The 72,089-nt window shown below is 41.5% G+C and overlaps 2 protein-coding genes, 1 long non-coding RNA gene and 1 pseudogene across 3 annotated transcripts; all 4 read right to left on the bottom strand.

Annotated features, from left to right (window-relative positions):
* Positions 1-7,219: 7,219 nt before the first annotated feature.
* On the bottom strand, positions 7,220-7,630 carry LOC122544564 (histone H3-like; annotated as a pseudogene).
* An 897-nt stretch (positions 7,631-8,527) lies between these two features.
* On the bottom strand, positions 8,528-8,862 carry LOC122544512 (histone H4). The gene has a single exon (XM_043683749.2). The coding sequence runs from the start codon at positions 8,852-8,854 to the stop codon at positions 8,543-8,545; it is 312 nt and encodes a 103-aa protein (XP_043539684.2). The 5' UTR covers positions 8,855-8,862; the 3' UTR covers positions 8,528-8,542.
* A 17,392-nt stretch (positions 8,863-26,254) lies between these two features.
* On the bottom strand, positions 26,255-38,492 carry LOC148135371 (uncharacterized). Its single transcript, XR_015755249.1, has 4 exons — positions 38,109-38,492; positions 36,592-36,641; positions 32,007-32,053; positions 26,255-26,488 (listed from the first exon to the last, which is right to left on the bottom strand). It is a non-coding gene; the product is annotated as an uncharacterized LOC148135371 (long non-coding RNA).
* Positions 38,493-41,804: 3,312 nt separating this feature from the next.
* On the bottom strand, positions 41,805-58,361 carry LOC122544686 (Fc receptor-like protein 5). Its single transcript, XM_087984594.1, has 10 exons — positions 58,237-58,361; positions 55,369-55,418; positions 54,404-54,439; positions 51,938-52,231; positions 48,491-48,787; positions 47,006-47,296; positions 46,594-46,890; positions 45,762-46,067; positions 43,861-44,157; positions 41,805-41,938 (listed from the first exon to the last, which is right to left on the bottom strand). Exons 2-10 carry the CDS (start codon positions 55,397-55,399, stop codon positions 41,805-41,807), a joined length of 1,983 nt encoding a protein of 660 aa, XP_087840720.1. The 5' UTR covers positions 55,400-55,418; positions 58,237-58,361.
* Positions 58,362-72,089: the final 13,728 nt, after the last annotated feature.

Here is a 72,089-nt window from a genome sequence, read left to right as displayed (position 1 = left end):
GTGAATGAAATTACTGGCAGGGTGTTGTTCAGGAGCAAATCATTCTATAGTATGTCATTAACAGAGAAAAGGGCTAGTTAGTGTAATGCATGTAACTATAGCAAGAGAACAGTAAAGGAATAATTTAGCAGACGAGTATAAAAGAAGAAAAAGTAAAAGCTGGGTTAGAGAAAGGAGTTCTATATAATTGTGAGCTAATTATTCTCTGTTAGACTTAAAAGTAAAGGTGTTAGTTTTTACTTAAAATATTGAGTCTAAGGACAGTTCTCTGCCTCTCGAATTTTAGCAGATTGCAGGTTTAAATTAGCAGGGACTGGTGGGCCGGTGGGCGGGGGTGGGGTATTTAATTCGTGTCGTAACAATTTGAGGGCTTTCATCCGAGATTGGAACTGGTTTAGAAAGATTTACATAGATTAGCGGGTACGAAAAATCACAGCAAATTTAAACTTTTGCAGGTTAGTGTCTTAGATCTTTAAATAAAACGTAGGTGAGACAATTTGTTTAATTTCGGTGACTTGTGGTTGATTCAATTAAAAGTGAGAGAAATGGCTCGTAAAATTGCTAAAGAGGTTCTGGAGTTTGAAGATGATTTCAACTTTGCCAAGAAAGTTTAGAAGGAAAGAAAACAGGCCATACATTTAGAATTAGCAAAGAATGTGGGTTTGGGTTTAGCGAAGGACAAAAGTAAAGCGGAATTTTTAAGGCAGTGATCAAACATACAAGTGTGTCAGAGAAACAGGCAAGTGCAGTAGAGATAGAAAAATTTCGAAAACAATTGAAGAAGATGGAGTTACTAGATAAACAGAGAGGAAAGAGAGAGAGAGAAGGTTCCTAGCTGAGCGAAGAAAGAGAAAAGAGAGGAGAGAGAAGCGAAGAGAAGGGGAGGGAGGAGAGGAGAGAGAGGAGAGAGGAAAGGGAGAGAGGAGAGGAGAGAAATAGAAAGAGAGAGAAGGTTCTAAGCTCAGTAAAAAGAGTGAATTTGATCTTGAGAAGTTGCGACTTAGTCAGTAAAGTCAAGTTAACAAGATGGAGATTAAGAGAAATGTGTGTGTGTGAACGTGTGTGTGTGTGTGTTTGTGTCTGTGTGTGTGTAAACTCTGCCACATTTCGATGAGAAACATTTTGAGGCCTTCTGTATTGCATTTGAATAATTGGCTATGCAGATGGAGTGGTCCGAGGATTTGTGTGTAATGCTAGTTCAGACAAAACTGGTAGCCAGAACTAATGAGGTATTTGTCGCACTTTCAGATGAGGTGTCAACAGATTGCGAAAAAAAGAGACTATTTTAAGTGCTTAAGAATTGGCACTAGAAGCATAGAGACAACGTTTCAGAGACACAAATAAGGAACCAGATGTAACATATGTTGAGTTCGAAAGAATTAAACAGTCAATCAGTCATTTTGATAGATGGGTGCATGCTTTAAAAATGGATGCCTGAGGCTCTATAAGAGATTATTCTGCTGGAGGAGTTTGAAAACTCACTTCCAAGGATGGTAGGCACTGACTTGGAGGAACAGCAAGTTCAGGAAGTGAGAAGGGCAGCAGAATTAACAGATGAATACATGTCTTTCAGTCAGAATGTTCCCCTGTAAGGGACAAATGTTGGGAGAAAGGGAGGTCCAACAACATGAAACAGTGGGACACAGAAAAATAGATTGCTGGTGGTTTCAGAAGGGCACTGGGAAAATGTGTCTTTACTGCCATAAGTTGGGACACGTAAAGTCATAGTGCAGATCATTTAAAAAAGGCAATGTGGGAAAGATGCGGTCAAAGATGCTAAGCCAGTGGCCTTAACGAAGGTAGGTAACGTAGACTGCAAGAAGAGCCGAGGCAATGCAGGACAGTGCACAGCCTAAGCAGGAGCTGGGCATGGATTTAGTACCTGGTCTTTACAAAGAATCTGCCTCTGTGGGTAAAGTTTTCTCAGAAAGAACGGGGGAGAAGAACAAGGCGTTATAATTTTGAGAGATACAAAACCTAACAAGTCGCTGATAGTAAGGAATGAGCGAATATGCACTATTTCTGATGTGTTACCCAAGAATATGGTAATTTTGGGGTTAGATGGACAAAGATTTTACATTCCCCTATGTAAGATCAGGTTGGAATCCCACCTCAAGACTGGGGAATATACAGTGTGTGTGATTGACAGAGTGTCAGTTTGTTCTTGAGAATGATTTGGTAGGATCCAAGGTAGGTGTGATACTTCTTGTTGTGGAGAAGCCCAAAGAAGACCAAGAAACTGAGGAGCTAAATAAATAAATATCTTGGTATTTTCCCAGACTATGTAGTAACCAGATCCCACTATCATTAGTCAGAGTACCAAGCTAAAACTTCAAGAAAAGTTGAAGGAGTTGAGGTTCAGTTCACGGACTCACTGTTTGATGTAATGGTGCAGGAAAAATCTAAACAGGCAGTGCTTCAGGCAGAAGTGTTTTGTCCTGAAAGGCTAGGAGACTTGCAACAGCAAGACAAGATAATAAATTGTATATTGCCCCGGAATGCACAAAGATGTGGTTAACCTTTGCTGTACATGTCATACATGCCAAATGGTAGTTAAGCCATAGGTGGTAGTAAAACAAGCAGCTTTGTTGCCAATTTCTGCATTTGATGAACCTTTCATGCGGGTTATAATTGATTGTGTAGGATTCTTCCCGAGAACTAAAAATGGGAAAAGTACTTGTTAACCATAATGGATATGTCTACCAGATTTCTGGAGGCAATTCCATTACAGAGTCTCAAGGCAATAAAGGGTAGTAGAGGAGTTAGTAACTTTCTACACAAAGTATGGCATACCCAGAGAGATTCAGTCGGATTAAAAGTCAAATTTTACTGCGAAGCTGTTTTGGGAGGTTATGGATAGTGTAGGTATACAGCATTTTAAATCCACTGGGTACCATCCTGAAGGTTGGCACCAGACCTTGAAGACCATATTGAGAGTATATTATCAGGATTATCCAAACGTTTGGGATAACGGTATCCCAAATGTACTGTTTGCCATGAGATATGCTCCAAACGAATCTATTCAGTTCACTCTCTTTGAGTTAATATTCGGGCATGAAGTGGGAGGCCCTTTGAAATTAAATAATTAAAAATTGTCAGGGCCAAAATTGGAGATCTCACACTTAGATTATGTATCAGAGGTGAGGGAGCGATTAAATTGAGTAGGTGAGTTAACTAAATAGCATCTAAAGAGAGCACAGTATAGAATGAAGCAGGTGGCAGGAAACATCTCAGAGACTTGGACGTTTTCCGTAGGGGATGATGTGTTAGTACTGTTATCAGTGTCAGGAGAGCCCTTAAAAAACAGAGTTAATGGTCCCTATCAAATTGTGAAAACATTGAGTCAGGTAAAATATCTAGTAAAGATGCCAGATACAATAAAATCAGTATCAGTTATGTCATACGTGCATCTTGAAACCGTACTAGTTGAGAGAGAAAGGACTAGAGAAACAGGTGTTAGTTACTGCCCCACGAAGTGAGGAATCAAATCCAGGTGATGTGGATTTTGATGTTCCTCAAAATAGATTTAAAAATGAAAATGTCCTGGTGGAGAGGGATAGGTTCGTCAGCTACCAGTCTCAAGAGCATTGAACTGCAGTATAAGGAAATATTTAAGAATCTGATAGGGTGGAATAATGCTATTGTACGTGAAGTAGACGTAGGGAATACTGCTCCGATAAAACAACACCACTATTGTCTTAATCCTTTCAAAGTCAGACAGGTCGAGAAGGACGTGGAGGCCATGCTCGACAAGCATATCATTGAACCAAGCCAGAGAGAGTGGAGTTCACCGATCGTCTTAGATCCCAATCCGGATCAATGGGACAACACTGTTACAAAATCAGACTCAGACCAAATTTCTAGATTGGCAGACTATATCGAGAAAGTCAGTCAACCCAGTTGCCTCACCAAGTTGGAATTAATGCGTGGTTACTGTTTGGTACCTATATCAAAGACGGCAAGGAATATTTCTGCGTTTGAAACCCCAAATGGGTTATATCAAGTTAAAGTGATGCCCTTTAGAATGAAGAACGCACCCGCCATATTGGAAAGTCTCATTCAGTGTTGTGGCTGGGTTAACAAAAAGTGCAGTTCATTTGAACGATGTAGTGATTGATAGTAAGCCCTGAAAAGATCACATGGTACAGTTAGCAGAGTTATTTGAATGACTACGAGAAGCAAATTGAATTTGCAAAAGTAGTGGGAGCATTCTTGGTACATGACATCGGTCATGGAAGGTTGACTTCACGGAATGCAAAGACAAAGGCCATCAAGGAATTTCCATAACCAACGTCAAAGAAAGAGGTGTTTCGATTCCTGGAACTCCTGTTCCAAACTTCAGTTGTGTTATGACACCGATAACGGGTTTGCTGAAGAAAAACTCGAAGTTTCAGTGGAAAGAACAATGCCAGCAGACATTCAACCATTCAAATAAATACCAGTCGCCAAACCATAACATGCAGTTTAGTTACACCAAACTTTCCAAAAACTTTAAAGTCGTCATCGATGCTAGTGACATAGGAGTTGGAGCTGTACTGAACAGGTTCTAGATTAGAGTGGTGCTGGAAAAGCACAGCAGTTCAGGCAGCATCCGAGGAGCAGGAAATTCGACGTTTCGGGCAAAAGCCCTTAATCAGGAATAGAGGCAGAATGCTTGCAGGGTGGAGAGATATTTAGCTCTCCACCCTGCAGGTACTCTGCCTCTATTCCCGATGAAGGGCTTTTGCCAGAAACGTCGATTTTCATGCTCCTCGGATGCTGCCTGAACTGCTGTGCTTTTCCAGCACCACTCTAATCTAAAATCTGGTTTCCAGCATCTGCAGTCATTGTTTTTACCTAGCTGCATTGCTCAGGAAGTTGAGGATGGAGTTGAGCTGCCAGTTGTTTACTTTTCAAGGAAGCTCAACATCCACTAGAGGAAATGCTCCACGATTGAAAAGGAAATATTGAGTGTGCTACTGGCCTAACAACATTTTATTGTGTATTCACGATCAAGGTGTCGGAGATGGTTGTGTGCAGGGAACACATTTCTTGCATCCTAAAGACGTTTTCTGACATGAATATGAGACTATTGAATTGCAGTGTGATATTACAGACTTTTAATTTTAAAATTGCTCATGTACCTGGTCTTAAAAATGCAATCGCAGATGTGTTATTGTGGATTTAACTGAAAGTGTTTTGATGAGATTTGTATTTATCCAAAGTTTTTTTTTATATAGGTGAGATAAAGAAATTGTAAATAGTTTTTAGTTCAATATTCTCTGTTAGACTTTAAAAAAAAACTTATTAGTTTTTACTTCAACTCGTGAGTTTTGGGGCAATTTTTGCCTCTCGAATTTTAACAGATTACAACAAGCGTTAAATCATTTCTGTGTTTCAGGTTTAAATTAGCGGGGTGGGTGAGGTCGTTTACCCAGTGTCGTAACAATATATCCATTTTAATATGCTTGTTAACTTTGTTACAATTCACATTGGTTATTACCTGCAGGTTATAAATTTAATGTGCTAGTAATCGTTGTTTTTATTATATTCAATTCTTTCATACAGTGCAATGCTTTTCACATAGTCCACTTGAACGTCAGCCAGGCATTTCTCAAGGTCTTGCACGCAAGAGGGATGGCGCAGGAAAAAGTTCATCCAAGGAGATTTGGATGATTGACTGAAATGCAAAGCCTGATGATTGAAGAATGCTTTTGTGACTGAAATACTGTGTCCAGTGGAGTTCTGCAGTGGTCTGTTTTTGGATTCTTGTCATTTGTGGTATATAGAAATGCATAATAAAGATGGGACCGTGGGAGGTCGAGGATCAGGGGAACCATGGTGTGCATGCCCAACAGTCCATTAAGGTATTCCGATAGAGGAATAAAATGTTTGAAAAGGCATATGGGATGCTGTTTTATTAGCCGAGGCACAGAATTTATAAGATTATAGTTGGAGTATTTTGTGCAATTCTGGAATCAGGAACTTAGATAAGATAGAAATGAAGGAATGTTTGCCCTTGTTGAATGGATAAGTAACCGAGATTGGGTGAGGCACAGATTGATAGTCAGATTCAGGTGGTTTCGAGGAGATGAAAGAATACCTTTTCTTCACCCAAAGTAGATGGAACTCGCAGCGTTTAAGGCTGGTAGAGGCAGAAACCACCATGAAGAAGTATTTCGATGTGCACTCGCGATGCCAAGGCATTCAAGACTATGGCAAAAGCGAGGACTGCAGATGCTGGAAACCAGAGTTTAGAATAGAGTGGTGTTGGAAAAGCACAGCAGGTCTGGCAGCATCCGAGGAGCAGGAAAATTGACGTTTCGGGCAAAAAGCCTGCTCTGCAATGCTCACATCCGATGAAACAATAGATATTCATGTACAATTTCGGATGTAATCAGGCTTTATTTGTGTAGGATTCCTAAATCACAGAGGTGTCAAACTCGAGAGGTAGAACCCAGGACAACACAAAGGGTAAACAGTGAAAGCATACGCAATAGACAGGACTAAGCAATTTAACAACAAATTGATCTGATCTGAGCTCTGCAGCCCACTACATCTGGCCATGAAGAGTAGTGGACAATTAAATGACGTTTTGCAGGAGCCTCCACATGTATCATCCTCCTCAATGATGAGGGAACCTGCATACCAGTGCTACAGGCGAGGTTGAAGTGTTTGGATATTTCCTGCGCTTTCATTACTTTAATTAAATTATTTCAGTTCCATTCTTCGCTGGAAAACTGCCACCTCCTTTCCAAATATTGGTGGGAATTTCAAATTTGAAAGAAAGCAATTGATGATTTAGCGCCAATTTCCTTGCCCACCCTCCTTATCCACGTTCATAACTGCAGCTGAGGGACAACAAGTGGAGATAAATGTTACCGAGAATTTCTAATCTCCTCCATGCATGAAGGCCATACTTCAATTATTTTCTGTGATCACAGTTAAAAATCTCAATTTGTAATTTCACTGCTGCTTGCCGAAGATTGACTATAATTAATGTCACACAAATGCATCAGTTAGTCGCTCGGCACTTTTTCTCGGGCAGATTCAGTTTCATCAAATTACAGCTGTATTAAGCCAGTGTAGCAACAGCAAGACGTGGGCTTGTAACAACGAAATGATGATCGCATAGCGCTTCCCGCTCTCTCTGGAGGGTTTAGTGGCTCTGAGAAAAGCTGGTCTCTCTCTCTCTCTCTCTCTCTCTCGAGGTGAATGTGCAGGACCGACCATGCTCCGTTTAGGCGCGCTCCCCGCGGATCCGGCCGGCCAGCTGGATGTCTTTGGGCATGATGGTGACCCGCTTGGCGTGGATGGCGCACAGGTTGGTGTCCTCAAACAGCCCGACAAGGTAAGCCTCGCTGGCCTCCTGCAAAGCCATCATCGCCGAACTCTGGAAGCGCAGGTCGGTCTTGAAGTCCTGAGCGATCTCTCGCACCAGGCGCTGGAAGGGCAGTTTGCGGATCAGCAGCTCCGTGGATTTCTGGTAGCAGCGGATCTCCTGCAGAGCCACCTGTACCGGGCCTGTACCGATGAGGCTTCTTCACTCCGCCCGTGGCCGGAGCACTTTTGTGGGCCACTTTGCTCACCAGCTGCTTGCGGGGAGCTTCCCTCCGGTGGGTTTGCGCGCTGTCTGCTTGGTTCTGGCCATTCTCTTCAACTATCTATAACACACACACGCGCGCGCGCACACACACGCACACAGGCTGCTACTGTCAATGCTGAGGCTGCTGCGGTGCTGCCTGTTTCAGGGGAATGGAGAGCGAACTGGAGCTGGGATTGGATACAGCCCTGTCCCTCAACCCACAGAGAAACAGCTCCGAAAGGTACAGAGAAGGCAGAAAAAGAATTGTTTGAGTCTGATTGGTTCACTGGAAATGGCAGTTGGTTGATTTCATGATATCCGCCGAATGCACTGTCACAAACCCTGAGATTAAATTAAACATTGAAACACAAATCACCATCTGTCTTCAACTAAGATAAAAGTTTAGACTTTATAGTCATTACTTAAAACCTAGTTCACAGTCAGTGTGGACCGGAGGCGGGACCATTGACTGATCGGTCTGTAACAGGCAGGAGGAAAGCACGGGGTTAAAACAGCCCAGACAAACTGAATAACCGAACGTGTGCCCTCCGTGAATCAACCTAAACAAATCCGCCGAGTTAAACCTATTGAAAGTGAACCGCGATGAAATTACAGAGCCTTACTGTATCGATATATTTTATTTCACTCAGATTAGAATCACCTGGAACATACCTTAATTGCTGCCTCAAAGGTCTGTAACAGGTACATGGAAAGAGCAGGCTGTGAAAAATTCCACAGGGTCACAGCATCAAAACTCATGAAAGTATCATTTCTGTAAGAGTAAATGAAATACAAAGACTGAATATGTAACATCAGCGTCTGGGTAGAATGACAAATGACACGTTAAACAACCGGTTACGGTACACAATCCCCTCCCGGTATGTTCCCTTCCCTTCTTCAGGTCTGCGCTCTCTATTGGAGGGTTTGGGTGGCTCTGAAAAGAGCCTTTGGGTTCGCTGGAAAAGGGTCGCTTTATGCTCAGCCGCCGAATCCATAGAGAGTGCGGCCCTGGCGTTTCAGAGCGTACACCACATCCATGGCGGTGACAGTCTTGCGCTTGGCGTGCTCAGTGTAGGTGACCGCATCCCTGATCACATTCTCCAGGAAAACCTTCAGCACCCCGCGGGTCTCCTCGTAGATCAAGCCCGAGATGCGCTTGACCCCGCCACGGCGAGCCAGGCGCCGGATGGCTGGTTTGGTGATGCCCTGGATGTTATCACGGAGCACTTTGCGGTGCCGCTTCGCTCCGCCTTTTCCCAGACCTTTACCTCCTTTGCCTCTTCCAGACATCACGCTTCTTCACTCCAATCGCTGCCGAATGAGAGCCGAGCTGCCTCCCCTTCCTTTTTTATACAGGCCGACCGGACCTGACTGAGAAAGAGCTGACAGAGAGTGGGGGGCGGGTCCGGAGAGGAAACTGAGTGACAGAAAGAGCAGGGAAATGGCTTTGTTCATCCAGCTCCGCCTCCAGCTCACTCCCGCCCCAACTGTATCTGGGACTGAACCTTTTCTCCCCAATGCTCACTGTTCCTGACGAGAGGAGCGCATGCGTGAGGCCCTCCCCCAGCGCTGCCATTGAGGAGCATTTACACAGTGAGTGCAAGGTGTTCGCTTGAAACATGCTGCAATAGAGATATCAGCGCCCAGCGATGGGAGGTAATAACAAGCTCCTTCCAGCAGCACATCGGGATGTGAGCCTGGGGCACAGAGGGTACTCCAAGACCGGAAGTGAGTCGGGGTGAGTTCAGGGAGAACCAGGGTCTCTTTGTAAGAGCTGGAAATGTGTTGCTGGAAAAGCGCAGCAAGTCAGGCAGCATCCAGGGAACAGGAGAATCGACGTTTCAGGCATAAGCCCTTCTTCAGGAATGCCCGAAACGTCGATTCTCCTGTTCCCTGGATGCTGCCTGACCTGCTGCGCTTTTCCAGCAACACATTTCCAGCTCTGATCTCCAGCATCTGCAGACCTCACTTTCTCCTCTTTGTAAGAGGCCGAGCAGAGCAGGACCTGGTCCCAGAGCTTGGAGTGCTGGGCTGGGGGAAAGGCAGAGGCCTTTCTCGGGCTGTGTGTGGGCCTGCTGAGGGAGACAGAGTGCGAACAAGCTGCTATGGATCATTATTGTGGTTTTTAATCGCCGAAACCCCGATGGAAATTCCTTGTTTATTGTGTGTTCCACGCTGTTTTTTTGGCAAGGTGCAATGCATTTGGAAAACGTGGTAGTCCCTTAAAGGATGCACATTTGCATCACGAGATTAGAAATTTCCAGTAAAGCATTTGTAATAGCGTTTGTTATTCTCTTTAACAGTTAGCTTATTCGGAGCTGGATATTAAACTGTGTGTGTACTTCCGATGCTTTGATTCACCCCATTGATGGAGCAGTTGTATTGTTGCTCAGTTCAAGGATTTTACTCAATCGATACAGAATTATATTTAAAAAATCACCAAAGAGCAACGCATGGCAAAAATGGAATCTGATCCGTGGTTATTTTCGAATTTCTGGCTTGAAGGAAAAAAAGTCATCATGCTGACAACTGAATGTTACATTCTCCTCCATATTGGGGATACCGGACTCTTATTTGTGGATCAGTTCAGTAAACATAACTGGGACACACGCACGAACCAACCCGACCACCCCATGGCTGAAAACTTTAACTCCCCCTCCCACTCCACCAAAGGTATGCAGATCCTGGTCCTCCTCTGCTGCCAAGTCTTACCACCCGAAGCCTGGAGGAACATCTCCTCAACTTCCTCCTTCGGATTCTCCAACCACATGGGATCAATGTGGATTTCACCAGTTTCCTCATTTTCCCTCTCCCCACCTTATCCGAGATCCAAACTTCCAACTCAGCACCGATCATTTCACCTGTCTTACCTGTCCATCTTTCTTCCCACCTATCTTCTCCACTATCCTCTCCAAAGTATCACCCTCACATTCAATTTCATCACATTCTCAGCTAGCCTACCCCCAGCTCACCACCTCCATTTATCTCTCTGTCCCCTTGAGCCACCCCCTCATTCCTGATTTATGATCGAAACATCAATTCTCCTGCTCCTTGGATGCTTCCTGACCGGCTGTGTTTTTATATCACCACAATCTTCGACTCTAATCTCCCACATCTGCTTCGCTCAAATTCTCCCTGTGACATTGATCAGTTCAATTCTGTCAAATTCACTAATGTTGATTTAAAAAAGACATATTTCTTCTGTCTTCCTCCAGGCAAATACTTGGAGGACCTAGACAATATAATATTCCCTCGGTAGAGAGCCAAGTGTGACCGGCTTCTTCGAACAAAGAGCAGGTATGTTACCGTTGTCAGAGCAGAAAACATCCTTTCCATAGTCACGGAGTGGATTGAGTCAGAGACACATTGACCCCAACTCCCAGAAAGATTTATTCAAACCAAATCAACCACTACCAAGCAATTTCAAGATTGTGTTTTTTTTCTCCATTCACAATGCATACTATCCCGGATCAAGTAAATTTCATAATTTATAGTGTGCACCATTTCTCAGAAGGGACAGACCGAATCCTCATCTGAAATCGACGCTTGATTACGTTAAGTGTCATTTAATAAGGGCATTTATAATATTGCCATCAAGGTCAACAGATACATCATGCTGTTATATCTTTTCAACAAACTTATGTTGGGTAAATGTAAAATATGGAGAAAGAAGAAAAGTGCTGGCAGACGGGACAAGAATCATCAATGTAAAGGGTGAGTATTTTTCAGTAACTGAGAGGCACAGAATCAATCCTACAACTAATCATTGTTATGCACATAGAAACAACGTGTAAATAACGTGAATTCTAAAAAGAAAAACTGTGCCAAAGCCTAAAAAACCGAGACAAATCACAAGCATGCCCACAAACACAAACACACAGGTACTGACTGATTTAAACTGCGTTGCATATACACACGCTCTCTGAAGGCACAAATTTTAATGTTTACTAGCCATATCGCATGAACAGACAGGTATATTTTGGTGATTATGCTTATATATTGACAGAGCTGGAACTGACAGGCATATATTGTTAACTACACTCTGTTATATGTCAGAATGAATCCCCTTCAAATATATCAATGAGATAGTCTGCAAACTATCTTTTATTTTGTGAAAGGCAAGTCTAAGGTGCTGTTTTCCAGATGTAAATCAAATGGTCACACCACTAGACATTAAGTAAGACACACATTATTACTTATACGACAGTTAAAATACAAGCAGAAGAAAGGAGAATTGGCTTAACTTTAACTCAGTTGGGAAACTTAACAGAATGATAGATTATTTAACTGTTCAACAACAAATGTTCCAATATAGTGACTTCCCATAAACACAATCTTGGCAAAGGGAAATTCAGTAAAGTAGCTTGTCTCACATATAATATTTCTCCAGTCCAGGTTAAAACAGCACCAAGAGAAAATTCTGACAGAAAGAGGATTTCAGCTTTTTGTTCTTCCTGGAAGAAATGAAACTGCTTCCACAGCCATTTGCAAAGCCCTAACAAATTAAAACAAACCTTACTCTGGTTCTGTGTGAGCCTGACTCCGTTCATTCATGCTGCTTTTGTTAGAACTTTTAAATGTAAAAACCAAGGTCTCACAAGCTGCTTAATTTATTAGGTTGGAAGAGATCGCTTTGCACTTCTGTCTTAAAGCCTCTCTTCAAATAATAAAGGCAAGATTTACCTAATAAAGCCATAATATCGTTACAACTCATAGACAGACATGGCCAAACTTGAAAGGTAGTTGACAATACCCACGTTAACATAGTCAAATAGAGAAAAACAACAGGAAGAAATTAACAACTGTATTTACATATTCACACGGCAGAGACGAACAGGGAGTGTTCATTAGCAAAACGCACCTATTGAAATAACAGAAACTGCCAGGTAGAGACTGATGAGGATAATTACATATTGATTGAAAACTAAATTTAAATCCACATCACAGAAACAGACATGGACTGAAGCTGTTTGAGTATATGAATGCATTTAGCAATCAGTCCCTGTCAGTTTCTACTTTGTGGAGATGTGACTGTACCTGTCAGTTTCTGCTCTGTGAATATGTAAATACATATACAAGAGACTTGGAGGAACAGCTTGTAACTACACTCACACATTCACATAACCGAAACTGACAGGCAAAGATATATGAAAAACCTCTCAAAACTGCAGTGAGTAAAGAAAGCTAACAGGAACCGCTCGACAGTTGCACTCAAATATTCACAAAACAGAATCTCACACAGAATCTCAGAGGTACAGTTTGATAAATGCACTTACACATTTAGCTAGCAGAAACCGACAGATTTACATTGATATCTAAACTCATACATTGAAAGAGCAGAAAGTGACAGGCATAGGTGAATATCTGTATTCATATTAATGATGATACGCGGGCATTCACATGACAGAAACTGACAAGAATTTATCAATAATAAAATGTACATATTCACATAGCAGAAGCTGTCAGGTACAGATTTCGAACTACACTCACATATTCACATAGTCTAAACTGACTGGGATATCTTGGAACTATATCCGGATATTCACCCTCACCCATTCACATAGTATAAGCTGACAGGTACATATTGATATTTGGATATTCACATAGTCAAAACAGAAATGTAGAGAATGATCATTCACATTGCAGAAACTAACACAGATTGACAACTGCGTTTACATATTCACATGGTAGAGACTGATTGGGACAGATTGATAACTACACTCACATTCACCTAGCAAGGAACTGACAGTTAGTAACTGCACTCACATTGATATACCAGAAACTGACAGGTGCAGATCGGTAATACTACTTTCAGTTTCACATAGTATAAAATGATAGCTGCAGAATAAGAACTAGACTTTCAGATTCGCAGAGCAGAAACTGACAGGGTCGGATTGGTAACTACACTCACACATTTTCATTGCCGAAACTGAACATTTCAGTTTGAAGCTATACTCAAAATATTCACAGAGCAGGGAAAATTTGATAACTCCAGTCATACATTCATCATCAGATGCTGACAGGTCACAGAGTCATAGAGTCATAGAGATGTACGGCATGGAGACAGACCCTCCGGTCCAATTTGATAATTGAATTCACATACTGGCATAGACAAAACTGACACCAATAATTGATAACTACACTCACATACTCTCATTGTAGAAACGAACAAGTGCAGATTGACAGGTACACACTCATGCCTGAAACTGACAAGGATAGATGGATGACTGTATTTCCATATTTGCATAGCACAAGGCAGAAATTGAAAGGGGAAGTTTGATAAATGCACTCACACATTCACATTGCAGTGACTCACAAGGACAGATTGATAACAACTCACACAGTCACATAATAGAAAGTGACAGGTACAGATTTAACACTAAACTCAAATACTCAAATAACAGAAATTGACACGAAGCAACATATAACTACACATATTTATTGCCATCACTGAAACTGACCGAAATTTATTAATAAGTAAAGTCACATATTACATAGCAGAACTGAAGTTACATATCAATACTTAAACTCTTATATTCACACAGAATAATGGACAGTTACGTTTTAATACCTAAACAGACACAATCACGGCAGAAACTGACAGATACAGATTGATTCTTGAATTGACATATTAACATAGCAGATACTGGCAAGGACAGCTTGATTACTATATTTGAATATTCACCTGGAAGAGACTGACGTTAATAGATGGATAAATGAACGCACACATTCACGTCTCAGAAACTGAGGCATACAGACTGAGTTCTGCATATTCACATAGTGCAAACTAAACTCACACATCACAGAAACTGACAGGTATGGATTGATTGCCATTTTTATATATTCGTACATCAGAGACTGACGGACAGATTTATAAGGACATGCACATTCATACAACACAAACTGGTACAATTTGCTAATGACATACAAATAATCACATATCAGATCTGACTGGTAGAGAGTGAGAACTACATGCTAACATTGACATTGCAGAAATGGACATTATTAAATTGATGAATAAACTCATTAATCACATAGGAGGAACCAACAGTTACATAGGGGTACCAAAAGTGCCACAATCACACTTCAGAAACTGACAAAACTGATTGTGAACTAAACTCGCATATTCACACAACAGAATTGACAGATACATAGAACAGTGCAACACGCTACAGATTTTTCGTCCCTCAATATTGTGCCAGCCTTTTATCCTATTCTAAGATCAGACGTACCTACATAGCCTTCCAGGTACGAACTTCCGACAGTCGCTTAAATGTCCTTAATGTATCTGAATCTCCTACCACCAGTCCATTCGACGCACCCACAATTCTCTGATTAAAGAATCTACCTCTGACAGTCCCCAAACCTTCTTCCGATTACCTTAAAATGATGCCCCCTCCTGATAGATATTTCTGCTATAGCAAAAAAAAATCTCTGATTATCCACTCTATCTGTGTCTGTCAACAAGTTGTGCAGCTCCATCAAGTCACCACTCGTCCTTCTTTTCTCCAATGAGAGAGCCCTAGCATCCTCAACCTTTCGTCATAAAACACACCCTCCAATCCAGGAAGAATTCTTGTAAATCTCCTATGACCCTCTTGACAATTCCTCATCCTTCCCATAATGAGGCAAACAGAAGAGAACAGGATATTCCAAGTGTCGTCTCAGCAGAACTCAATAGAGCTGCAGCATAACCTTGCAGCTCTTAAACTCATTTCTCCTTCCAATGAAACCCAGCACACCCAACGCCTTCTTACCAACCCTATCAACCTAGCTGGCAACTTTGAGGGATCTATGGACATGGACCCCAAGATCCCTCTGTTTGTGCATCAAATAGCCTTCCCCCAAAGGTATTACAATTACACACAAATCCAAAGCCCCACCTACATGAGCCTTGCATCCAGTCTGTATTCCTAGCCTGACTAGCCCATGACAGTGGTGGCAGTCTTGAGACTACTACTCTACTCATCCTGCCTTCTAACGATCAAACTAACTCCTATATTCTACTTTCAGGTCCTCCTCCCTTTGCCTATTGATGTCATTGGTACCAATGTGTACCACGACGTCTGACTGCTCTACCTACCACTTAAGAATCCTTTACACTCGATCTAAGACATCACTGATCCTGGCACCTTGGAGGCAACATAGTATCCGGGAGTCTTGCTCACAACGACAAAATATCCAGTCTTACCTCTCATGATTGAATCTCCTTTCACGATTGCTCTCCTATTCCTCCCCCTTCCCTTATGAGCCACAGAGCCAGGGTGAGTGCCAGAATCCTGGCCAGAAACTAATGCCATAACATATTGATACCTAATTTTACATAATCACATTGCAGAAACAGACATGTAAATATTCAGAACGACACTCATATACTCGCATAATAGAAACATTCAAACACAAATTGAGAACAATATTTACATAGTCATGAAGTCATAGAGACGTATAGCACAGAAACAGAGCTTTCAATTCTATTGATCCATGCTGACCAGATAACTTCAATTAATCTAGTCCCATTTGCCAGAATTTGGCCGAGATCCCTCTAAATCCTTCCTATTCATATACCTGTTCAGATGTCCTTTAAATGTTGTAATTGTACCATCCTCCAACACATCGCCTGGCAGCTCATTCCATACACATATCAGCCTCTGTGTGAAAAAAAAGTTGACCTACAGGTGTCTTGTTAGTATATCTCATTTCAGCTTAAACCTATACTGTCTAGTTTTGTACTCAGCTACCCTGTCTTTTCACTCTATCCATGCCCCTCATGTTTTTATAAACTTATTTAAGGCTGCCACTCAGCCTCTGTTGCCCCAGGGATAACACCCATTGTTTATTCAGACTCACACCCTTTAACCCCAACAACAGCCTTGTTCATCTTTTTCAATTTCAAGTTTCACAGCTTCCTTCATATTAGGATTTTTGAGAAGATTTGTAGCTCAAGTCGATAAGTATGTGAGTTAGCTCAATAAGTTGAAAGGTTAGTCCCCAAATGTTCGTCACAATAATAAGCAACATCATCAGTTTCTGGTGAAGCGCTGGAGGCATGTCCCAGCACTCTATTTATAGGTCTTGGTTGCTAAAGGTAGGTGATGACATTTCCGATTCATTTATTTCAAGGGAAGGTAGATGGGATCTAATTAGATGTATTTATTGATGGCGTTCTGATTAGAATGCCATGTCTCTAAGATTTCTCGTGCATGTCTTTGTTTTGCCTGTCATAGGATGTGTTTGTTGACCCAGTCAAAGTAGTGTCCTTCTTTGTCTCTATGTATGGAATCTGGTGGCTATAGTTTTTGGTTGTGCTGTGTCTGCTTTCTTAGATTTATTTCTGAGGAATCAGCGGATGTGCACATTGTGTACCCATTTTTCTTGATAACGTTGCATAGATTTTTTTCTGCTATTTACAGTTCTTGGGTGCTGCAGTGTGATGAAGCTCGTTGAAATAATTACTTGATGCAACGTTTGTGGGTGTTGCGATTAATGCTTCTGAAGTTAAGTATTTAGCCTGCTTTTGTTGCTTTTTTTTCTGTAGATGCTGGTTTGAAGCTGTTGGTTAACAGTAATAATTCCCTCAGACAAGGGGCGCATAACCATTATTTTAAACAAATCAGACTATCTTTAAACGACAAATGCTCTCCTTGCACATACTGACAGTTGCCAGCAGGTGGCGATGGACCTGACTCCACAACTACAAAACAGAATTTCATCCTTTCTAACAGGACTTTAAAAATCAAGAGAATTAAACATGACAGACTTCCAGACTATGAAACCAGATCGATCTAACACACCATGCTTCTATGTGTAGGGCACTTCTGAGACCCACAGTCTCCCTACTTAGTACACCAACGTACAGATTAACCAAGGAACTCCCTCAAAAACTGAAATACCTTATTGAAGATTCACGCCCCTCCATTCACTCCACCCAAGAATTCCTGAACACACACCACGATAGAAGAGGATGGAATAATGGTCTCCTTTGATGTTACAGCCCTTTTCAAATCAATTAACATCGACCTGGCCAAAGAAAAACTGACATCACCTACAGGAAAACGAGGACCACAAGCATCAGACACCATCAACTTCATCAGCAAAGCCAACATTCTCAAGCTAGTGGACGTGTGCCTCACGACCTACTTTCCATTCAAGAACAAAACCTGCAATCAAGTCAACGGAACACCCATAGGATCACCAATATAAGGGCTCATAGTAGAAGCAGTAATACAGAGACTTGAACAAGCTGCCCTCCCATCTATCCAACCCAAACTTTGGGCCCATAATGTGGACGACACCTTTGTCATCACAACACAGAACAAATTAGAGGAAACATTCAACACCATCAACAATATCCTGACAGGCATAAAATTCACGAAAGAAGAGGAGAACGACAACAGGCTCCCATTCCTCGGCGTGACAGATGAACGTACAGTTAATAGAGAGCTTCAAACCAGCGTCTACAGAAAAACAACACAGACTGACCGAAAACTTAACTTCAGAAGCAATCATCCCAACATCTACAAACGAAGCTGCATCAAGACATTATTTCAACGAGCTACATCACACTGCAGCACCCAAGAACTACAAACAGCAGAAGAAAAAAAAATCTATGTACCGTTTTCAAGAAAAACTGGTACCCAATAAACACAATCACTACACAACCAAAACCTACAGCCACATTAGCTTACATCAAAGATATATCAGAAATGACTTCGAGACGATTGAGGCCAGTTGGCATCAAATCTACAGACCACTAACCTACCAAAATGCTTAAGCAGCGACTAAAACATAAAGGATCCATTTGATACTCCCAGCAAAACTAACGTCATTTACAGGATATCACGAAAGAACTGTAAAAAAAGATGACATCGGAAATACAAGCAGGAAACCTAGCACCAGGATGCATGAACATCAATTAGCCACCAAAAGACATGACCCACGATCACCAGTTTCCATACGTACAGTTAAAGAAGGACACCACTTTGACTGTAGCAACAGGCGAAACAGAGACACGTATGAGAATTCTAAGAGATATAGCATTCTAACCAAAACTCCATGAATAAACAGATCGATTTAGATCCCATCTATCTTCCCTTGAAAAAAGAACCACAAATTACATCAGCCAACTTCAGAAAAAGACATAGAAATAGATAAGCGGGACATACCACCAGCACAAACACTCTCACTTATGATGTTACCTAGTCATGGTGACGAAACGTCTGAAAACATACGTTCCAGCTCAGCGAACTAACTTGGATACTTACATCTCTCCGATATCACAGAGACCAGAATTTAATGCAAGACTTTAATCGTAGCCTCACACATCTCCTGTGTAGCCACGACATGGCATCCTGTACTCAATGCACTGACTAATGATGGCAAGTGTGCCAAACGACTTCTTCATTACCCTGTCTACATGCGACTCTACTTGCCTGCACTATGAATCTGTAACCCGAGTTCGATTTCTTTGGCAATACTCCCCATTCAGTGTTTCAATTCTGCCCTGATTTGTCTTCGCAAAATGCAGCACCTCACATTTCTCTAAATTATACGTCATTGGCCCATCTGACCAAGATATAATTGTACTTTGAAGCAACCTTTCTCACTGTCAGTTGCAACACCAATTTTGGTGTCACCTTCAAATTCACTAACCTTACTTCCTTTATTCACATCCCAATGATTTATATAAATGGCACACCACTGCTCAGTCTGAAAGAAACACTCCAGCAGCACCTTCTCTCTCTGACTGACAAATTAATTTTGAATCCAAATGGGTATTTCTCTCTCCCTATTTTCTGCGTGATCTAATTTTGCTAATCGGACTACCAAACCCACATAGTCACAAATTCAAAATTGACAGGCAGGGAATGGTAAACACATTCACTCATTCATTTTGCACAACTGATAGTTGCAGAGTGACAACTTCACTCAAGAATGGAGAGACACAATCTGACATGAACAGCTCGAAAACTGAACTTTGATTTTCATATTACAGTTAGAGATTGATAACTAAAGTCACGCAATCACAAATGTGAAATATTCGTGAGGTACGTATTCATATCCGCAGTCATACTTTTGCAATGCAGTAATTGACAGGGACAGATTGACAATGCTCACGTGATCGCATGACAGTAACTGACAGAATCAGACAGATAACTGTCTTGACTGATTTACATTGCACAAACTGACACGAACAGGTTGATAACGGGTCTCCAATATTCACATAGCAGAAATGAACATGAGCAGATTGATAACTCGACTCACATTGACACAACAGAGGCTGATGGGCAAAGTCCCATAACTGCAGTCAAGTATTCACATAGTAGAAACTAACATAGACCCATTTGTAAATGCATTTACACATTCACACAGCAGAGAATGACAGGTACAGATTGATAGCTGCACTCGCACATTCACATTACTGATAGAGAGAGATATCGATCACCCGGCGGAATCAGACACGGAGACAGGGAGAATGTGCGAGCTTCACACAGGCTGTCGCCCAAGGGTGGAGTCCACGCCCGATCCCTGGCACTATGAGGCAGCAGTGCTAACCACTGAACCACCGTGGACACCCAATTTAAGAACAGGGGTAAGGAAAAGACAGGGAAATATCGACCAGTGAGCCTGACGCCACTGGTGGGTATGTTTTTGGGGAAAATTCTGTGGGTCTGGATTTACAGGAATTTGAAACTCGCTTCCAAGTCACTCCAGTCCTCGATTCCGGACCATGCCAAGCACTCATTTCCAGGCCATACTGGGCACTCACCTGCAGTTTGCTCCAGTCCCCACCTGGGTTCATCTCCCTCAGCTTTCACATGGACAATACTTCTGACTAATGCGCAGACCATAAACCAGTTCAAGCTCTGATCTCTCCCATTCCCCGACTGGCCTTCGCCTCTGTTGACATTTAGCATCTACCATCTGACAGAACCTAAGGCCTCTCTGGAGTTGAAGCTCCTACAAAGCACTTTCAACAAACATCACCCTGCAATTAACGTCCAGGCCTGGCCTCTGAAACAAATAATAATTTTTAAAACAAAAAAAACTACTGCAGCTCACAGTCCAAATGTTGCTTTTAGCTCTCAGCTCAGTTTTAGATCTGAAATGTATCAATAGTTGCTCAGTAAAGCTGTTAATGGAGATGACTAAAAGGCAGGTATGCAGACTTTGGTCACAAGTCAGCCATGATCTCATTCAACGGTGGATTAGGCTCGAGGTGCTGAATGTCCTCCTGTTTCTTTGTTCCTCTAAGTTTCAAGCCAAAAGTGATACAAGGAATTAAAAATCAGCAAAGGTTCTAACATGATAGATTTTGTTGCATCTGAATCCTTGAATATTTTTCGGTTCTGGTGGTTTCATTCTATTCTGTATAAAATAGAACTAGTGAAAAGCTTTTAATTTGGAATTGTAGTCTTTTTTAACAAAAAAATGATGTGGGCCATTATACAATTGCATCATCTTCACAGTTCTAATCTGGATCAATTTGCAAATAGTTATTTTGATCATTGATAAATTTGCAGTTCAGCTGCTCAGCAAAAATACTTAAACGGTTCGGAAATGATGTGGTTTTTTTGCAGCTGTGAACTTGAATGGCTATCATGTAACATCTTATGATTGTCCAGCTTCACAGATTCACTTTGGATTCTCAGAGGCAGCGTGTTCAAGGCCATACTGACACTGCATGCTATTGGACTCATTCAACTATTGACTTTTGTAGTGCATAATGATATAGATACACATTTGTTCCACGTTTGTTTTTGTTGTGACAGAGAAGGTATAAGGTAGAGATATGCACATACTCTGGAGCGAGTGTGGTTTCAATATTTAAACTTCATCTGACAAGTCAACTACAGCCACAATATCACAGACTACCTAGACATTGCATTGCACAGCTAGAAATAAAAGTCAGAGCCCTGTTAAAAATAGTCCAAATGTGGTGCTGGAAAAGCACAACAGGTCAGGCAACATCCGAGGAGCAGTAGAGTCGACGTTGCAGGTATAAGCTCTTCATCAGGAATGTTGGGGTGGATGAAGGTGAGAGATTAATAGGAGGGTAGGACGGAAGGTAGCTGAGAAGGCAATAGGTAGATGGGGGTGATAATGATAGTTTAGAGAGGAGGATGGGTGGATAAGTAGGAAGGAAGATGGGCAGGTAGGGCAACTCAAGAGTGCAGTGCCAAGTTGAAGGATTGAATCTGGATAGAGGTGGGAGAATAGGAAAACGATGATGTCTGTATTGAAGAGCCCCAAAGGCAGAAGGTGAGGCGTTCTTCCTCCAATCATCAGTATTCTCTATGCCAACATGTCCACATCACTCCCCCACATTCCTGAAGAAGGGCTTATGCCTGAAATAGTAATTCTCCTGCTTCTCGGATGCTGCCGAAACGCTGTGCTTTTCCAGCGCCAGACGTTTCAACTCTGATCTCCAGCATCTCCAGTCCTCACTTTCTCTCTTTTAAAGGTAACATATTCTGTGCAATTTCTGGATCAGTGGTGCTGGAAGAGCACAGCAATTCAGGCAGCGTCCAACGAGCAGCGAAATCGACGTTTCAGGCAAAAGCCCTTCATCAGGAATGTACGGCTGCTTAAAATTTCATTATTTCACACGTTTCAAAAGAAAGTATTAAGGTTAAATTACGTGCTCCTTTGGCTGATCATTATGTTATTATCTTGTGAACTTAATTTGCCATGGGGGAATAGCATAAGAACACAGGAAATAGCCTTCGCTCACACAACAGTGTGTCCATTCCACGAATCAGCTAAGTAAACCTTCTCTGAACTGCCTCTACTGAAACAACATATATCCTTAAATACTAAGAGCAAAACTGCTTGCAGTACTCCCTTGCACTGCCCACCTCAAGTCCCTTTGTTCTTTAGCTTTTTGCAGTTCACAACCTATGCTGTTCAGTCATTCATAGAATCAGATTACTGATCATTTTCAAGCATTCTGATTTGGGACACAACAGAATTGACAACATCAACTGCGAGAGAAAGAGAACACATTGAGTTTGGAGACACAAAAGACGAGAGAACGAAAGCCAACCAACTCTCGACCACATTCGTAGGTTCATTAGATGTAGTAGCAGAATTAGGCTATTTGACCCATCATGTCAGCTTCGCCATTCGCTCATTCGGATGTGCTCCTCGGTCCCATTTTCCTGTCTTCTCTCCATATACTTTCAACCAATTACCAATTAAAAATCTGTCGAACTCCTCCATAAATTTGCTTTCTGTCCCAGCATCCACCACACTTTGAGGCAGCAAATTCCATAGATTCACAACCCTTTGAGAGAAGTAGTGTCCCCTAAATTCTGTTTAAACGTGTTACCCCGTATCCTAAAGCTTTGACCTCTCATCCTATAATGTTCCAGAAGAAGAAGCACCTGCTCCACATCTGTTCAGGGTTGAAACAGTGCCTTAGTGGTAAGCATTGCTGCCTCATAGTGCCAGGAATGCAGGTTCGATTCCAGCCTCAGGTGGCCGTCTCTGTGGAGTTTACACATTCTCCCTGTGTCTGCGTGAGTTTTCTCTGGGTGCTCTGGTTTCCTCTAACAATCCAAAGATGTACAGGTTAGGACAAATGGCCACGATAATTTGTCCATATTGTTCAGGCATACATAGCTTATGTGCATTAGTCAGGTGTAAATATACTGGAGTGGGTTACTCTTCAGAAATATGATGTGAACCTGTTGGATCAACTTGCCTGTTTCCGCACTGTAGGGATTCTGTGATATTACCCACAACACTTATCATCTTGAGTAGTTCAATTTGATCTCCACTCATTCTTCTAAATTCCAGAGAGTATGAGGCTAAACTGTTCAATCTCTCTTCATATAACAAACGACTCACCTCTGGGATGAATCGAATGAACTTTCTCTGAACTGCATTCAATGCCATTGCATATTTCCTCGAATATGGGGACCAAAACTGTGCACAATACTCCAGGTGTGCTCTCACCAGTGCCTTGCATAATTGCAACAATACTTTCTTACTTTTATATTCTATTCCCTTAGCTATAAAAAGCCAACTAACCATTCGCCTTCTTTTATTATCTACTGCAACTGTATGCCAGTTTTTTGCTTCTCATGAACAAGGACAACTAGATCCCTGTGCATTGGAGCACCCTGAAGTCTCTCCCCTTTTAAACAATTGGTCACCTTCCCATTTTTCTGACAAAAATGCTTGACTTCACACTTGTCTACGCTCAACTCCATCTGCCACATTCTAGACCACTCCCAACTTGTCTGTATCCAATTGTAAGGTGCTTATCCCCTCATCGCAATTTACCATCCTACCTATTTTTGCATCATCTGTAATTATGGTGATGGACTTATATCACAGTATCCACGTTGATAATCGAGATTGCAAATAACTGAGGTCTAAGAAACGAACCCTGTGGCACCCCACTAGTTATTTCTTGCCAACCAGAAAATAAATCGTTTATCCTGACTCTTTGTCTACTGACCATTAGACAGTCATTTATCCAACTAATAAAGTACCCCAATCTCATATAATCAAACCTTGCGAATTACCCTTTTGTGCAGCACCTCAGCAAATGCCTTCCAGGAGTCCAGATATAGTACATGTACAGGATCCACATTATTCACTTTGCTTGTTAAATCTTCGAACATGTAGCCTCTGAAAAGCTACGATGTGAAACTGAGTAAGTTCTCTCTTCCTAGCTATACATTGCGGCCATACATTATAATGCAGACTCTCGATACAATAAAGGGGTGCAGTCTTATAATATTGGGAGGTCCAAGAATATCTTCTCACAGAAGACAGCCAATATCTGGAATTTGAATACCTAGAGGGTTGGAGAAGATGGCTCACTCAAAACATTTAGCTAACTGAGAGTTGAGGCCTGTAGAGTTGGCAACACGGAGGACTGTGTCAGATTAGCCATGGTTTTCTCGAATGGCTCATCGCCCCAACTTGGGAAATATATCCGTCGTTCATTCAGTGTCACTGGGTCAAAATTCTGGAATTATCACCCCAGAGATATTATGGGTCAACATATAGCACATGCACTGCAGCGATTCGAGAAGGCAAATCACCACCACCTTCTCAATGGGGCAACTAGGGAAGGGCAATAAATGCTGGCCCCAGGAAGGACACCCATATCCCATGAGTGAACAATGGAAAGATGGAAGTGGATGGCCCACTCCTACTCCGATCTCTTTAGTACAAACATCCTGTGCTGTATAATACCTACACTACGTGCTCTTAAGACTGGTTTCATGCCACCTCTAAATCTTTAGGGACCACAGTATTATATATACGTGATGGTCTACTGGTGATATTGATAGACTACTAACGCAAAACGTCAGCTATCATTTTGAGGAACTGGATTCAAATCCTGCCATGGCAGATGGTGGAATTTGAGCACAATTTGCGGAAAATAAACATCCTGCTGCAATTACTAATCGACTGATGGTCATGAAACCATCGTCGATTCTTAGAAAAACCCATCCGGCTTCCTAATGTTCTTCAGGGAAGGAAATCTGTCATCGTCACCTGGTCTGGCCTAAATGCCACTCCAGGAATGCAGCAATGTGTTTGACTGTCACCTACCCTCTGAAAGGTCTGGCAACCCCCTCAGTTCAAGGGAAGCTTGAAGTGGGCACTAAATGTTGGTCACTTAAGTCACACAGGTAAATTAGAAAAAAGAATGGTTGCTGCAGATTTGTTGAATTCCGTCCAGTTTATTACAAAATCTTGTCCTAAAGAGTCAGTATAACAAAACTGTCCAGACTGTAAAGCAGTTTTTGAAGGTCATGCAAGGACTAAATATATGTATAGAGAAATAACTATTTGAAATATGAACCTGAACTGCTGTGACTCAAAGATTCAACAAATCATAGTGGCATCACAGCTGTGATAATCGTTTCTGAAGTTGCAGTTGATACTCCAGTGAGACAAATGGGCACCAAGAAACAGAAAATGCCCAGCTGCAGGGCGTGGAGCAGTTTGCTATAGAACTGAGAGCAGGAGAAGCAGATACATTATTGTACCATTCAAAGCCTGCAAGAAAGCCAGACATCACTCTCCCATCCCCTCCATGTAGACAAAGAATGACAGTCAACTCCCCTGCAAAGTGCTTCTCAAGTGTTGCATTGATCCAGACAAGTGGGAAGCATTCCATCACACTCCTGACTTGTGCCTTATCGATAATGCGGAGGCATTGGCGGGTCAGGAAGTGAGCTATGTGCTGCAGAATTCCCATCCTCTGACGTGATCTTGTTGCCACAGTATTTATATTGATTCAGTTTAACTGAGTATGGACAGAGTGGGATTCAGTGATGGTGATGATATTGAATGTCAAGGAACAATGGCTAGATTCTCATTCAATGTTGATTGTGTGTGGGGGGGTGCGGGGGGGTGGTATATTGAGTGATGGTCATAGTATTGAATGTCAAGGAGTGATAGTTAGATTACCTTTCAGTGGTAACCTCCAGAATATTGATAATGGTGGTGGGAGGTAGGGGTTCGGGGTGTGGGGAGTAAGGATTCACAGATGGTGATAGCATCAAATGTCAACGAGTGATGGTTAGAATCTCTTGCCAATATAGAATTGAATCAGGGAAAGTTCCCAAGTAAGCAATTAAAAATAATTTCAATACAGAAGAGCAACACTAAAATCACCAACGTAGCTGAAGGTCAAAGAGGCTCGACTGGATGTATGGAGAAGTGTTTATTGTTAACGATGTGATTGGCGTCCAAATGTTCAGAACAAAGCGCAGAAATAAAGCGATGAATTAAGCTCTGTTTGACCATTTCTACCATCATGACCAAACTGGTGAACTACAATGAGTTTGATGGCTGCTATTTCACTGTTGCATAAAGGGAAGGTTCTCTCCTCCAATGTTGTCCGGAGATTGTGCATAAATCTGTAGCATCTACCGTATCATATACATACTCCAACTGGAAGAGAAATAAACGTTTGATACTGGTGAATAACATTGCACAATTGAAGTGGTCTGTCACTTCATTTGTCTCTCCTCTCCCCGCTCCCATCACCCATCCTTATCTTTATGTTATTCATACTGGGTCTTTCCCATAGATGGCATGCATATTGACCGACATAAAAGTCCATTGGAACTTAGACAGTAGGAGTAGGAGAAGGCCATTCAGCCCTTTGAGCCTGCTCACTCATTCATTACTGTCACTATTGATCAATCTATGTGCTTGACTTTGGCTCTTTGGTCATTAAGAGATTCGCAAGAAATGAGCAGCACAGACAACCCATGAATAAATATTTGGAATGTTCCACATTTCACCACTCCCACCTCCTAATACCATTTGATTCCCTTTACCTTTAACTCTATCTAACACCTTCTTGAAGTCATACAATGTATTGACCTTAACCGCATTCTGTGCCAAATAGTTCAACAGGCTCCCAACTCTCTAGTTGAAGACATTTCTCCTCATCTCAGTCTTAGCCCATCCCCTTTAGACAGCGGCCCACTTGGTCTGGACTGTCTCCCAATCACTAGGAACTTCTTTCCTATGTTTAAACTGTGTACACCTGTTAGGATATTATAAGGTTTCAGTGAGATTCCCATTTTCTTTCTAAACTCCAGTGAATATAATTCCAATTCATCTATTCTGTCTTCATACGTCAGTCCTACCATCCCATGAATGAGCCTTTTAAACCTTTGCTGCACTCCTTGCTAAGATAGAACTTTCTTCCTTTGGTAAGGCGGACATAACTGCACACAAAGTATTCCAGGGTATAGTCTCACCATGTACATTTGGAGCAAGATATTCCTGCTGCTAGACTCAAATCCTCTCACTATGGAGACCAACATACCAACTGCCTTCCTAGCCATCAGCTGCTGCTGCACAGCTGACTTTCAGTGACTGGTGTCTATGGGGCACCCAGGTCTCACTGACCATCCTCCATCTCAATAAACAACCATTACAGTAATAATGTGTCTTTCCGCTTTAGCTATCCAACCTCGTGTGGGTGAAGCATAAAACCTAGTGTCATTATTGCTAGACCAGTAATCTCAATTCTCACTATAGTACATAATGGAACTTGATTCCAGTTTCTAAAAAAAAACGCAATATGGATTTACGTGTATTAATGATGGCTATGAAACTGGTTCACTAATATCCTTTAGGGAAGGGAACTGTTATCCTTTTCTGGTCTGATCTACGTGTGACTCTAGACCCACAGAAATGTGGGCTGATTCCCAGCTGCTGTCAGGGCAATCATTGGTGAGGGAAAACAAATACTGCGCCTAACCAGTGATGCCCACGTCCCATGAATGAAGAAACAAAACGTAATAAACACATCAAAATAAGTTTAGTACCATAAAAATATAGAATGCTAAAACCGTTTTGCAGTGAAATAATTTTCCCCTTTGGGACTATCTTGTTTGCACAGGCTGAAGGGAGAGCAATTTTGCCCCATTCCACTTTGCAGTTTGCCTTCAGCAGACTTAAAAAATATGGCATATCAAGTGCCTCTCAGATAATCTTTTTAAACTGCTTTGGTTTTTGGAAGGAAATCATTGCTCGCCCAGAGTTATGAAGCACGAAATTAGACCCTTCAGTCTAACTCGTCCAGGCTGACCAGGTTTTGCAAACTGAACTAGAACCAGTTGTTTGCGATAGGCCCATATCCCTCTCAATCCTATCTGCACAAGTACTTTTCCAGATGTCTTAAGTGTTGTAATTATACTCATCACCTCCTCTGGTACCCTCTGTGTGAAAAGCTGCCTCTCTGGTCCCTTTTAATTCTTGCTTCTCTCACCTTAAAGCTATGCCCTCTGGTTTTAGACTCCCATTCTCTGGGGGAATAAGAACTTGTCTACTCAGCTTATCTCCCTCACTGCTGATCTGATAAACCCCTCTATGGTCACCACTCCAAAGCTGCTTGCTACTCAAATCTTCCAGTTTTAGTAACTCGCTTAGAAGTCTTTTCTTCACATGTCCCAGTTTAAAGAGATCATTTCTGTAGCAGGGAACCAGAATTATACGCAGTACTCTTACTGTGACCTTAACAATGTCTTACAGTATGTACCATACTTTTACAAACTGTGATTCTCTCTCTCTCTCTCTCTCTCTCTCTCTCTCTCTCTCTCTCTCTCTCTCTCTCAATCACTCACTCTCTCTCTCGGTTTCTCTCTCTCTCTCTCTTTGTTATGCTACAATCAGATCAGCTGCTAGCTAATTAGATTGTGGAATATGACGGAAGGGCCGAGTGATTTCCCTATTGCCCTTTGTTTCTTGCTTGCGTGTTTGTATGATTATGATGTTTAATTTTCAACAATACTTCATGAAAATGTAACTTGTCTTATAGAGCACCGTAAACAAAGCCCAGTCCATCAAGCAAACCAGCCTTCCAACTATTGACTCCTTCGATGCGTCCAACTGCCTCAAGGTAAAGCAGCCATTATAAGCAAAGACCATTCCCACCCGGGTTATACTTTCCTTCACACTCATCCGTCGGGCTGAAGATATAAAGTTTGCAAACACATACCAATAAGTTCAAGAACAGCTTCTTCTCCCATATTATTAGGTTTTCAAAAGAACGTTTCAAATATTGAAGTTGATCTCTCTCTCTGTACCTTCTCTGTAGGTGTAATACTATATTCAGCACTTTTGTTCCGTTACCCTGATCTGTTTATGTAAGATATGAGCTACCTGTATGCCGCACAAACAATGCTTTTCACTGTATCACAGTACACGGTACCATGATAAAGCAAATCAAATCAAATTAAACAATTTTCCAACTTGCGTCACATTTTACCAGAATTCATTTGTTTTGAAAATTAGAGGATAGCAATGATTATTTTTGGTGATCATCATTGGAGCATCATTTATTGAATTAAATTGCATCTTTTGTTTCACTTTAATCTCAACACCTAATATTTCTTCGGAGTTAAATGAAAGAACACCACAAATGAATGTCCACAATCATTTGTTCACTATTGACACAAAGAGAAGATGTATCTGTGAAAGATGCAGAACAATCACAGGTCATAGAGTCATGGAGATGCACAGCATGGAAACACACCCTTTGGTCCAACCCGTCCATGCTGACCAGTTATCCGAATCCAATCTAGTCCCACATGCCAGCAGCCGGCCCATATCGCTCCAAACACTTCCTATTCATATAACCATCCAAATGCCTCTTAAATGTTGCAATTATACCATCCTCCACCACTGCCTCTGGCAGTTCCTTCCATACACGTATCACCCTCCACGTGAAAAGGTTGACCCTTAGGCCTCTTTTATATCTTTCACCTCTCACAGTAAATCTGGACCGCCCTCTAGTTCTGGACTGCCCCAGCCTGTTCAGCCTCTCCCGATAGCTCAAATCCTCCAACCCTGGCAAAGCCTTGTAATTTTTTTCTGAACCCTTTCAAGTTTCACAACATCTTTCCGATAGGAAGAAGACCAGAATTGCACACAATATTCCAACAGTGGCCTAACCAATGTCCTGTCCAGCCGTAACATGACCTCCCAACTCCAGTACTCAATAATCTGACCAATAAAATAAAGCATACCAAATGCCTTCTTCACTATCCTATCTACCTGCGACTCCACTTTCAAGGAGCTATGAACCTGCACTCCAAGGTATCTTTGTTCAGCAACACTCCCTAGGATCTTACCATTAAGTGTAGAAGTCCTGCTAAGATTTGCTTTCCCACAATGCAGCACCTCGCATTTTTCTGAATTAAACTCCATCTGCCACTTTTCAGCCCATTGGCCCATCTCGTCAAGATCCTGTTGTAATCTGAGGTAACCCTCTTCGCTGTCCACCACACTTCCAATTTTGGTGTCATGTGCAAACTTACTAACTGTACCTCTTATGATCGCATCCAAATCATTTATTTAAATTACAAAAAGTAGAGGACCTAGCACTGATCCTTGTGGCACTCCACTGGTCACAGGCCTCCAGTCACAACCCTCCGCCACCACCCTCTGTCTTCTATATTTGAGTCAGTGCTGTATCCGAATGGCTAGTTCTCCCTGTATTCCATGAGATCTCACCTTGCTAATCAGTCTCCGATGAGGAACCTTGTCTAACGCCTTACTGAAGTCCATATAAATCACATCTACTGCTCTGCCCTCATCAATCCTCTTTGTTACTTCTTCAAAAAACGCAATCAAGTTTGTGAGACATGATTTCCCATGCACAAAGCTTTGTTTACTATCCCTAATCAGTCCTTGCTTTTCCAAATACATGTACATCCTGTCCCTCAGCATTCCTTCCAACAACTTGCCCACCACCCAGGTCAGGCTCAACGGTCTATTGTTCCCTAGCTTGTCATTAGCAAATTAGCAAATTTGCTGATGATACAAAGCTAGGTGGCAGGGTGAAATGTGATGAGGATGTTAGAAGATTCCAGGGTGACCTGGACAAGTTAGGTGAGTGGGCAGATGCATAGCAGATGCAGTTTAATGTGGATAAATGTATGGTTATCCACTTTGGTGGCGAGAACAGGAAGGCAGATTACTACCTTAATGGAATCAATTTAGGTAAAGGGGCAGTACAGAGAGATCTGGGTGTTCTTGTACACCAGTCAATGAAGACAAGCATGCAGGTACAGCAGGTAGTGAAGAAGGCTAATAGCATGCTGGCCTTCATAACAAGACGAATTGAGTATAGAAGCAAAGAGGTGCTTCTGCAGCTGTACTGGACCCTGATGAGACCACACCTGGAGTACTGTGTGCAGTTCTGGTCTCCAAATTTGAGGAAAGACATTCTGGTTATTGAGGGAGTGCAGCGTAGGTTCACGAGGTCAATTCCTGGAATGGTAGGATTACCTTACACTGAAAGACTGAAGCGACTGGGCTTGTATACCCTTGAGTTTAGAAGACTGAGAGGGGATCTGATTGCGATGTATAAGATTATGTAAGGATTGGGCACTCTGGCAGCAGGAAACATGTTTCCGCTGATGGGTGAGTGCCGAACCAGAGGACACAGCTTAAAAAGACGGGGTAGACCATTTAGGACAGAGATGAGGAGAAACGTCTTCACCCAGAGAGTGGTGGGTGTGTGGAATGCTCTGCCCCAGAGGGCAGTGGAGACCCAGTCCCTGGATTCATTTAAGAAAGAGTTGGATAGAGCTCTCAAAGATAGTGGAATCCAAGGGTTATGGAGATAAGGCAGGAACAGGATACTGATTAGGAATGATCAGCCATGATTATATTGAATGGCGGTGAAGGCTCGAAGGGCCGAATGGCCTACTCCTGCACCTATTGTCTATTGTCTATTGTCTTTTCGCCCTTCATAATCAGTGGCACGGTAGATCGCATAAATTGCAATTTAGGTGGAGCATTATCTCATCTGACCCTTAGAATCGGCAACACCATTTAATTATATCAGGGAATGTCTTGGTGGTAACTCATTTCCACTTTCCTGTCTGCACCCTGTGAAATTTTGAAAAGGAGTAGAAAATGCTGCCAAGACAAATTAGCTTACATCTTCGGGGACAGTTCCAGTTGTTGGATCCCAGCTGATCATTGGATCTGAAAAATATGAGTATATATGTAAAGAAAAAGGATATAGATCAATGCACATTAAATATTATTCCTCAGCCTTATACCTCTAACGTAAGAAACAATTACAGGTGTCAGGTTTACGAGATGCACAAGTGGCAGCTTAACTGACTTATTCACCACAATTGATCTTGATTTTAGATTTGACGTAACATAAAAGTTGTATACAGCGTCGAGTAAGCCACACAGGTAGAGTATCCACTTGGGTTCAGGGGATATTTACAAAGATATTGCCAGTGTTGGAGGATTTGAACATTAGATTAGATTACTTACAGTGTGGAAACAGGCCCTTCGGCCCAACAAGTCCACACCGACCCGCCACCCACCCATACATTTACCCCTTTAACCTAACACTACGGGCAATTTAGCATGGCCAATTCACCTGACCCGCACATCTTTGTGACTGTGGGAGGAAACCGGAGCACCCGCAGGAAACCCACGCAGACACGGGGAGAATGTGCAAACTCCACAGTCAGTCGCCTGAGTCGGGAATTGAACCCGGGTCTCTGGCGCTGTGAGGCAGCACGGCTAACCACTGTGCTACCATGGAGCTATAGGGAGAGGTTGAACAGGCTTGGTTTGTTTTTCCTGGAGCATCGGAGGCTGAGAGGTGATCTTAATTATGAGGGGCATGGATAAGGTTAATAGGCAAAGTCTTTTCCCTGGGGTCGGGGAGTCCAGAACTAGAGGGCATAGACTTAGTGTGAGAGAGGAAAGATATGAAAGAGAATACGGGGCAACTTTTTCACGCAGATGGTGGTTCGTGTATGGAATGAGCTGCCGGAGGAAGTGGTGGAGGCTGGTAAAATTGCAACATTTAAGAGGCATTTGAATGGGTGTATGAATAGGAAGTGTTTGGAACGATATGGACCGGCTGCTGGCAAGTGTGACTACATTGGGTTGGGATATCTGGTCGGCATGGATGGGCTGGACCAAAGGGTGTGTTTCCAAGCTGTTCCCCTCTATGACTCTATGGCTATATTTGAGGTAGGTAATGATTGCGTTGGATGGGGTGCAGAAGAGACTTAAGAGGATGTTATCTGGAGTCAGAGAGTGTTAATTGTGAAGAGAGATTAGGTACACTGAGATAAAAACAGAAATTTCTGTAGCAACTCAACAAATCCAGTCTTGAAGAAAACAACCGGACTTGAAATGTTAAATCTTTTTCCCTATCTCCTTCTCTCCACAGATGCTGCCAGACCTGCCAAGTATCTCCAGCCTATTCGGCTTCTATTTTAGATATTCAGCATGTCTTATTTTATTCGATAGACTGGTGTTGTTTTCCTTAGAGAAGTGGAGATGTGGTGGGGGGCATGGGTGTGATTGAAAAGACAATGAGGGCCATAGATAAGGTAGCCTGGAAGAAAATGTCTTCCCTTGATTAGGGATCAAGGACGAGAGAGCAAGGGGCAGAGATTGAAGGTAAAGCGCAGTTGGTTTGGAGGGGAGATGAGGATAAACAGTGCCAATCAGAGAGTGATGGGGTGTCTGGAACTCTGACTGTGGGAGAAGCAGAAACTAGACATGGCATTGAAGAAGGATTTAGACATGCACTTGCAATGCCAAGACGATGGGCCCAAGTGCAGGGGAATTGTGATTAGAGAATAATGAGGTGGCTGCTTTTGATGGTTGCACTCCAAAGGGGCTGAATGGTCTGTTTCTGTGCTGTAGACCTTTATTATTCAAGCCACAGTTATGAATGTAGAATTGATGTTAAATTTATATAGGGCACTATTCTAGTGAAAGCCAAAGGAAGCAATCATGGAACTTATTGATTGTTTCTGGCAATTTATATGCATGCATGTACTGTTTCCACCTTATCCCCAATGGATATTATAATCTCTAAATAGAGACATTTTACAAATGTCTCTAGAATTTAGCTTCTCCTGAATTAAAATGGCAATAACTTATGTAAGGCTTTGATTGGACAAAGAATATTATGAATAGAAAAGTGACTTGTGAAGAGGACGTTATGAGCTTACGAAGGGATCGAGAAAATAAGTGAGTGGGTAAACATGTGGCGAATGGAGGGCAATGTGGGAAAGTGTAATATTTGCCATTTTGGCAGAAAGGGTAAGAACGAAGCTCATCTATATGTTGAGATGTTGCAGATATCTGAGGCACAGAAGGATTTGTGTGTCCTCCTGCATGAATCTAAGATACGTTTGCAGGCACATTAAGTAATCAGGAATACTAGTACGGTCAATTGTGAGGGCAATTGAATTCAGGAGTCCGAAGGTTATGCTTCGTTTATACAGGCGATTGGTGTTTCGACATCTGGAGTACTATACACTGCTCACTGTCCTTAAAGAAGGGTGTTACTATTTCAGAAGCAGTTCAGAGAACGTTTGCTGGACTAATCCCTGAACTGAGTGGATTGCCTCATGTGGAAGGCTAGTTAAGCTCGGCCCTGTATCCTCTGGAGTTCAGAATATTCAGGGGTGACTGAATTGAAACATAGTACCCTTTCCCGACGAATATCGAGAGGCTGTTTCCCCCAGTGGGGAAATGTAGAACTAGGAGTCACTGTTTAAAAATAAGGAGCTGCGTATTTAAACGGAGAAGAGGAAATATTTTCTCTGTCAGAGAGTTATGAGTCTTTAGAATTCGCTTCCTCAAAAGGCATTGCATGCAGTATTTTTTTTAATACAAAGAGAGTTAGATGGTTGATTCCCAAGCGGGTTTATTATGATGGGACAAAGCGGGTGGTTATGCATGAATGTCGATTCTGGATAAAATCAGATCAGCAATAATCTCATTAAGTAGTGCATTAGGCTTGTAGGCCGATTATTGTCCCGTGTGCATGCACTAAACACTGAAGAATGTGTGACATTTCCTAATCTCATAAAATCACTGGATCTGTATTTGGGGGCAATTCAGGAAAGAAAATGAGGAGAACGGCGTTGTTGACTTTGTTCAGGTTTCTTATCAATTGGCTTATATTGATAGTAATTATTAACTGGAAACTGAAAGACATGAATATTGAAATAAAACGCCAGGAATAAATCTACAGTGCAACAGTGAGTCACACGGTAATAATGATCAAATACTAATTCTCACTAAAATGTGACGCATTAGTTAAATGGATATTTTTACTGAGAACACCTATAGAATGAAAAATTGTCTAGATGCCGGAATTCTGTCCAATTGAAATTCAAAAATGCAATTGGTACTCAAATAGGGGCCACTCTGCATGTTGAACTAATCAATTCTGCATAATTATTAAGGATCAGATCATGAGCCAATTACTAAATGTTCAATATTCCCAAATCCGTTTGTCATTTCCAATGGACTGAGAGCATTAGGAGCAAGAAACTCCACATTACTGATGTCACTAATAAATTTGTTGAAGTCAACATGTTTGCCCACTTGAGGACAAAGAATTTACAAGTATTCCACTTGCAGGTGTATTCAGTTTTACAATTAGTTGACAGTTAGAAAGTATATAGTATGGGAAAGAAATATTTAAACATAGGAACAGGGTAGATAAAAAAAAAAAACTATTTCCACTGGTTGGGGATTCGAGAACGAGGAGAGATGATCGGTGAATTTGATCCAGTGCATTCATGTTAGATCTCAGGAAAAAGTTAAGTTAATAACATTATCCAGCACGGAAAGACGCGCTTCAGTAAAAGAAGTTGCACCTCAGGTCGCTGTTATATCTTTCCCCCATCACTTTTATCCTATGCTCTCGAGTTTCGGAATTCCCTACCTGGGAAAAGACTTTGGCTAGTCACCTTATCTATTCCCCATATGATATGTAAATCTCTAAAAGGTCATCCCTCAACCTCAAAGTCCCCAAGTCTATAATTTAAATCCTCGAATCCCGTCTACATCCTTGAAATCTTTTTCTGCTCCATTTTCAATTTAACAACATGCTTTGATTGGAAAGTACGAGCAGAATTTCCCCACAGTATTCAAAGGTAGTTTCATCAATATCCTGTATAGCTGCACCGTGATGTCCCAGTTCTTGTGCTCAGTGCTCTGACCAATGAAGGTAAACGTGCCAAACGCCTTCTTCACCACTCTGTCCAACTGAGACACCATTTTCAAACAAATATGTACCTGCACCCCGAATTCTCTCTGTTTGACAACGCTCCCCAGGGTCCTACAATTAACTGTATAGATCCTGCTCTGGTTTGTCTGAGCAATATGCATCGCCTCACACTTACTTAAATTCAACTCCATCTGCCAATCCTTATCCCACTTGCCAACCTAATCAAGATCTCGTTGTACTATTAGATAACTTTCTTCTGACTTCTGCACAAAAAGTGTTGAGGAGGGTTGGAACTATCTTCCACAAACATCAGTGGATGCTGGGTCTGTTGCTGATTTTAAATTTGGGAAATTTCGATAAGTGAAAATATTGAACGGATAGGGGCCAAAGAATGGTATATGGCATTAGGCCACAGATCAGCCATGAATGGCCGAACAGGTTACAGATTCTAAAGTCCTACTCCTGTTTCTATGCTCTTAAGTATTATTACCAAATTGATCCTAACACTTACAGTCGAGTGTGTGCATCCTAGTATCCTGATCCAAAGTTACAGGTCCTTCCCTGAAAGCGACAATAAACAGTTTTAAATGGCATTTTATGTTTCCGTTCTTCTGATCTGACAACATTGACAGAGTTTAAGCAGTTGATCTAATTATCTAACTGTGAAAAAAAGCCAAAGAATCAGGAATGTCTGGTTAACTTGGTTAGGCAATTGAAGAGGTCACAAAAATAACAGACAAGAGAACAATGTACTCATTTAATATTCTATTGGTACATCGCAAATCCATAAGGAACAAATTCAGTTGGATACAGGGAAATGGATTGCCATGTGGAATCATTCTAAAATATTAATCCAGAGGCCCAATAATATTCTGACGGTCTGGCTTCAAATCCCACCATGAAGGAATTCTAATTCATTTTAAAAAACATCTGTCATCATGTGTTGAAGACCAGTGCACCAAAAGCCTCCTTCACTGTCCTGTTTATCAGTGAGTTCACTTTCAGAGATCTTTGAACCTGAACCCCAAGGTCCCGCTGTTCCACTACAATCCTTAAGGCCTTAGCGAATCATATAATCATAGAATCCCTACAGTGTGGAAACAGTCCCTTCTGCCCAATAAGTCCACACCGACCCTCTGAAGAATAACCCACCTAGACCCATTTTTCTACCCTATTACTCTGCATTTACCCCGACGATTGCACCTAACCCACACATACATGAATACTATGGACAATTCAGCATGGCCAAATCACCAAACCTGAACATCTTTGGATTGTGGGAAGGAATGAACACTTCATGTCAATAGTTTCTAAGGTTTTAAATGTAAAGTCGACTGACACATGAGACATATGGTCCCTTGCGAATCCACTACCACGACACTTCATGAGGAGAAGGATTCTGAGAATACTGCCCTGTTTCCCTCCGAGTCTCACACCACCCTGATTCGGAGCACTAACTGGTTCTTTCAATGTTGTCGGGTGAGAATAGTGGAATCCCCTTTCATCTAATCAGTATGGATCCAGCTACCTACAAGATGAACTGAAGGGTCCCGAAGACAGTTGAAATGATATTCCCAGAGGGCTATTAGAAATGGGCATATCCTAGCCAGCAGCACCCACATCTCGTGGATTAATGATTGCAAATAATATTGGAACAAATCTATCAGTCAACGGATCAGAATGAACTCAATTATCTGAACATCTCCTGTAGACCACCCCCCCCCCCACCCCCCGACCAGTGCTTTGCCATTCTTCCTGAAACGTGGAATGCTTGAAAATTAGACCATAGGTTACTCGAGGAAAGCAATTTCACTGCAACATTCGTTCAAATGTACAGTTCCAAATTGAGATATGATGCAACCTGAGAAATGCGATCAAAGAATATATCACTCTGAATAAATAACACACTTTTGCACTGGGTGACATGGTCGCAGTCGGTCGTATTATTCAAATTATTCAAAAAAAGGACAAGAAATATGCAACTCAATGCTTGTGTTAACAAAGACGAGACACAATTTTCTATCTCACCTGTTCCTTCCTGAATGGTTTGGTTTGTATATAGGATAAAAGAAGAGATAAATATCAGATAAATATCGAAAATCATATTTCAGACATATTTCTGCTTATTTTGATGTAGACAGACTTTAAGCAAAAAGAGGTTGGATAGGCGATGATTCAATAAGACATAGAAGCAGAAATTAGGCCATTCAGCCAATCACGTCTACTCTGTCATTCAATCATGGCTGATAAGTATCTTCTCATCTCTATTCTTCCGCTTTCTCCCCGTAACACTTCAACCCCTTGATACTGAAGACCTATCTATCTTAATCTTAAATCTACTCAATTACCTGACCTCCACAGCCATCATTACTCTCTGGCTGAAAAAGATTCTCCTTATTTCCTTGCCAACCGGTCTTCCTTTTCTTATAAAGCTCTGCCCTCATGTCTTCGTCTCTCCTCCGAATGTAAACATCTTCCCACCATCCACTCTGTTCAGGCCACTCAGTATTCTGTCTGTTTCAATTAGATCCCCCTATGTCCTTCTAAACTCCATCAACTATAAACTCAGAGTTTTTAGTCAAAGAATTACTGCAGTGCAAACAGAATCCATTCGCTCCATTCATTCTGCACCCACAGTCTCAAGACGATCTCACCCAGTCCGCCAATTCATCACAGCTAAAGCGTTGCCATACATGTACTTATCTATTTTTTCAAATGTTGCAACTGTACTTGCATGATTAGATTAGATTACATTACAGTGTGGAAACAGGCCCTTCGGCTCAACAAGTCCACACCGACCCGCCAAAGCGCAACCCACCCATACCCCTAACCTAACAGTACGGGCAATTTAGCATGGCCAATTCACCTGACCTGCACATCTTTGGACTGTGGGAGGAAACCGGAGCGCCCAGAGGAAACCCACGCAGACACGGGTAGAATGTTCCACACAGTCAGTCGCCTGAGGCGGGAATTGAACCCAGGTCTCAGGCGCTGTGAGGCAGTAATGCTAACCACCGTGCCACCGTGCGGCCCGTGCATCTATCACTTCCTCTGACAGCTATTTTCATAAATGCACCATCCCCGTGCGAAAACGTTGCCCCTCAGGTTCCTTTTAGATTTTTCCTCTATCACGTTTAACCGATGCCCTCTCATTTTCTATATCCTGTTGGGTCAAAAGACCTTCGCTATTCACCTTATCTTTGCACTTTATTATTTTATAAACTTTAATAAGATCACCCTTCAACCTCTTATGCCCCAGTGAAAAGGCTCCAAGCCGATTCAGCCTATCCTTATAACTCAAAACTTACAGCCCTGACAACATGCCTGTAAATTTGTTTGCACTTCCTCCAACTTAATAGCACCCTTCCTTTAGCAGCGGGAACTAGAACTGCACACGATACTGCGAACTTTGCCAGCCAACGTTAAGTACAACCTCAACATATAACCCTGCATTTCCCACATCTCGCCCACCTAGCTTGCACATTCCTGGAGACTGCAGGTCCATTTAACAAGGTCAGTACAACTAAAGTGTCCATCTTTGGATTGTGGGAGGAAACCAGAGCACCCAGTGGAAACGAATGGCGTCACAGAGAGAGTATACAAACTCCATCGTGACAGTCACCCAAATCTGTAATGAAGCCATGGCACCTTGCACTGTAAGGCATCAACGTTAACCACTGAGTCATCGTGCCACTCACAATTTGCACCAGGAAAGATAATGGAAAATATATACCTTTCTTTTGTTCCACAAACTAAAAGAACAGTGCTTAGATATCTTGCCTCTAACTCATGCAAGGATGGCACATCTGCAATGTCCACAACGACGAAATATTTATAATACAGGTCTAACCAAAAGTCAGAGAGACCTGTTTACTTATGCTGAACGTTGAAATCATATTCAGAAATTTAGTAAAAGATTTCATTTTGCCAAATTGTCTGCAGCTGAACAAGCAGAACAGTTCTTGAGGTAATTTAAACAAAAGGTACAAAATTTTAGATATCACGTTACTTAGTGAGATGAATGGAAGGTAGAGTGATGACAACAGTGTGGGTCCTATTCCCACAACATCTGAGGTTACTATGCAGTACTCTCCATCACCACTAATGCCCTTGACTGTGGTGTGATGACCCACAGGCTTAACCAACACCCGTTGGTTCTCTGTAAGAGAGAGCTGCTCTGTGATTGGGTAAGACCGTGATGACTTTACTGTAAAGCAATTCATCTGCACATTGCTTTCCAATGGAGAAAGTATCACGGGATTTGGATTCTATTTCCCTCTCCTCACAGCTGCTGCCAGGCCTACTTAGATTTTTCAGCAATTTCTGTTTTTGTGTGTTTCAGATCTCCAGCATTTCGCAGTACTTTTTAAAAATAGAATCCCTAGTGTGGAAACAGGTCTTTTGGCCCTTCAAGTCCACATTGACCCTACGAAAGGTAACCCACCCAGAACCATTCCCTTACACTATTACTCGACAAGTACACCTGACTAATGCACCTAACCTACGCATCCCTGAACACTACGGGCAATTTAGTATGATCAATTCACCTAAACTGCACATCTTTGGATTGTGGGAGGAAACCAGAGCACCCGGAAGAAACCAAAGCAGACACGGGGAGAATGTGCAAACTTCAAATGGGCAATCGCCAGAAGCTGGAATTGAACATGGGTCCTGTGAGACAGCAGGTCCTAACCAATGAGCCACAGTGCCACAGTTTATACAAAGAATGTGGAAATTTAATGCCATCAGTATCAATTCCAGACATTGGGGATCTTACTGTAATGTCACCATATTTCCTGAAAACAACAGTCCTGCTGTCTTTCCAGAAGTAGTTGAACGTGAGTATCACCATGCCTCAGACGAGGGGCGAGGTTAAGAAAAGCCCTTCATGGTAACGTCATCTATGACGGGATTTGAACCCAAAAGCTGACATTCCTCTGCATCGCAAACCAGCCATCCAAACAACTGAGCTAGACGAAAGGTGAGTACTGCACATGCTGGAGTACAGAGTCAAGATCTGAGTGGTGCTGGATAAGCACAGCAGGACAGGATCATCAGGAAGGGCTTTTGCCTGAAACGTCGATTTTCCTGCTCCTTGGATTCTGCCTGATTTGTTCTGCTTTACCAGCAACACTCCAATCTTGAAACAACTGAATTAACCGACCCCAGGTCATCGTAAATGTCTTCACGTGTTCTGCATCACAAACCAGGGGCCGAATGGCCTTCTCCTGCAACTAGCCTTTGCATTATCTCCATTCTTATTGATGGAAGGTGGAGAATGCACTCCAAATCAGAGAAATATGAGTTGTGCACTTAGTGCTACAGACTTCAAACAGATACATGCAGTGGTACATTTGTCAAACTAATTGGACATTACAATTTTTGAGCATATTAGAGTCATCGGGTCATGCAGACCAGAAACAGTCTCTCCATCCCAGTTCATTAATCCCTAAACTGAAAGAGTCTCAATTGCCGTCATTTGGCCCACCTACCTCTACGTTTTTCCTGTTCACGTTCCTGTGCAAATGTATTTTAAATGTTGCAATCGCAACTTCCTCTGACTAATCGTTCCATATACGCACCAGTCTCTGTGTGAAAAAGTTGTCCCTCAAATCCCTTCTCAATTTTTCGCCTCTCGCCTTAAACCTCTGCCATGCAGTTATTGGACTCTCCTACCCTGGGGAAAAGAGCTTGGCTATTCACCTTATCGATGACGCTCGTGATTTAATAAAGCTTGCTGTTATTGAAAGCGCAAATACCTCCTTTAATAATTATCAATGTGCAGATCAAAATGAAGATGAACAGAAGTAGCAGCAGGGCAGATCCCAGAATAAACAGAAGTTGCATGTTAATTCCATCTGAAACAGATTGACAAAAACAAGTCTTGTCAAATAACATACTGTTGCAATGGTAGTTTATAAATGTATATGCTTCTCTGAGTCCTTTCAAAACAGATACCCTCAAACACATTGCATAACTCAGCAGGTTAAATTCCAAACATGAGACAGATCCAATTGCGATACACAATGACAGGGGAATGCTGTTGGAGCTGGAAAGCACTTAGGTGTGGCCACAGCTGGAGCACTGTGTGCAGTTCCAGTCTCCACATTATAGGAATGACGTGATTGCGCTGGAATGGGTGCAAAGGAGATTCCCCAGGATGTTGCCTGTGATGCAGCATTTCAGTGATGAAGAGAGGCTGGATAAGCTCAGGTTGTTTCCGTGTGGGAGAGAAGGTTGTGGACCTGTTAGAGGTGTGTAAGACTTCGAGGGTAATGGATGGGGGAATAGGAAGCAGCTGTTCCCCTTGATCGAACGAACAACAACAATGGGGGAGAGCATCATTTTAAAATGAACAAAAGGATGTTTGGAGGGGGACTTGAGGGTTGTTTCACACAGAGGGTGATGGGGGTCTGGACTGCACTGGCCAGGAGTATAGTTGAGGAAGGAAACATCACAGCATTTTAAAAGTAGCCCTTGAATGAGTACTTGAAGTGCCATAGAATCACAGAGATGTATAGCACTTAACCAGACCCTTTGGTCCAACTCGTCCATGCTGACCAGATATTCGAAACTTATCTAGTCCCATTTGCCAGCACTTATCCGTTGAATCCGTCCTATCAATCTATCACTCCAGATGCCTTTTCAATTTGTATACTTGCACCAGCCTCCACCACCTCCTTTGGCTACTTATTCCAGACACGCACCACCCACTGTGTGAAAAGGTTGTCCTTTAGTCCCTATTTTTAATCGTTCCTCTCTCACCCCAAACCTTTGCCCTCTAGTTCTGGACTGCTCTGCCAGGAGGGTCCTTTGTCTTTTACCTAAGAGCTTGTGCTGTCTCGTGCTCTGCCCTCATCAATTCTCTTTGTAATTTTTTCAGAAAACTCAGTCAACTTTGTGAGACACGAATGTCCACGCACAAAGCCGTGCTAACCAGCCCTAATCAGTCTTTGCCTTTCAAAATATATGTTAATCCTGTCCCTTAGGATTCCTTCCAATAACGTGCCCAACGCCAATTTCAGACTCACTTCCTCATCACTTTTCTAAAATAAAGGCACTACGTTAGCCCATAACATTCAAGGCAATGGAGTACAGTGCGGGAAAGTTGGACTAGTGCAGACTCTGTGTAGCTTCGACTGTAAGCCTCGATAGGTCGAAAAGCCTCTTCTGTACTTTATGATTTGATCCTCACCACTGCTGTTTTAATTCGCAAAATTGATGTTCTTACATTTTAAAGTTTCTGAGTTCAAGATAACGTAATATCGATCAAAAACATCAACTCCCTCTTTTGGAAAATGAAGAAAAAGGAACAACGGGGATACAGATTTAAATTTACTCGCAAACGAATTCAGGAATGAACGAAATGAGGAAAGCATTTTTCACCCAGTGAGTAGTTGGGCTGCAGAGTGCACTGCTTACAAATATGGTAGAAACACGTTCAACTGAGGCATTCGAAAGGGGTATGGGAAAGAAATGGTGTGTGCAGGGAGATGGGGGTGGGGGTTGAGAGAAGGCAAGAAATTGGTCCTAGGCTATGGAATGAGTCCAGGTATGGTGGAACCTATGGTCGCTTCCTGCTCCATAATAATCGCGTGGATCTGTGAACAAAAATGATGTTTTTAGTATGTGTGCTTCATCATCATTCATAACACAACAGAACTGGCGTTCTCCTGAAAACAAAACTGATAAGGTTTCACAAAAGAAGGGCTCATATTTATTTATTTCTTCTTTTTGCCATGTTGATTCATTTTTTTGCACAAATCAGGAGTCGACTCACCTGTATGGTGAAGTTTACACGTGTCTGACTCTATCCATCTCCCACCAATGTCCACTTGATAGCGACATGAATACTCAATGTTCTTGCTTCGAAATGGAGGGACCAGGATATCCATGGCAGCAGAACTCTGACCAGAAAGCACTTGTGTGGAATCAATGAGGGTTTGAGAAAACTCGTAGAAAATAAATCTCATAGAAAGATAGGGAATTGGCGCTGTACAATTCACAGTGACATTTTGACCCTTTGCAGTTGGATAACCATGAAACTCTAGCAGGCAAGTCGGTTTCAGTATATGGTCTAAAGCAGGAAAATAAAGTGGAAATCAACCATTAAATTCAGGCGTTAAAAATATTTTGTTGATGAAGGGGAAGGCTTAGCTATAAGCATATAATTCACATATACATATCAGATAACTACTGGTACTGCTAGATTGGCGCCATATCCACAAACACACACTCCGTCCACCACCGACGCTCAGTAGCAGCAGTGTTTACCATGCGCAAGATGCAATGCAGACGTTCACCAAGGATCCTCAGAACAGTACCTTCGTTATCTAGAAGATCAAGGGCAAAAGATACATGGGAACACCAGCCCGTCTGAGCCCCTCGCTATCTCGACTTGAAAACATGTCGGCCGTTCCTTCAGTATGGCTGGGTCAAATTCCTAGAATTCTCACTGTAAGAGCATTGTGGGTCAACTTACAGCATGTGGACAGCAGCGGTTTATGAAGACGGCTCACCGCCACCTTCTCAATGTAGTGCACAGAGCTTAGGGACAAGGGAGCAATAAATGCTGGGCTCAGGTAGTGACACCTACATCTTGCAGGAGAACAGAAAATCAGCGCCTATATATACATAAATGATTTGGAGGAGGTATAGGTTGTCACATTACTGTGTTTGCAGATGACACTAAGTTTCATGGAGTAGCAGATAGTGAAGGAGACTGTCAGAGAATATAGCAGAATATAGATAGATTGGAGAGATGGGCAGAGAAATGGCAGATGGAGTTCAATCCGGACAAATGTGAGTTCATGCATTTTAGAAGATCCAATTAAAGAGCGAACTATACAGTACACGAAGGAGTCCTGGGGAAAGTTAATGTACAGAGAGATCTGGGTGTTCAGCTCCATTGTTCCCTGAAGGTGGCAATGCAGATCAGTAGAATGGTCAAGAAGGCATACGGCTTACCTTCATCGGGCGGGGTATTAAGTACAAGAGTTGGTAGGTCATGGTACAGTTGTATAAGACTTTGGTTTGGCCACATTTGGAATATTGCATACAGTTCTGATTGACACATCACTAAAAGAATGTGGATGCTTTGGAGAGGGTGCAGAGGAAGTTGAACAGGATGTTGCCTGGTATGGAGGGTGCTAGCTATAAATAGATGTTGAGTAGATTAGGATTATTTTCTTTGGAAAGACGGAGGTTGAGAGAGTTTGATAGATATTTTAAAAATCATGACAAGTGTAGACAGGATGGAGAGCAAGAAACTTTTTTCCTGAGGATTGAATCACTAGTGGTCACGATTTCAAAGTGAGAGGGGAAAGGTTTAGGGGAGATATGCATGGAAAGTTCTGCATACGGACGGTGGTGGGTACCTGGAATGCGTTGCCAGTGGAGGTGGTAGTATTGGGAATGGGCAAGAAACAAAGGGATGCAGATCTTATGAAAATAGTTGGCAGTTTTAGATAGATGATTGGATCGGAGCAGGCTTGCAGTGCCGAAGGACTTGTTCCTGTGCTGCGATTTTCGTTGTTCTTTGTTCAATTAACCAGTGCAGGATTGCATATGAATAAATCAATCTCAATCGATTTTTGAATGTGAACCTGATGTGATTATGAGAAAACATGTTCAGTTAAATCAATCAAGTTCTAAATCCAGTGCAAACTTAGAGGCACCCACCTTTTATCGTCAATATCATTGGATTGCTTTGCTTCGAACTGATCAATCGTTCTTCAACGACCATGCTGTACATGCATTTGTATTGTTCGACTCCAGGATTCACTGTCTCCGTGATGTTAAATATTCCTATCTGTCTCCCCTTCGTGACTATAGGGGGCACTGCTTCCAGTGAGTTGTTATTATTGTACAAATAAAACATCTTGTCTGAGTCTTGAGACGGAGCTTTGCAAGTCAACAGTAGCAATTCCCCCTTAATGACTGTTGTAAAATTCAGGTTCAGGGAAATCTCTGGTTCTGCAGGGCGATCTGAAAGGGGATTCAAGTTTCAATTTGTGCACTAGTTAAACTTACAGTAATCTCTATTCATGTTGTTTACAATTTGGAATGTTTTTCATGGCAGGAGTGATTGAGGCCCCTGGATCTATCTCAATGGAGTTTAGAAGGATGGAGGCAATGTGATTGACACTTACAGAATGCCGAATGGCCTGGATATAGTGAATATTTCAACTTGTACAGCATCTGAATGAATGGATGACGCTTTAGAACTCAGATGAGAAGCAATTTCTTAAGCCAGAAGCTGTTGAATCGGTGGAACTCGTCGCCACAGAGGCTGTGGAGGCCAAGTCATTGAATGCATTTAAGACAGAGATAGATAGGTTCTTGCTTAGTAAGGGGATCAAGGGGTATTTGGACAAGGCAAAACAAAGGGGTTAAGAAACACATCAGCCACTATTGAACATTGATGAAGGCTCGATGGGCCGAAGGGCCTAATTGTGCTCTCATGTCTTATGTCTGAAGGTGGTAAACCAATTCGAAGTATTGTTAAACTCACCGAACACAGGGACGAGAACAGAGACGCTGGTCTCCGAGTCTATCAATCGCCCGGCAATTCTTGCTTCATAGGCACACCAGTACTCTCCTGGGTCATTGGCTACAATCTGGAAATTGACAGAAGTGGAGCCACTGTCTTCACTGATCTCCTCAAGAGAATGGCCATTGGTGCTTCTATACAAAAAAAACTGGCGGACTGAGTACAGAACGTCCACTTGACATGTGATGCTGAGGGGTTCACCCTTCAAAAATATCCTCACAGACGCGTTGAGTTTGATTCGAGGCCTTTTAGGTCGTTCTAGATGAACACAGGAAGTGAAAACATGGGGGAGGTTAGCATTGATTCTCCCAGGGGTGGGGGAAAAAGACGTGTGAAATTGAAAGAGCAAACATATGTGGTGAATTCCACTTACCGACCACGTTCAAATACAGCTTGTCACTGAGCTCTGAATATCTCCGATGCCCAGAGACAGTCATCCCACACTCGCACATATAATATTCTGGCACAGCCGCCTGAATTTCGAAAATGGTGAAACTGTGATTTTGCTCAGCAAAATGGCTGTGTGTTTTCTGCTCACCAGTATACAGGTAGAAACTGTAAGAGGACGATTGGAAATCTACACTGCAAGTCATGTGAACCAATTCGCCCCTGATGAATATGTTCTCGGAATGATTCAGGGAGAGGCTCGGTTTCTGTGGTTTGTCTGTCAGAAATTGAAGGAAAAAATCAAATTGACGGCTAATAATGACACTCGAGAAACCCAAAGCAGCCCCCTCTGAATTGGCACCACATCCACAAACATCAACTCCCACTACCTCCACTGATGCTCAGTAGCAACAGGGTGAACCATCTACAATATGCAGATCAGAAAGTCACCAAAGTTCCTCAAGGAGGACCTTCCAATCGCACAACTGCTTCCATCTAGAAGGACAAAGGCCGCTGCTTCACTCCCTTTGATCCACTCACCATCCCCATTTGGGAAATATATCGGCGTCAGTGTCGCTGGATGAAAATCGTGGAATTCCTTTCCTGAGGGCATTGTAGATCTACCAACAGCACGTGGATTGCAGTGGTTAAAGAAAGCAGCTCACCACCACCTTCTCAAAGGGGCAACTGGGAATGGAGTGGGCCCAGACAGAGACGTCCACATCGCCCAAATGAATGAAGAAATATAAAATATATTATGATAAAATACATCTTGCATAGACTGCGCCATCTTCAGATTCAATGATTGTGAAGCAAGTGAAACATTATCCTTTTGTGCATTAAAGAGTGCTATTTCACTTCCTAAACTGTGTAGAATCACATAAAGTTGTGCTTATGTTAGAGACAGGTGATAAGCAGATCCCTTCTGAAAAAAAGGCATTGTGCATTGTCCTCTGTACTTTATTGTTTGGATGTTCATGATTCAGTGTGTATCTACTAATTCCATCATTTGCTTAGCTCACTGAGGAATTCAATCACCGATTGTAATCTCCACGTTTCACTGCAGAAATTCACCAATAATCCTCAGACAGCATCTTCCAAACTCATCAGCCCCTTCTATGTGGACCAAGAAGAGCAGCAGATGGGACCACCACACTCTGCATGTTTCCCCTCTGAGCCACTCAACATCCCGACTTGGAAATATTTTGGCCCTTCCCTTCAGCATTGCTGGGGTCGAAATTCTATAATTTCCTCCCTAACGGTATAGTTGGCCTAACTACAGCACATGGGATGCATCGGTTCACCACCACCACCTTCTGAAGTGGACAGCTGCAGATGGACAATAAATGTTGAGCCCCACATCCCATGAGAAAATACAAAGAGATAATTAAAGCTTGCATTGTTGGAATGAATGAAAAGTGCAAAATACACAGAAAATTAACACGAATTAACCATGAGCAATGGCACTTACCAATAACTGTTACGTAGACTGGGTAACTCTGCTCTGAGCTCAACAAGCTTTGCTCCAATGTAAGTTCGCAAGAGCAGGTAAACATTTCGCGTGCGGTTATTGGAATTTCAAAAGTTGCCATGTGGTAATTGAAGTCACTTTGAACATTCGAGTTTGTCAGCTTTTGTCCGTTTCTGTGTAAGTAGAGTGAAGAGCACGAATACTTGGAGCTGAGGTAGCACTTGATTTTTGCATGATGTCCAAAGATGAATGTGCTGAGGCCACCATCCAACTCAATGGATGGGGTCACAGGACGATCTAAGACAGACAGAGAGAGAGAGAGAGAAAAGACATGGCGAGAGTAGAAAGAAAATAGAGAAATGTCGGAACACAATTTCAAAAACAAAATAGCAGAGAACTGTGGAGGATGCTGGAGGTCGGAAACAAAAACAGAAATTACTGCAGAAAATCAAAAAGTCTGGCACGATCTGTAGGAAAAAATCAGAGTAATGTTTCGACTCCAATGACTGTTTCTACACTGCTGACAAGGAGTTTGGGGCCAGAGCAAATATGCAATATACAAACTTGAATGAGCACAGATTTAAGATCAATGGGGAAAGTATATGCATCGATAGATTCTGATTTTATTTGAAGAATAGAGGAAGTGCTAATTGTCTTGTACTAATTGTTCGAGTTGGCGATTGAAACTAAAGTAGTCGATGATTTCAAAAGGTGGAATGATGGACACTCAATTGAAATAAAAAAATGCAGTGATGTTGAGGGAGTTGAAATGAATGAATTGATACCTGCGTTTAGGTGGTTCCTTTACTCTAAATGTGTTTTTACCACAGCCCCTGAATGCTTTCTTCCAATAAAGAGACTGTAGCTTAACCTAGGCCCAACCAGGTGAGGGGAGAGTTTGAAAAGGAGGATCCTTCATAATAAGCTGAGCTGATATAGGAATTGAACCCTCTTTTGAGCGTCACCCTGCATTACAAACCAACTGTCCGGCTAATAGACACGACCCCTTGGTTGACCACTCCGCCAAGTAATTATTTCTATGATTATGTGGTCACAGGTAAAACTTACAATTCTCAAGCATCCTCACAGAACGTGGTTAAACTTTTCAAAATCCTGAGCTGTATGGGTAGGATTGCCATGATTAGAGCGGGTTTAATAAACAAAAACGAGAGGCCCTTTATTCGTGGTGACATGTGAAAGAAGCAAGGGCGTTCAAGTAGACAGAAAAGCTTGTTTTCTTACTTAGCAACTATTTTGCGTGTGCAACGTTCTACCTGGGGAGGCAGGTTCAATTGAGGCATTGGAGAAGGTACATCAGATGGTTACTTGGATAGAAATGGTGCTTGCAGAGATATGGAGAAAAGGCAAGAGATTGACACTAGAACATGGAGACAGACGAGATAATAGAACTGGGTTGGATAATAGAGCTAGAGTAGATTATAGAGCTGGGATGGATTATAGAGTTAAGCCAGATAATAGACCTGTAATAAAATTATAGAGATGGGCTAGATTATAGAGTTGGACGAGGTAATAGGACTTTACTGGATAATTGGACTTAACTGGACGAGATAATAGAACTGGACTAGATTTCGCAGCACGACTGGGTAATGGAGCCAGATGAAACAATGGAGCTGGGCTATATTATAAAGGTAGCATAGATAATAGAACTGAGCGAGATTATAAATATTGCCTCGCCAATAGAACTGGGCAACATTAAGGAGCTTGCCTAGATAAAAAGCTAGAGTAGACAATACAGCTGGACTAGATAATAAAACAGGGCTAGATAATCGAGCTGGAGTAGATAATTGAGTTGTGCCAGATAATATATATTCATGTAGCACAATGGCGTGGATGGTCTCTCTCTCTCTGCATCATAACAATTCTGTCATTGTCTGCAATAACATGTGGACGCAGCTTTCAAGGTCAGCCATAACTGATGAAAGGAAATAATTTTTTAAAACATTTAAAAATATTTGAATATCTCTTTCTTGGCATCGCCTTTGCCCTTAAGACTGTCAACATGCAACCTTGTTGGATCATTGTCAGGTCAATTAGAGCACGAAATTTTATCTATCAGTCGATCGATCGATCTATCTATCTATCTATCTATCTATCTATCTATCTATCTATCTATCTATCTATCTATCTATCTATCTATCTATCTATCTATCTATCTATCTATCTATCTATCTATCTATCTATCTATCTATCTATCTATCTATCTATCTATTTATCTATCTAAGAAATACCATGCTTTCTTAACGTTATAAATTTCTAAACAGTTAGTGAAAAGATCTCAGTTTTGTTTGAACTGCAGAATTATTTTCGATCAACTTCACGAACATTAAAATTAACACCTTGTTTAGAATTTAAAGCCGAATGCTGCATGTGAAGCACACCCTGATAATATATCATTCAGACATATTTTGAATCTGTATCACTTTTAGTTGGTGTCTCACTGAGTTATAGAGACACGGAGTCATTCCGCATGAAAATAGATCCTTCGGCCCAAATTCCATGCTGAGCAAGTTTCCTACACTGAACTCGTACCATTTGCCCATGGGTGACTAATACTACTCTAAACATTTCCTATCTATGTATCGGTCCAAATGTCTTTTACATATCTTCCAATATCTTTTACATACAATTTATAACTGCATCCACCTCCACCATTTTCATCAGAAGCTTATTCCATACACGCACCACATTCTTCGTCCCTTGGGTCCCTTCTAATGTTTTCCCCTCTCCTTAAAAGTATGCATTCTTGCTTTGGACTCCCCCATCCCGGGAAAATATCTTGGTGATTCACGTTATCTCTGGCCCTTATGCTTATATAAACCTGTATAAGCTCGCCCCACAGCCTCCTACACAGCGGGAGAAAAAGTACCAGCCAACCAACCGCTCCGTCTAACTCCAAATTTCCAGTCTCCGGAACATCCTTGTAAATCTTTTCTGTACAATTTGCAGTTTGTTAACATTTCTCCTATAGCAGGGTGATCAAATGCGAACTTATCCATGTCGTGTACAACTATAACATGAACTCCCAACTCAATGTACTCAATGTTCTGACCGATGAAGGTAAGTGTGCCAAATGGCTCCTGCACCACCCTTTCTACCCGTAATACCACTTCTAATGAACTATGTACCTTCACCTCTAGGTTTCTTCTTTCGACAATGCACCCCAAGACGTCATCATCAATTGTGTAAGTCTTACCCTGATTGGTCTTAACAAAATGTAACATCTCACTTTCACCTGACTTGAACTCCATCCATCATTCCCCAGTCCACTGGCCCACTTGATCAAGATCCCGTTATAATCTTCTACACTGTCGAGCATATCACCAAATGTAGTGTCATCCGCAAGACTACTAACCATGCCTCCCACAAAAGCATTTATTCTTTTTTGAAAAAGAAATTCTACCTCATACGAATGTTCCAAACACTTACCGATCACATTAAGATGCAATGGATCACTGCGTTGCAAAACTTCCTGTTCCCCAGCTCCTCTCAGATTGTACACACACGTATACGTTTCTGTCAGATTGGGGGCAATTTGAAAGGAAGCAGAACACAGTTTGCCAGCCGTCCGCGCTCTAGAAATAGCTTTTGCTTTGCTGCTTCTCAACAGAGAAACCCGAGAGTTTTCACAGCCGCTGTGAAACGTGCAGACAATTTTAACGTTTTCACCTCGAACGACAGCTTCCAACGAAGGTTTCATGGCAATATTCGGCTTCCTTTGACCTTCACGTCAACACACACACACACATACATACACAGAGAAAAGTTGAATATTAGGACTCAATAAATATTCAAGAAAACGGTAGAGATCTTTTTTTTTTTACACATGTTGCGCATGCCAGTGCTGAAACTTGCTTCATAGTTTGGACGAATTGATATCCACACCCCAACAAACAAGCATGTTTCTCATAACATTAACCAAACTTTGCTTCTATTTGCAAGGATTCTGTGATGCAGTCGCTCTGTCGAGGTCAGGAAAAAACCTGGCTATAGATGCTACAACTGTGGCAGAAATACATATTCTCCCTCTGTGCAGAAAGTAGATAGGCCCTATTGGTTTAGCAAGAATGACTAGAAGGGTGGAAGACGTTTTGGGGGTGGGGGAATACACATTGATATTTTCTTTGAACTTCAGTTGCTATTTTTGGAGTGGGTCGTGTATTCTAAACTTACTCTGATCACCTGAAATAAGAGAATTCACCATCACTTGGTCCAAAACTCCCTAAGGCATATGAAAACTGCAAACTTTCCGTAGGATTGTGTGTATGATCAACTCTTTGTTTAAAAGGAAAGAATTGATTCACAGGCTGAGAACATCAATTGCCTTTCTGTAATTTCCCCATGTAATCATAAGGCATGGGAGCATAATTAGGCCATTCGGTCCATAAATTTTCTCTACCATTTGGTCATGACTGATATGTTTCTCAAACCCATTTTCCTGCCTTCTCCTGTAACCTTTTTTTAAGACCATACAAATGGTGAACACATATCTATCTCTACCCTAAATACCGTTAATATCGTGACCTCCACTGCCCTCTGCAGCAATGATTTCCGCAGAATCATCACCCTCTGGCTGAAAGAATTTCTACTCATCTCAGTTCTCAAGGTCCGTCCCTTCACTGTGCCCTCTGATCCTCGTCTCTCCAGCAAGTGGTAACGTCTTCTCGACGTCTACTCTGTCATTGCCTCTCAGTGTCTGACCCAGATGGGGCAGGCAACAGTCACCACATTGACTGTCGTCAGAAGTCATGTGTAGACCCAGTCGAGGTAAAGAGGACAGATGTCCTTCCATAAATGGTCTTAGCAAAGCAGGGATCAAACGACACGTTTCATCATCACACTCTTAATGTTACTTTTGGTTTTCCATTCAAATTTCAACATCTGTCAAGTGGGATTCAAACCCAAATCCCCAGAACATTTTATTATTGTCTATGTTCATGGCAAACACTTTTTCTTGATTTCATTTGATGATTTCTCCTTGTTTTCACCATTTATTGTTCTGTATTTCCATCTCTGCTTGGCCAGCTTCTTAGGGGTTATCCTTAGGTTGGAGGGAATGTCTTATGAGCAAAACCTAAACAGATTGGGACTCGACTCTCAGGGGTTCCTAACGAGAGATTATCTCATTGAAACGTATAGGGGCTTGACAGGATCAATGCAGAGAAGATGCTCATCCCTCTGAGCGAGTGTAGGGGCAGACAGCACAGTCTCAGAATAAAGAGAGGCCAACTGAAGATTGAGATGAGGAGCATTTTTTTTTCTCCGAGGATTGTAAGACTTATTTAAGAATTATTTGACAAGTCAGAGATATGGAGGCAGAATCTTTTTGTACATTTACGTCAGAGATAGATAGATTCTTCTTCAGTCAGCGAATCAAGGGTTAAATAGAAAGTTCAAGAACGTGAATTGAGGAATGTCAGATCAGCGACGATCCTATTGTTCCATGGAGCACACATGGAGGCAGAATCACCTACTCCATGTATTTATTTCTGACGATCTTATCTGAATGCATCTATAATAGTAACTTAACTTTCTTTCCATAATAGTGGACTTTTAACTAATTGAATTGACAAGGGAAGGTGATTTGTTGACTGAACATCAATTGATGTATCAAGACTAAAAATAAAATGTTCAAACAGAACGTAAAATATGTTACTCAGGTCCAAATTGTTTGCATTGTATGGTCAGGGTACCAACGAGGTGAGATAGCTGTTTCACAACAGAGCCTAAAGTGGACTATTTGAAGTGACGGTCATTTCGCTTTGCATTCAAGCAGAGCTTAAATACCAATCAAATAAAAAATATTTTTAAACTTATTGTCATTTATGCTTTTTAACACTGCCTTCAATATTGCAATCACTGCCATTAATGTTGCAGCAAGACGTGTTTACTAACCTTTAGAAACAACGAGAGAAGCCATGGTTAGTAGTGCTAATGGAAATAGAAAGGACGACAATGTTACTATATCAATGTCAATCACACGAAGGAACAAATAGAAGTAATAAACAAGTAACAGTTAATGCAGCTGTTTCTTCTCAACGGCTGTATTTAAAAACATGTAACTCTCAGACAAGCAAATCAAGCAATGATTAAAATTAAGGCTCACATTTGTGACGTTTAGAGATAAATTGTGTTTCGAATTTGAGATAGGCGAGTAGTTTAGGTTTTTAATCTCCCTTTCTCTTCAAAGGTGCTTCCAGACCTATTGAGCTTCTCCACAACTTTCTGTGCTTATAGTCTGTCACATTAACTGCTGTTTTTTGCTGTTCCCTCTCGCCACGAATCCTATTATATTTCTCCGGCAATTTCTGTCTTTATGATCTGTCACAGTAACTCTTTTACTTTCTCTCCCTCTCTCCACATGTCATAGAGTCACAGAGTAATCGAGAAGTACAGCACAGAAACAGACCTTTCGATCCAGCTCATCCATGCCCACCAGATATCCCAACTCAATCTAGTCCCACCTGCCAGCACCTGGCACATATCCCTCCAAACCCATCCTATTCATTTACCCATCCAGATGCATTTTAAGTGCCCTGTCAGACATGCAGAATTTCTCCAGCACTTTTTGTGTTTATAACCTGTAATGTTAACTCTAGTTTCTCTCTCCCTCTCTCCACAAATGATGCCAGATTTGCGAAATTTCTCCAGCACTTTCTGTGTTTATAACCTGTAACAAAAACTATGGTTCTTTTTCTGATGCTTGCACAGATGCTGTCAGACCTGCTGAGTTTCTCCACCAATTCTCTGGGTTTGTTCCAGATTTCCAGCGTCTTACAGCATCTTGCTTTTATGCAAGGCTTTCCCTCTATTGCCACTGTGGGTACTATGTTAAGAAAAGGAGATATTGCATTACTTACAGAAGAAAATAATGCATGTATTCAAACCCATCTTTCGCAGAATATCTCGGCTGGATTTAAGGGACAGAAGAAAAAACATGGATTACTATTTTTAATAAGAGCAGAAACTGCAGATGAGATTGGTGCATACACACATCTATCTGAATTGACAAGGGAGGGTGATCAGTGTAGTTATGATTTGTTAGCTCGTGATGGATGATAGGTGGCTGGAAGTGAAACATTTAAAATTAAAATAGCACGGGACAGACAAAAGCTGTGGTAAAATTTCAAATTCTTCGCTTTGCCCTGTTGGGGGTGTAGAGACAGTACCAAGGTGATATCTTGAGTTTTTACGCTCAATGAACATTTCAATGTATGTACAAATATTACTGAGGTTGGTGTGGATCTCCCAGATTAGTAAATGATCAATTGCTTGAATAGTCGAGTTACTTATTATTTGTTAATTGTAATGACAAGAAGTGATTCAAAGCAACAGATTTTTCGTTAAACAAGGACTCAGTGATTAATAATGCATAATATGCTTCATGAACCTTATAAGATGGGAGCCGCAGAAGATTATGTACACATAGACTCTGCTCAAAACAGTTCTGGCTACTCGACTAAGACATCAATATAGGAATAGGAGAAGTCTTTCAGCCCATTTAAGCAAATTAATTGGGTTGTAGCTGATTGTCTACTTCAAAGCAATTTCCCACAATATCTGCATGCAATTGAATATTCCTTGGAGCTGTCCATTTCTATCTTGAATAGAATAATAGAGTTTCCATAGCCCATGAGGGTAGTGATTTCGTAAGGTGACAACACAGTTTTGGGGAACAGCTTCCTCCTGATCTTAGTCCTACATGACCCACCCGTTATTCAGTGATCCAACACCAAAGGTGTTGGGACAGGATCGAGGAAGGCGTGAAAGTAGGAAGGGAAGTAAAACAAAAAGAAGCGGTGTTTGGAACATGACTGAAAAGTTCTAACAGGAGGCCAGGATTGGGAAAGACAAACAGAAATGAAAGGGATGTGATAGCATTGGGAAAGGGTGCACATGAAAATTTATCAGGGTATTGCCTTTGGGGCTGGAGAGTTTCAGTTATGGAGAGAAATTGGACAGACAGGGGTTGTTTACCTCACACCAGAGGAGAATAAGTGTTTGGTGGTGTGGGGGGAGGGGGTATGACTGCGGTGCATAACATGACGAGAAAGCATGGATAAGGTAGTTATAAAGAAACTTTCCCACTATGATGGAGGGATTAATGACGGGAGGGGGTGGGGGAAGTAGAATAGATTGAAAGTAAAGGGCAGGAGATTTCGATTGGGATGCAACAAAAACACTTTTCACTTAGAGGGTGGTTATGAATGTGCAACTCTCTGTAAGGTTGGGAAAGGCAGAAACGCTGATCATATGGAGCAAATATGGAGCAAATGTGGGCAGCACGGTGGCACAGTGGTTAGCACTGCTGCCTCACAGCGCCAGAGACCTGGGTTCAATTCCCGCCTCAGGCAACCGACTGCATGGAGTTTGCACATTCTCCCCGTGTCTTCGTGGGTTTCCTCCGGGTGCTCCGGTTTCCTCCCACACTCCAAAAAAATGTGCAGGTCAGGTGAATTGGCCACGCTAAATTGCCTGTAGTGTTAGGTGCAGGGGTAAATGTAGGGGAATGGGTCTGGGTGGGTGCGCTTCGGCGGGTCGGTGTGGACTTGTTGGGCCGAAGGGCCTGTTTCCACACTGTATGTAGTCTAATCTAATCTAAATATTTCGATGCGTACTTCTGATACAAAGGCTATCACCATGTGCTTGGAAAATCAGATTTGAGAATAATGAGGTGGTTGTTTTTGACTGACGCATATAATGGGCTAATGGACCTCTTTTTATTATTCTGTAGATCTCAAGAACTCGACGGTTTGTTTCTAGTGTCACTGTGCGATCTGATCAATAACCAATTTATTATAATTCCAGCAGAACTTTAATACTTTGACCACGATCCCTATTCATGATTCTGGGAATGAAGACTTTGTCATATGCCTTTGGATCTGTACTGAATGTGTCATAGAAGGAGGGGATTTAGTGGGATCTGATGGTGATTCATAGAATACTAAGACAGAGTTTGCGGAGATGTTTCCACAAATAGGAGAGACTCCAACCCGAGGACAGTCCTCGGGGTGAAGTGACAACTCACTTAAACCGAGAAAAGGAGGATTTTTTTTCAAACAAAGAGTCATGATTCTGTGGAACTCATTGCCGTGGAGGACAATTCACGGAGTGTCTTTAAGACAGAGAGAGGTTAGTAAGGGAATCAAGTGTTATGGCGAAATGACACACGAATGCAGTTGAGGAACACATCAGCTATGATTAGGTTTTGCTCCTTTATCTTATGATCTTAAATAACCACTTTTACAATCCTTTGCTGCTGCCAAACAGGATACAGCCAATAAAAGCTATCACTGGTATTCTGTAGGACGTCAGTCAAAATGCACACAACAATATTCCACAAACAAATGTTATAATGATTAGTACGCATTTCTTATAACAATGATTTAGCTACAAGGATTGATTTCAGTGAGACGTTCCTGCTCTCTCTGTATTCTTTTTAAATTAAAGTGCAATTGTATATTTATTTTGCTTCTGTGGAAAGAGTTTCCCTGTGCTACCATCAACAGATTAAAACATCAGTAAAATGTTTCTGTTGCTTTCATCGAAAGCAAAAATCGCACTTAGCTATATTTCTGTATCTAAAAACATTAAACACTACATAACCTCTTAAACGCCGGGCAAACTATTATCAAGTTGGGTGGATAGCCCTCACCTCTGGATTCTTGTCCTACATCTAAAAGCTTTACAGAGTGTAAAAAGGATTTGTGACACAAACTAGCACATACCGGCTCGAATGTCTTGTTGAAGTCTTGCTCTCAGTACCGTTCTGTTCACTGCTTATGCTGCATATCTGCTGGATAAAAAACCAACATACAGTGAGCAGGAAATAATGGTTACATTGAGCTTTCGAAAATAGTCACCTACGTGACAGGCCAAACTGTGAACTCCATCCACAATTTAAGAGCTAAGCAACGATTATCAGGTAACATTCTATTTCCATTGGGTATCAGTAATTGTAGCTGTGAATATGTGAGCGTAGATCCGTGTGTCCATCAGATAAAGTCTGTGAGTGCATGAGAGAGAGAATGTACATGTGTGACTGAATGAGAGTGCAGGTGTTTGCGTGTAAGACAATATATATATATGTGCACATATATGTCTGAGAAATTGAAGTTTGTATTTCAGACTGATAGAATGTGTGTTGAAACTGTATGCATATATACGTGCACGTGCGAATGAGTGAGTTTGTTTTCAGGCTGACAGAATGTGTGCCTGTGAGGGAAAATGTGTGCATGTATAGGAATGTAAGAATGAATAAGTGTGTGTTTGTTACAGAGCAAGTGTGTGTGCAAGAGAGAGCTAGACTGTGTGTGTGTGAGAGAGAGAGAGAGAGAGAGATACTGAGTGCATATGTGTTTGCTGATAAGAGATGTAGAGTAAACGTTACAGATTACCAACAAAGACAGTGCTGGAGTAACTCTGCAGGTCTGGCAATATCTGTGGAGCGAGCGAGAGAGAAAAAAGAGTTAAAGTTATCGGTTACAAACACAGAAAGTGGTGAAGAAACTGAACAGGCCTGGCACCATCTATGGAGACAGAATGAAGAAGAGTTAACGCGTTATGGGAATTTTGAATTGTTGTTGGACTTTACCATAAATTCTTAATGATTGATCCATCTCAGAATTCCAGAATGTTTAAGAAAAATTTGAAGATTAAATCTCTCTCTCTCTCTCTCCACAGATGCTGCCAGCCTGCTGAGTATCTCCAGCACTACCTGTATCTACAGGCTTGAAGGTTAACTCTGTGTCTCCTATCAACATTCTGTCTTTCTCTTTTGCACAGATGCAATTTCTCTCCAATGCACAAAAACTCATGCATACACGCACAGATGCAGATATTCTCTCTTACACACACAGACACACACACACAGAAACTGTCATTCTCACAACGCACACTATATTCCCTGACATATTGATTTACACACATACACTCACTCACACAGACTCTTTTTCATACACGCACATGCACATAGACAGACAGACACACACACACACACACATACACATACACACTTGTGTGTCATTTTGAAAATGCGCATCACACTCTCTAACACATTCATTCACACACATGCACTCACTCACGCAGGCTCTTTTTAATAGATACACAGACACATACACACCGCCCACATATAAAGCCAAAATGATTGCTTCATTTGCTGATGCCTAATCCGATATGTCTGAAGACGGAATTTTGCCTGATAACCGCTGTTGCGTTCTGAAACTGTGCCTGAAGCTCTGTTTGAGATGTCACGTCGGTGACTATTTTTGATAGCTCACTGTGAACTGTTGCTTCCTGCTCACCGAGTTTTGGTTATATTTATTTTTCACTTGTGTAGAGATCCTACTAGTGTAGTGCACAGAACGTACTAAACAGAAAGATTCAAAGTACAATACATTCAAGCAAGTAAATGCTGAAATGTTGTCCAAATTCGTTTTGCATTCTGTACAGTTCTTAGATATAGGAATCACTTTCCAGAGGTGAAGCCAGTCTTACTTGATGACATTTTATCAGTAGGATAACATTTATATTCCCATTTACTATTTTTTACACACAGAAATATAATGATGTGCAAGTTTCGTTTTGGATAACTGAATCAGAAATATTGAACTGACCCATTAATCAGTTGACAGTGACACAGGGATGAAAAATAAATATCCAATGTCTCATTAAAATAAAACAGGAAGAGACTAGGGAACATTTTTATAATATCAATAGTTGTGGCTTACTCAATCAAAAAAAAGTTTGTTCAATCATTTTTTTGTGGAATGATTTTGTGTGCATTTTGACGACTGACTTTCTTATATTTCATTAGATGTAACCTGTTTGACAGCAGCAGAATCTTGCAAAAAGGCATTTTTTAAAGACCACAAGATATAGGAGGAAAACTCAATCATCTCTGAAAAGTTTCTCAAACACATTCTCCCTTCATTCTCACGATCACGAATAGGATATCGTTCAAACTTTTAAAACCATCTTACGTTCAGAATATGACGGATACTGATAAGATTCGATGGTGGCTCTAGACAGGAAAAATGGTGTCATGGAGACCTACAACACTGGAAGAAGTCCATTCAGCCCAAGAAGTACGTGCTAGTGAAAACCAACGATCTCACTATTCTGGAATCCCATTTTCCCAGCACTTGGCCCATAGCCTTGGCATTACAAATGCATATCTAAATATTTCAGTATGATGAGGGTTTCTGCTTCTTCCAGCCTAACAGGTACAGAATCCTAGGTTCCTCACCACTCTCTGAAGCTCCTACCACTTATGTTCAGTCTCTGTTTTCCCCAGCCCATTGTTCATCCATCCATCAAGAGGGAAAAGTTTCTTCCTGTCTACTGCGTCTATGCTCCTCATTGTTTTATCAAACCCCAACTCTTTCAATCTCCCGTGGTATAACAGAAGTGGCCCCATTCTGTCCAATCTCTCTCCTTTCCTGAATCTGACCTACGCCCAGGGTAACATCGTGGTAAATCTCCCACTGCACACTCTCCCAGTGCTATCACATCCTGCTTCTTCGAAGTTTTTTTTTCTCCTCGCCCCTGCGCTCCTCTCAAAACTTCCCTGTCATGATTCAAACAACCAATCAATTCTGTTTTACTCGCGTTCCCACTTTGCCACTATCCCAACACATTTGCTGTTGAATTTCACAAAAAGCGATAAGTCATTTAAGATTGAATGCAAGATGGCACTGTTCCCGAAGAGAATGTTGAGATATTTGGAAATTGCTATTCTTGAGGGTTATAGAAACGCAATTCTTGAGCATGATCAAGGAAGAAAGGGACAACTCAAAAGGTCATTCATAGCTATGGAGATACTATGGGAAATTGTCTTTGAGGTAGACTATGACCTATGACAATTGATTCACTTGAATGGGTCGAATAGCCGTATCATATTTTGATATTCAAATGTTCTACAAACAGCCACAAGGATATACATCAGAGCTTATGAGTGGATTACGTTCTTTTACTCCCAGGCCATATTCTCTGCACAGCAGACCAAGTGCCAGTAATTTCTGCCTTACAGTTTTCCCATAGATTTTCCACTGTGAATTATTTCGTATTGATAATAACATTGACAACAATGCTAAATAATTCATCTATTCAGTTAATTGATAATTTTCAGATCTAGAAATTCACACTATTATCAATAATATTTGAACATACATAAAAACTTTAATCGAACGTAAAAATGAAATCAAGACCACCCCTCGACGTTTTCTCTGCCCTGTCCGACCACCTCCAAAAACAAGGGATTTGAATTTTGTAACACTTTTGTCTGTCCCATGTTGTGTTAAGTTTAAACGTTGCACGTTTAGTCCCCAATGATCCATCAGTATCTAATCAGTCATAAGTACACTCATCACATTCCTTTGTCGATTCAGTTTTGTGTGTACATTCATCGCCTCTGTAGATTCTACTCTTATTTTAAATATTAATTTATTTCTCTTTTCTCGTCTATGCCCTATTTCCAGCAGTGATATTCTCTTAATGATGTACTTAATTACGTACTTTATTTTATTTTGTAAGTAGTGTCATGTCTCCTTTTCACCAAAGTGCGAATTAAGTATCACAATTGTAAAGGAGGGTAAATGTTGCATAAAAACAAGACACTGTCGGACACAGGAACTTTGAAAATAAAACACGAAGATTTGCTGAAGAAACTCAACATGTCTGGCAGCATCTGTGGAATGAGAGAGTGAAACAGAGATAACATCACAGGTATAAACGCAGAGTGCTGGAGATACTCAGCAGGTCTGGGAAAATCTGTCTGGAGAGAAAGTGAAAAAACCGAGTTAAGGTTTTCGGTTAAATACACAGATGGTGTTGGACAGTCTCAGCATGTCCGGCAATAACTATATGAGGAGAGATAGCAAACATTTCTTTTGATTTCACTTAATTTATTATTGCCACATGTGCTGAGATTCAGTGAATTGAATTGTTTTGGTGATCAGACAAATCATAGCTTACATTTGTACATCAGGGTAATAGACCAAAATGCAGAACAGAGAGTTATGTCTGATATCAGTAACCCTTCTTCAGAACCATAACACCTCGTGTTATGAACAATGGAATTGATAATATAATTTATGTGAAAAATCAAAAAGAATGTGCCTTTACTTTGATTATTGCTTGTTTTGTGTTTCTGAGCATTAAAGGTTGTCAAATAACCTTTTTTTAGAAAATAAGTCAAATGCCAAGAAACAGTTGCAATGAGTGTTGCTGGAATAACGGCATTTATTTGTTCCTTGGTGTGATTGAAATGAATAAAACTGCCATTGTACATTTTTTCTATTTATTTCCACTTCACGTATAATGACTTCTCTCGCTATTGCTTCAGGCTAGTAAAGTTATTTTTATGCGAAAATCATGGCAGTAAATGGAAATTCGAAATCAGTACAATGAAGCATAAATGACAACCAGAATATGGATAATTCCATTGGAATACAAGTTCTTCTTACGTAGACACTGAGAAGAACGTCACAGCAAGACAATACAATTCAGAGTCCGTTATAAAGTAGGCAATTTGCTACATTGCCTTGTTGGTACAGTAATGGCATAATGCAAAGACTTTGAAGCTTTGGAACATCTTTTACCTGTCCACTGCTGCGATAGGTTTTAACATTATGCTTTTAGTCCTGTATGATGCACCACGACCTATTCAATCAAAGATTCATCAGGGTCAAAACAACACTCATCACCTTCCCTTGTCAATTCAAGAAGCTGCAGATCCACTCTTACAGAGAGGAGATTAAGTGAATATTAGACAGCATTCAGACAAGATACTCAGACAAGGGGTGGCACAGTGGCTGAGTGGTTAGCACTGCTGTCTCACAGCGCCAGGGATTTGTATTAATTCCAATCTCTGGTGACGGTTTGCTTGGGGTTTGGACATTCTCCTTGTGCCTGAGTGGGTTTCCTCCCACAATCCAAAGATGTGCAGTTTTTGTGAATTATCCATGCTAATTTGCCCACAGAATCCAGGGATGTGTGCTTTGGATGCATTAGTCAGGGGTAAATGTAGGGGAATGGGACTGGATGGGTTACTCTTTGGAAGGTTGGTGTAGATCTTTTGGGCCAAATTGTCTGTTTCCACACTTTAGGGAATTCTATGATAATCTGAAATTGAACAGGAGTACGCCATTTGGCTTCTCAAACCTGCTCTGCATTCCATAGAATCGCAGTAGATCCAATATTCCTCACGTGTGTTTTCTTGCTCTTTTCCCCTTAACCCTTGATTCAGCTCTCTACGGCAAGTACTTCCAAAGATGCACAGTCGTCTGAGACAAAAGAATCCCACGTCAACTTAATTGTCATCCCTTCATTCTGAGTCTGAGCCTCCTGTTTCTAGACTCTCCCGTGAGGTTTAAATATCATTTCCGAATTGACCCTGTCAAAATCCTGTATGTTTCAATTGGATCACATTTGATTCTTTTAAACTGCAATGAGTAGAGTCTGAACTGTTTAACTTGTAAGACAAAAGTACAATTGGAAATATGCGATTATAAACTGGGAAAAATAGCTTAGAAATAATAAAAATAAATCAAGAGGTCTCAATATTTATACCAACGCTATGAACCCAGAGATTCAGATAATGTTCTGATGACCTGGGTATGAATACCACCCTGGCAGATAGTGGAATTTGAATGCAAAAAAAAATGTTATCCGTTATTAAAACATTTATGACAATGGCAAACTGTATTGATTATTCACTGTAGGAACGGAAATATGCCCTCCTTATCTAGTCTGGTCCTACAGATGTCTCCAGACTCACATTTTATCTGGCTGACTCTTCATTTCTCCTCTGGGACTGGATACTGAAAGCTCTGAATAGGGTCGCTTAGAGCAGATGTTTCCACTAATAGGAAAGACTACAATCTGGGCACGTGGTTTCATAGTGAAGGGACAACTGAGATGAGAAGGAATTTCTTCAGCCAGGTAACGGTGAACTGGTGAAACACATTGCAGAGAGCTGTGGCAGCCATGCCACTGAGTATATTTAAGGCAGACATAGATAAAGGAATTAGGTAGAAAAGACAGATTGGCAAGTAAATCAAAGTTTACAGGGAGAAGGCAGAAAATGAGTTTGAGGAACATACCAGCCATGGTCAAATGGTAGAGCGATGTCCCAAATGGTCGATTTCTGCTTTTATATCCTATGGTCTCATGGGAAATTAATGGTAGACAAGTGATGTTTATTAGGTAAAAACAATGACTGCAGATGCTGGAAACCAGATGCTGGATAAGTGGTGCTGGAAGAGCACAGCAGTTCAGGCAGCGACCGAGGAGCAGTAAGATCGACTTTCGGGCAACAGTCCTTTATTACCTATGAAAGAATAATACACACAATCCAATTATAGTTTTGTGGTTCTCAAAATATTAGAGAGCTGTGCATCAAATCCTCTGATCTCCAATATTTGTGAACGTCTTAAGGATGTACGACCCATCCCAAAATTAGCAAATTAAGATAAAAGAAAACATTTATATATCTCCATCCAACTCCGCCGCCACCCCCGCTCGCTAACTCTCCCCCTCCCCCCAAGGATCTAATCGTTTCTGGAACATAACACAACAGATCTAACTCCTGTTCACAGAGCTAAGACACTTTCCTGGCGATTTTGTGGGATCTGAAACCCAGGGTTCTCCTGGCTTAGAAATGGGGACAGCATCACTGGAACCTTGAAGACTTTTGTTCTGTACCGTCTCTCCAAAAAACTTGTTGATCCCAAATATACAACGTGCATGCGCTTGTGAGAAAGAACGCCTGTGCGTGAGAGAGAGATAGAGACACAGAGAGAGACAGGGGGAGAGAGGGTGGGAGGAGAGAGAGATGCGTGCTAACATGAAGGTCAAAGGAAGTTGAAAATCACGCTGAGGCGGTCGTTAGAATCTGTCGTGCGAGGTGAAACTTATCATTCTCTGCACATTTCACAGCATCTCTGAATATTTGTGGGTTTCTCTATTTCGAAGCAGCGAACTGAAGGCTATTTCTGGAGGGCAGATGAGCGGCAAATTGTGTTTCACTTCCTTTGCAGTTGCAGGCAGTGTGAGAGACATACACATTTGGATGCAATCTGAACGAAGCTGGGAAGCTGGAAGCTTTGCAACTCAGTGATCTATTGCATTTTAGCATAATAAATAGACATATGGTATATTTGTGTCAGGCAGAATATGTTAACAACGTGCTGTGAGAGAGCTATAGAGGAGCCATGATTAGAAGATTTGCAAACAACAGCAAGGTAAGTGGTATAATGGGCAGCTTAGAAGATTGTCACAGAGGTCAAGGGGAACGTAAACAACTGGTGCAGTCGGCCATGAAATAGCAGCTGTAGTTAAATTTAGATAACTGCGAGGCGTTGCACTTTGGTAAGACAATGTACGGCAAGACTTACGCAATTAAGTTTAGGGCCCTGGGGCGTGCAGTCGAACACAGACACTTCGGTTTGCTGGAACATAATTCATTGACGTGGCGTCACAGGTAGAAAGAGCGGTGACGGAAGCATTGGGCATGCTTGCCTTTTTTCAGTCAGAGCATTGAGAAATTCACTTAGGACTTCATGTCAAAGTTGAACAAGACTGTAATAGGACCACATTTGCAGGACTGCATACAATCTGGTCACCCTGTTATTGAACTGGAAAAGATGCAAAAAGGAATTACGAAGATGTTACAGAGATAGAAGTTTTTGAGTTATAAGGAAAACCTGGATAGGTTGGGACTTTATTTCATTGGCGTGTATAAGACATTGTGTCGAACTCATAGAAGTTTATAAAATCATGAGAGGCACGCATAACGTGAATATACAAGGTACATTTCTCTGCGTATGGAAGCCCAAACGTAGAAAGCACAAATACAAGTTAAGAGAGGAAAGATTTAACATGGAACGAGTTGAGAGGAAGTGGTCAACGTGGATACAATTACAACATCGCAAATACATTTGGACAAGAACATGGGAATGAAAGTTTTGGAAGGATTTGGGCCAAAAACAGGCAAATGCAGCTGCTTTAGTTTGGGAAACCGGGTCAACATGTAAGAGTTGGGTTGAAATTTCCTGTTTCCATGTTGTATGACTCTAAGACTCTATTGGGTAATAATGGGCAACTGTAACAACATGGAGAACCTTCCCCTAATTGTTTAGAAATGACCAAAAATCAGAAGGCATTTTAGATCTTTTATTGATAGGTAGAAAGAATTGCATGTTTCAATTTACTTGAAAATAATGCAATCAAACGTACACGTTGACACTCTTAAGGATAGATGTGATGTTAAGCAACAGGGATTTCACAATTCCCTGACTTTTCAAGAATATAATTCCTGCCATCGATTCTGGCTGATCTCTCTGGTGTTACTTTAGAAAATCACATAATTATTCTGGTGCAGAAAGAGGCCAGTCTCTGCAACACCCTTGTAAATCTTTTCTGCACAATTTGCAGTTTATTAACATTTCTCCTATAGCAGGGTGACCAAATTCGAACTTATCCATGCCGTGTACAGCTGTAACGTGAAGCCCCATCTCAATGTACTCAATGTACTCAATGTTTTGACCGATGAAGTTCAGTGTGCCAAACGGCTTCTTTACCACCCTTTCTACTTGTAATACCACTTCCAATGAACTATGCAACTTCACCTGTACGTTTCTCGTGTCGACAATACTCCCAACAACGTCATCATCAATTGTGTAAGTCTTGCCCTGGTTGGTCTTAACAAAATGCAACATCTCACTTTCACCTGACTTGAACTCCATCTATCATTCCCCAGTCCACTGGCCCACTTGATCAAGATCCCGTTATAATCTTCTGCACTGTCGAGTATATCACCAACTGTCGTGTCATCCGCAAGGCTACTAACCATGCCTCCTACAAAAGCATTTTTTTATTTTAAAAATGTCATTCTACCTCATACGAATGTTGCAAACACTTACCGATCACGTTAAGATGCAGTGGATCACTGCGTTGCATAACTTCCCCAGCTCCTCTCAGATTGTATACAGACGTGTACATTTCGGTTACACTGGGGCCAATTTCAAAGGGAGCAGAACACAGTTTGCCAGTCGTCCGCGCTCCAGAAATAGCCTTTGCTTTGCTGCTTCTAAACAGAGAAACCCAAGAGTTTTCACATCTGCGGTGAAATGTGCAGAGAATTTTAATATTTTCAACTCAAGCGACAGCTTCCAATGAAAGTCTCATGACAATATTCGGCTTCCTTTGACCTTCACGTCAACACACACACACACACACACACACACACACACTAACACACACACACACACACACACACTAACACACACACACACACACACACACACAGAGAGAGAGAAAAGTTTAATTTTAGGACTCAATAAATATTCAAGGAAACAGTAGAGATCTTTTATTCTCATGTTGCGCATGCCAGTGCTGAAACTTGCTTCATCGTTTGGACGAGTTGAAATCCACACTCCAACAAATAAGCAAGTTTCTCAAAATTTTAACCAAACTTTGCTTTTACTTGCAAGGTTTATGTGATGCACTCGCTATGTCTTGGCCAGGAAAAACCTTGCAATAAATCTTACTATTGTGTCAGAATTGCATATTCTCCCTCTGTTCAGAAGGTAGACAGGCTCCGTTGCTTTAGCAAGAATGACTAGAAGGGTGGAATGGTTTTCGGGGTGGGGGAAGATACACACTGATATTTTCTTTTAACTTAAGTTGCTATTTTTGGAGTGGGTCGTATATTCTACACTTAATCAGATCACCTGAAATAAGAGACTTCACCATGACTTGGTCCAAACCTCCCTAAGGCATTTGAAAACCCCAAACTTTCCGTAGGATTGTGTGCACGATCAACTTTTTTTTAACAAAAGGAATTGATTCACGGGCTGTGAACATCAATTACTTATCCGTAATCTCCCCATATGATCATAAGATATGGGAGCAGAATTAAGCCATTCGGCCCATAAATTTTCTCTACCATCTCATCATGACTGATATGCTTCTCAAAACCATTCTCCTGACTTCTCCTGTAACCTTTTTATGCCCTTATCAAAGTTTTACACATATCTATCTCTACCCTAAATATCCGCAATAACTTGACCTCCACTGCCCTCTGCACCAATAATTTCCGCAGAATCAGCACCCTCTGGCTGAAAGAATTCCAGCTCACCTCAGTTCTAAAGGTCCGTCTCTTCACTGTGCCCTCAGATCTCGTCTCTCCAGCATGTGGTAACGCCTTCTCTATGTCAACTCTGTCATTGCCTCTCAGTCTCGGTCCCAGATGGGGCATGCAAGAGTCACCACATTGACTGTCGTCTGAAGTCACGTGTACACCCAGTCGAGGTAAAGAGGACAGATGTCTTTCCATAAATGGTCTTAGCAAAGCGGAGATCAAAGACACGTTTCATCATCACACTCTTAATGTTACTTTTGGTTTTCCATTCAAATCTCAACATTTGTTAAGTGGAATTCAAACCTAAATCCCCAGAACATTATGTTATTATCTATGTTCATGGCAAACGCTTTCTCTTGATTTCGTTTGATGATTTCCCCCTGTTTTCATTATTTATAGTTCTGCATTTCCATCTCTGCTTGGCCCGCTTCTTAGGGGTTATCCTTAGGTTGGAGGGAATGTCTTATGAGCAAAACCTAAACAGATTGGGACTCGACTCTCAGGGGTTCCTAACGAAAGATTATCTCATCGAAACGTATAGGGGCTTGACAGGATCAATGCGGAGAAGATGCTCATCCCTCTGAGAGAGTGTAGGGGCAGACAGCACAGTCTCAGAATAAAGAGAGGCCAACTGAAGATTGAGATGAGGATTATTATCTTTCTCTCCGAGGATTGTAAGACTTGAGAATTGTTTGACAAGACAGTGACATGGATACAGGATCTTTTTGTTCATTTAAGTCTGAGATGGATAGATTATTCATCAGTCAGCGGAATAAAGGGTTAAGTAGAAAGTTCAAGAACGTGGATGTGAGGAATGTCAGATCAGCGACGGTCCTATTGTTCCATGGAGCACACACGAGAGGCCGCATCACCTACTCCTGTATTTATTTATGACGATCGTATCTGAATGCATCTATAATAGTAGCCTAATTTCCTTTCCATAATAGTGGGCTTTTAATTACTTGAATTGACAAGGTAAGGTGCTGTGTGTTGCTGTGACGCTGACAATTTGTTGACTGAATATCTACTGGTGTATCAAGACTAAAAGTATAATGTTTAAACCGAACGTAAAATATGTTACTCAGGTCCAAATTGTTTGCATTGTCCTGTCAGGGCACTAACAAAGCGAGAAGCTGTTTCACAACGGAGCCTAAAATGGACTATTTGAAGTGACGTTCATTTCAGTGTGCATTCAAGCAGAGCTTAACTACCAATAAAATAAAAAAAATACCGATACACGGATTGTCAGTTATGCTTTTTAACACTGCCTTCAAACATTGCAATCACTGCATGAATCTTGCAGCAAGACGTGTTTACTAACCTTTAGAAACAGTGAGAGAAGCCATGATTCGAAGTGCTAAAAGAAAAAGAAAGGAAGACAATGTGAATCAAACAAAGGAACAAATAGAAGTAATAACTCCAGTCATACATTTTACATCTGTTTCTTGACATCTGTTTCTTCTCAGAGGTGCCATTTAAAAACAGCTAACTCTCACACAAGCAAATCAATCAATGATTAAATTTAAGACTCATCTTTGTGACATTTTGAGAGCAATTATACTTTTAATTTGACTGCTCACAAGGCGAGTTGTTCAGGTTTTGTTTTACCTCCCTTTCTCTTAAAAGGTGCTGCCAGACCTACTGAGTTTCTCCAGCACGTTCTATGCTTACAGTCTGTCACAATAACTCTGTCTTTCACCTCTTTCCCTCTCTCCACAAATTCTACTGAGTTTCTCCCGCACTTTCTGTCTTTGTGATGTGTCACAGGAACTCTTTTTCTTTCTCTCCCTCTCTCCACATGTCACAGGGTCATAGAGTCATAGAGATGCACAGCACGGAAGCAGACCTTTCGGTCCACCTCGTCCATGCCGACCAGATATCCGAACTCAATCTAGTCCCACCTGCCAATGCCTGGTCCATATTTCTCCAAACCCTTCCTATTCATTTACCCATCCAGATGCATTTTAAGTGCCCTGTCGGACATGCAGACTTTCTCCAGCACTTTCTGTGTTTATAACCTGCAATGTTAACTCTAGTTTCGCTCTCCCTGTCTCCATAGATGCTGCCAGACTTCCTGAATTTCTCCAGCACTTTCTGTGTTTATAAGGTATAACACAAACTGTATGTCTCTTTCTGTTGCTCGCACAGACGCTGTCAGGTCTGCTGAATTTCTCTGTGCTTGTTTCAGGTTTCCAGCGCATCACAATATCCTGCCTTTATGCAAGGCTTTCCCTCTTTTATTACCGTGAGCACTATGTTGAGAAAAGGAGATATTGCATTACTTACAGAAGAAAATAATATATGTTTTCAAACCCATCCTTCGCAGAATATCTCGGCTGGATTTAAGGGATAGAAGAGAAAAAATGGATTCCTATTTTTAATAAGAGCAGAATCTGCAGAGGAGGTTTTGCATACACACATCTATCTGAATTGGCAAGGGAGAATGATAAGTACAGTTTTGATTGGATAGCTCGTGATTTATAGGTGGCTGGAAGTGCAAGATTAAACTTAAAACAGCACGGGACAGACAAAAGCTGTGGTAAAATTTCAAATTCTTGGCTTTGCACTGTTGGAGGTGTTGGGGCAGGTGTAGAGACAGCGCCGAGGTGATATCTTGAATTTTTATGCTCGATGAATATGTTTATATGTATAAATATTACTGATGTTGATCTGGATCTCCCAGATTAGAAAATGATCAATTGCTGAATAGTGGAGTTACTTATCATTTGCTAATCTTAATGGCAAGAAGTGATTCAAAGCAACAAATATTTCGTTAAACAAGGACTCGGTGATTAGTAATGCCTAATATGCTTCATGAACCTTATAAGATGGGAGCCGCAGACGATAATGTACACATAGACTCTGTTCAATATATTTCTGGCTGCTCAACTAGCACATGAATATAGGAATAGGAGAAGTCTTTCAGCCCATTTAAGCAAATTAATTGGATTGTAGCTGATCGTCTGCTTCAAAGCATTTTCCCACAGTATTTGCATGCAATTGAATATTCCTTGGAGCTGTCCAATTCTATCTTGAACAATCGAGTTTCCAGAGCACATGAGGGTAGTGATTTCGAAAGATGACAACGCAGTTTTGAGAAATAGAATCCTCCTGATCTCATCCTACATGACCCACACGTTATTCAGTGATCCAACACCAAAGGTGTTGGGACAGGATCGCGGAAAGTGTGAAAGTGGGAAGGGAAGTAAAACAAAAAGAAGCGGAGTTTGGAACATGACTGGAAAGTTCTAACAGGAGGCCACGATTGGGAAAGAAAAAACTGAAATAAAAGGGATGTGATAGCATTGAGAAAGAGTGCACAAGAAAATTTATCAGTGTGTTGCCTTGGGGGTTGGAGAGTTTCAGTGACGGAGAGAAATGGGACAGACTTGGGTTGTTTACATCAGAGCAGATGAGATTTAGTATTTGGTGGGTGGG

The sequence above is a fragment of the Chiloscyllium plagiosum genome, unplaced genomic scaffold, assembly GCF_037043375.1.
Source record: "Chiloscyllium plagiosum isolate Xiang-an unplaced genomic scaffold, Cpla_swu_hap1 HiC_scaffold_49, whole genome shotgun sequence".
In the NCBI taxonomy this organism is placed as follows: domain Eukaryota; kingdom Metazoa; phylum Chordata; class Chondrichthyes; order Orectolobiformes; family Hemiscylliidae; genus Chiloscyllium; species Chiloscyllium plagiosum.
The sequence above is the reverse complement of the archived record's forward strand: the minus strand, read 5'-3'. Positions and strand labels throughout refer to the sequence as shown.

Excerpts from the sequence above, each read along its gene's own strand:
- LOC122544512 (XM_043683749.2), bottom strand. The coding sequence starts at position 8,854 with ATGTCTGGAAGAGGCAAAGGAGGTAAAGGTCTGGGAAAAGGCGGAGCG.
- LOC122544686 (XM_087984594.1), bottom strand. The coding sequence starts at position 55,399 with ATGGGTTTGAATACATGCATTATTTTCTTCT. Across the intron at positions 48,788-51,937 it reads ATTGCATCTTAATGTGATCG|ATCGTCCTGTGACCCCATCC; the intron begins GTAAGTGTTTGG and ends TGTCTGTCTTAG. Across the intron at positions 44,158-45,761 it reads AATGATATTGACGATAAAAG|ACCATATACTGAAACCGACT; the intron begins GTGGGTGCCTCT and ends TTCCTGCTTTAG.